Source organism: Mustela putorius, unplaced genomic scaffold, assembly GCF_011764305.1.
Source record: "Mustela putorius furo isolate JIRA1106 unplaced genomic scaffold, ASM1176430v1.1 tig00000551_pilon_pilon_pilon, whole genome shotgun sequence".
Lineage (NCBI taxonomy): Eukaryota > Metazoa > Chordata > Mammalia > Carnivora > Mustelidae > Mustela > Mustela putorius.
Window position 1 is genome coordinate 8,509,967 of NW_025421412.1, and position 72,089 is coordinate 8,582,055.

Sequence of the window (72,089 nt, forward strand, 5' to 3'; positions counted from 1 at the left end):
TTCGGGAAGAGGTATTGAGGCTTGAACACCTGGCTGCTGGAATAAATGAACTCCCTCGGGGCTGCACTGTATTTATTGCTTGAAGTGGGTAGTCTGACTTCAGGATGGATGGGCCACAGCACGTCAACAATGCGGCTAAGCCTGGCAACGTCAGTGGTGCACAGCCATACCGTCAGCGACCAGGCGGGCACCATTGACAGTGCGGAACAAGGAAGACCTCCCTGGCCCCGGGAGTTATTATTATTATTTTTTTAGATTTTATTTATTTATTTGACAGAAAGAGAGATCACAAATAGGCAGAGAGGCCGACAGAGAGAGAGAGAGGGGAAGCAGGCTCCCCACTGAGCAGAAAGCCCGATGCGGGGCTTGATCCCAGGACCCTGAGATCATGACCCGAGCTGAAGGCAGAGGCTTAACCCACTAAGCCACCCAGGTGCCCCTCCAAGAGTTATTTTTATTAGGAAAACCCAAACTTTCAGAGGAGCGTCAGTACAGAAATGCAGCCAGCAATGTTTTCACCACGGAGTGGAAGTGCAACCCTTCTCCTTGCCAACTGGCGACCTGACTCTGGCCCCTCCAAAATTCCTTGTGTCCTGAACCCTGGGGTCAAGGGCCAGCACCAGGTAGGACCCCAGAGCTGACTATGGCCTCACCACTACTGGCTCCACACAGCCCAGCTGAGCAGCCGTGGTGTCTGGACGCCGGCAGGGACTCAGCCCTCTGAGTGCCACCAAGACCACCCCACCCCCGCCCCAGCTGCAAGCAAAGGACAAATGAAGCCTAGCTGCCCAGGCAGGACAGACACCATGCTGTGAGGGCAACAGAGTTTGAAGGATGTCTCCCCAAACTGCTAAAAAACTTAACTGATAGTCAAGTTCATCTCTGGCCAAAAGTCATGTCAGGAAGCCTGGACTCCAACAAAAATGAAAAGCACTCCATGGAAGGAAGCTTGAATTTTAATTGTGACTGTACTAAGCAGTTGAAGAAAATCATAGCAACAAGATTATCTCTGGAAAAAGGGACAGTGTGTTGTAAAAATGAGGCAAACCTGGATCAGAAATCCAACTTCTCTCAAAACTAGCGGTATCGGTCTATCCCGTCCACCCTCTCACACAACACCAGCCTCCATTAAAAGGGCATCACCACAGCTCCCTGGAGAGGCTCGGGGAAGATTAGATGAGACAGCACCTGCAAAGCACTTGGCCCTTTGGTAGTTAGTCGAATTGTGGTATCATTATACGCAATCTCTAAAATGTTACTAATACTTCCTTCATGAGGAGAATAGAGCTTCAAGATTAAATTCTATCATAAATGATAGTCACTAAAAAGGGACTTCTGACCCTACATCTGAAAAGTACAAATCACCTTGACATGGGAAGATCCTGGCTTCTCCAAGCCATTGGCTAATTGGAAAGACAAAGTTCTGCTAGTCCAGAAGGGTGCACTTCCCTTGATCCAGGGGGTGAACCCCCCTCAAAGGAGCACCAAAGAGTATATGTCTCCAGACCAGGAGTCACCTGGGGCAGACGTAATTAAGGAGTGAGCTAGAATGGGACAAACCCACAGCATGATGAAGATCTGGGGTCCAGGAAGAAGAAGGAATGGTTGGTCTGGCACATGTGGGTTCTAAATACCACAGGTCTCAGAACAACAGAGCACAAAGATCTGGAGAGCAAAGAAGCTGATACAAGCTCAGGAAGTCATACTGGTAACAGTTCCATCACTGAGTGCCCACCCTGAGCGTGTCAAGTCGTACTCACTCCTTCACGGAATGCTGACAATCAGACTATGAAATAGACCTTGTTCTCTCCACTCTATGAAGAAACAAGTGTCCCAAAAAGTTCATCAAAAGGCCATGCAAAGTGTCATGAGTTTCCTTACCCCCCTTTCAATTTCACAAGGAATCAGCTGCCTTCAGGCTGGTTCCCAGCTTCTTAGAGTATCTTTACAGTGACAGATAACTTGGGCCCTTCTATCTTGCTATCTTGGGTCCCATTCATTCTCCAAACTTTTCTTATTTCAATTTCCTAACCATAACCTGTCTATGTCTTGCCTGGTTCTCTCATGACAAAGACAATCTGGTAACTAGATAATCGGATAAATGGAGTGGTACGGAGGTAAGCAAAGGTCATACTGTTCATCTCCTTCTATTGATAAAAATAAAAAGGTCCTCCAAGAGTATGTTCAGCAACCCTGGAAGTCCCCAAGAACTTTCAGTGGTCCATATGGCCAAACCGTTTTTTAAATAATGCTGAAATATTATTTGCCTTTCTCACTGTTGATTATCTTCCTTGAAGTGACTGACCTATTGAGCTCATTTTTAAGAAAATACCTGCCAATACCCAAGTCTAAAAAACCATAGTTTGTCCACCATTTTCTCAAGTCCACCAAAAAAATTCTCACAACTCAACAACAGCACAAGGTCTTTTCTTGGAGATGACCATCAAATTTTGGTCTATAGCAGAAGTCAATATACATACTTGTCATTTCATTACTAATGAATAGTTCTAAAAACATGTCCTAAAGGGTGGAGATTTAATAAAAATAATAATTTTTGCTATTTCATCATGAACCTATTTAAGGGAAACTGATTTTATTTCTTTACTTATGCTGCATGGAGTGGGGAAGAATGCCATTACTGTCAGTCCAGTTTGCGATCACGGCCATGACTCACGGGCACACGCACCAGCAGTTTTATCCACTTCTGCTTTTGCACTATTAGTGAAAATGCCCACACTGGGGAAAAGGCAGATTTGTTGCCAATAATAAAATTTGAGCTTTCAAGAAAAAAATAAAAACTTAGAAAACTCATATTGTCAATGTGAGTTTTTCAAAATGTACTTGTTTTTTTAGTATTGGACCATTTCTTTTTTTTTTTTTCTGAGATTTTATTTACTTATTTGTCAGAGAGAGAAACAGCACAAGTAGGGGAAGTGGCAGGCAGTGGGAGAAGCAGGCTCCCTGCTGAGCAAGGATCTGGATGCAGGATCCAGTCCCAGGACCCTGGGATAATGACCCGAGCCGAAGGCAGACATTTAACCAACCGAGTCACTCAGGCATCCCTAAAACTTAGTTTTTTTCTGATAAAATTAGCAGTGATATTAACAAATGTGGGTTTTGGTATACTAAAAATTCATTATTTAGATGATCTTCATAACCCTATGAATCAATATTTTCCAAATTATCATGAATGGGATTATAAAACTATGCATGAGTAAGATCTATTCAAAGTACAAGACCATTGGACAGTAGAGTAATAGATTATAAAAAAATATTTGATGTGTTTTTATATTCCACATTGCAATTAACCTTTTAAAAACCACTACCTGTCTCACTTGCCAAATTCTGATGTAGTATTAAAGACATATACCCACAATTATCTATAATCGAAACATCCCTCCCCCCCATTTTCCAACTATATATCTGTGTGAGGCTGGATATTATTCACATACTTCAACCAAAACAGCATCTTGCAAGAAATTGAATGAAGAATCAAATATGAGACTCAACTGTCTTCTGTCAAACCAAAGAGATTTACAAGAATATGAAGCAAGGCCACTTTTCTCACTAAAATTTTGTTTTAGAAAATATGTTTATTTTTTATTAAAATGTTATTCATATTAACATGCAATACATTTGTTATGGACACTTAAAATGAATTAATAAATAAGTGTGATTAAATTTTCTCCATTTTAATACCTAATGCAGTACATATCAATAGATAGAACCCAGCTAAACTAAAGTTCTTTGGGGTCTTTAAGAATTTTAAGAATTAGAAAGGACCCAAGATGAAAAACGTCTGAGAGCTGTTGCCTTAAGTCAAAAAAATTGTTAAGTACTCAAAAAAGTATTTGGGAAAATAGGTCTTTTTGTACCTTCCATGAATTGAGGGCAACAGAGTTTGAAGGATGTCTCCCCAAACTGCTAAAAAACTTAACTGATAGTCAAGTTCATCTCTGGCCAAAAATCATGTCAGGAAGCCTGGACTCCGACAAAAATTATTGCAGAATTCATACAAATCATACCATTCACCAGGGTGAAAAATGAAAAGAGAATCTTCTCGCAATCATTACCGTGTGGAACCCTTGAGGGGTTCCCCCAAACCTCACGATGTATAGTATTTACAAGGATGTCCTTTCAACAAAAAGTACTTTGTTTTCTGTGTGCATTATTTCAAGCATTAAGAGATACAATACGAACAGTGCCCCTCATTGCTGACATTTTGAAGTCGCAAAATGAAACTGTTTAGTTCTTAAGAAAGCAATCTTTACCTCCTAAAAGTCACCCTGCTGAGCCAGATGTTTGAGTAACACTGGGTACTGTTTTAAGGTCTTAAATTCTCGTTCTTTTCTTGAAGATTTAAATATGATGAACCTTAGCCGCAGAGAGAACCTGGCTGGGGAACAAGACACACATGTACGCTTTGCACACATGCAAGCACACTCCTGCCCTGTGTATCCCTCCAACACAGACCTCTGTTCAACTCCCCTCCCTAAATCCAGAGTTTACAAACTTTATCTACCCAGAGCACTCACTACCGTGTGAGGAATCCCCATTGTGCTAGAGCCATCAAGCGTCCACCTGAGCTCAGTCCCCATCTTTTCTACACAGTAAGTAGAATCTGAGATTTCTGACTTATCATCCTATAAAACTCAGAGCAGGCAATTTAGGATATCTCGTAAAGTAAAAAGGTTTTCAATGGGGGGACCTACCCACAGCTGCACTCCTGGCCCAGTTTTATTACTATTTCAGAACCCAGAAGCCTGGTTTGCATTTCCCCTGCAGCTTGAAATCTGCAAGAGGCCTTTCCCAGCTGAGTGGCCCGCAGCGAGGACTATGGCCCTTCTCCAAGGAGCACACAAGACAACACACGCGCTGCGTCCAACTAGCCACCTGGCAAAACTGTGATGGCCCCCATGTGAGGGTTGCCTGTTATGGAGGGGAGTTAGAAAAAGCAAACGAAAGAAAAGAAACAGCGGTTGTGCTTAAAATGAACTCAACATGTGTGTGGACGAACGCCCATCCCTGGTCCACCTTAGATTCCCAGGTATGCAAAGCATTCTCAACCCAAGCTCCCCAAGTGGGTTTTGGGGAGAAAGATGGTTTCCTGTTACTAGATGCAAAATGGGGGTGTGGGGGTTGAGCAGAGGTGGAAACTGTTTTTATCAGATTCTCAATAAAAGGTTAAAACCCACCTCAGTAAGTTTAAAATTCAGTTGAGTCAGAAACATCCTCTTTAAACTCTCCAGCACAGCTCAGACTTATTAAAAGTTATCGTTCTCATATCTGTGTTTTAATTTCAGTTGTCACCAAAGGGAAGTGTCTCTTTATTTTTTTTTTCTGTCTCAAGAAAAGAAAATTAAGGGGAAAAAAAGGAAAAGCAAAGAAAAAGAAGAGAGGGGAAAAAACAGTAGAAGACAAATTAACTTCCAGATAAAAAGAAAAGGTAAAGGTTATTCTTTGATGAAAAATAAGGATCAAGTAAGAAATCGCCACTGTCTGAGAATCTGAGAACTAAAGGGATCACTTATGGGGTACCTGGCCGGTTCAGTTAGAAGACCATGAAATTCTTAATCTCAGGGTTGTGCATTCGAGCCCCATGCTGGGTGTAATTATTTTTTAAGAAGTTAAAACACAGTTTTCAGATGCCTTTGGGGCACCTGGTGGCTCAGCTGGTTAGCCTCTGACTCTTGGTTTTGGCTCAAGTCATGATCTCAGGGTTGTGAGATCGAGCCCTGTGTGGGGTTCTATGCTCAGCAGAGTATGCTGGTCCCTCCCTTTGCCTCACCTCCCCACGCCAGCTCTCTCTCTCTCTCCAATGAATACATAAATACATAATCTTTTAAAAAATAAAATAAAATGAGATGCCTGGGTGGTTCAATCAGTTAAGCATCTGCCTTCAGCTCAGGTCATGATCCCCAGGGTCCTAGGAGCAAGTCCCGCTTTGGGCTCCTTGCTTGGCAGAGAGCCTGCTTCTCCCTCTGCCTGCTTCTCCCCATGCTGGTGCGCCCCTCCCTCTGACAAATGAACAAAATCTTTAAAACATAAATTAACAAAAATAAAAAATAAAACAAAAGGATCACGTATTCCAACACTCTCTCTTAAAAAGTGAAAATAATGGCGGCGCTTGGGTGGCTCAGTGGGTTAAGCTGCTGCCTTCGGCTCAGGTCATGATCTCAGGGTCCTGGGATCGAGCCCCGCATCGGGCTCTCTGCTCAGCGGGGAGCCTGCTTCCTCCTCTCTCTCTGCCTGCCTCTCTGCCTACTTGTGATCTCTCTCTGTCAAATAAATAAATAAAATCTTAAAAAAAAAAAAAGTGAAAATAATGAGTGCTTTATCAAAGACCATAAAGAAGGCTAAACTTTTGCCTGAATCCCCCCCATTACGTCCCTAAACCGGAAGCCAGAAAACTGTTCAGGGTGAGCGGCCAGTGGGGAGTCATGGCAAACTCATCCTCTACTGAGTCACTAACGGGCTCTTTACCTAAGATATGTCCCTCTGGGTTTGCCTGTAAGATCTCATGGAGGCACAAAAGAATGCAGTGACAATGGGACCCACACGGAGCAAATTCAAGTGCAGATTTTTAAATTCTACTTAGTGTTCCTTTGGGTATAATACTTTTCTTTCTACTTACCACCATACCCTAGGAATTAAAAGAACTGGATTCAGGAAACATGTTTGCATTAGCTGAATGTCTGATTCCGTTGTTTCATGCACTTCTTGGTGTCTGTGTGCATCTTATTGTTTAAGAGGATGTGTTTCAAGAGCATAAAAAGGTCTGGTCAGAACCTGCCGGGGCGTCAGGGTGCGATTCACGGATCCTCCAGCCCTCCACTCTGACCCCCACACACTTGGACTCCAGCATTGGCCTCCGCCAGCTCTCTTGCAGCGGCTGGAGAAATGTAGGCTGGTCAGGTGTCTACACACCATGGACAACAGCCTCACCCCTTCCTGGCTTTGACCCTGTCTGTCACCTTCTCTCCAGAATGCCTTTCCTCTTTGTCCACCTGGCAACCATTCACTGACCTCACCACTGACCTCACCACTGGCATCAATGCCCCTCTTTCCTTGACCCCAGCTGACTCTAAGGTCACTGAAGGTAAGAACCACACCTTACTCATCTCTGAAGACCCAGCTATGCCAGAGAGCCTGGCATCTCAAAGGAAGTCTACTGGCAGGGTTGAGCTGTAGATTTCATGAACTTAGAATTTATTCACCTGACAAGCATTTTCTGATCATCTACTGTGTACCTGGTCTGCGCTATGAGGAAGGGATGTAAAGCTGAATGAGTCACAGTTTCTGTTTACAGTGAGCTCTTGGATGAATGAAAGTGAATGCAAATCTGTCACCTCTACGGAAGAAAACATTTCTAAGTTTATTCATTCCCTCTGATAATAGTTCAGAGGTTTTATAGTCATGATGAAAAACCTACCCTTGTATTCTACGGGGGTAAGATTATTCCACCATTCTTAGAGGAACTCGCTTAACTGTATATCACATCTATGCCTAATGAAGGTTTAATAATTTGATATTTTTAAAGTTAAATTCAAGTTAACAGAGGCCTGAAGATATTAGATTTGGAGAGGGGAAGGACAAGTGAGAAAGGAAGAAAATTAAATATGAGAGCAAGAAAAATAGAAAAGATAATCAAATTTTACAGTAGGAGATTTCATTCTATTTCTTTGTCTCAAAGTGAAGGCTAAGGAGAATTTCCCTTTATTCTTTAGAAAATCCGCAGCCGGCCCAGGAGGCCAGGCACGTATCCAGTTCCCACCTCCAGACTCCATTTAGAGCATTCTCCTATTTTTAAAAATGGATTTCTGTAAAACGTTTCATAATGTGGATTGGTTTCTTCGGGGTCTGCCTCTGCACTATACCCGCATAAAAAAAGACATTAATAACTTCTCCGTTAATGGGTTTTTCAGAGTCTCAAAAGACTCACCTTGTACATTATAACTTCCTCCCACTTAGCCTCCTGGCTAAGTCCTGATTGCCCTTGTAAGGCGTCTTTAGGACATATTGGCGAAGTTAAAGATGGTCCTGAGGAGAAGGAAGTTCCCTGCGATGCGCAACGCGAGCTCACGCACCGGCCGAGCAGAAGCCTCTTCACTTCCTGTGTCATCACACGTTCCTCCCACCACTGGCTCTGCTCCGGGAGGGCTCACCCTGCCTGGGAGAGGACGCATTTCAACGACAGAGGCCACGGAGGCTTCCAGACCTGAGGGGGAGCTGTGAGCCAGTCAGTTCACATCCTTGTCCTCTGTCAGGACACCTGACCGTCGTGTCACAAGGCGGGATGTGGTGTGCCGGGGAGGAGTGGAGAGAAGCCTAGATACACAGTGCGTGTCCTGTCGGAGTGCCTCTGCACACATCCACACGCTCAGGAGTATCCGTACACCCCGGAATGTGCGTTTAATGTGTGTGTGTGTCTACGTGTGTCTGTGTGTGTGTGTGAGTATATATGTATGTGTGTATATGTGTGCATGTGTGTACGTGTGCTGTATATACATAAGTTATATCTGTATATACATCTGTATCTGTACATACATATGTTGTATATATATGTGATACATGTGTAAATATGCATGTATGCGTCTATGTGTGTATGTGTATCTGTACATATGTTTGTGTGTGTGATATGTGTGTGAACATGTGTGTATGCATGTATGTGTGTATATCATGAGTATGAACATATATATGCTATTTATATATCTATAGCATACAGTTATCTAAAGATAGCAAAGGTCGAATCTTGCAGTGGGTCTCAGATTTTGCCCCATAGGGACTGACAGCCCAGGATGTAAATCATTAGAAGGCAGGAATTCTGCTGGCTCGTGTTTTCACTTCTTCTAGTATTAAGTTTTAGCCTTTTCTGGTTCCAACAGGAATGGCACCTGCGTGTCTCTAAATGTCTGTCCTTGGGACTAGTAACTGCTTTGGTTCAACAAGTAAAACCTGAATTCACTTGAGACAAGCAAAGAATGGATGGTCTTCTCACTGAAGCAGGAGTTCCTTACCTTATATAAGTCACAAACAGCTTTAAAAAATAAAACAATGTTTGGGCGCCTGGGTGGCTGAGTTGGTTGGGTGACTGCCTTTGGCTCAGGTCATGATCCCAGAGTCCCAGGATCGAGTCCCGCATAAGGCTCCCAGCTCCACGGGGAGCCTGCTTCTCCCTCTGGCCTTCTCCTCGCTCATGCTCGCTCTCCCTGTCTCTCTCTCTCAAACAAATAAATAAAATCTTTTAAAAAATAAAAATAAAATAATGTTTAAAACTGTACTCCATATGTACTTACCCACACGCGTTTGCATGTGATTTTTGGAGGACCTCGGGTGCCCAGCTCACTTTAAGTCTCTGCTCATGGAAACACTTTCGAAGGCAGCTCACTTCATCTCCTCCCATTTTTCCCCTTTTGCCTCCCTGGGGGTGGCTCACTGCCTCTCTGTGGTCTCTACCGTCTTCGGTGCCACCCAGAGAACACTACCTACCCCCACCACCCCTTGAAGCCACCAGGTAACCGTGTGGAGTGTGTCTCAGCCCACAGTAAATGACAGTCGGACTAACAAAGCAGCACTGGGTTTAGACAGATGACAAAGCACCGGTGGCACTGCGATCAGATTCGAAGCAAACGGCTGTCTCACGCCGCTCACCACTCCGTCAGGGGACTGGCAGGGGCCGCCGCCGTCCCGCGCGTCCCGGGAGGCCTGGCCCACTGGTGCTGGGAGGAGATGACATGTATCAGTGGCATCCGTCTTCATAGCCCTCTGCGGGCCCCCCCGAACGTTCAGACACAGAGCAGGATGAAGGAGAGTTCTGCTGGGCTGGTAGCTGCAGATAAACGGCAAATAATGAAACCATGCTTCCAAAATTCGGATTCATGGCTGGGATGCAGGGTAACGTGCTGGCTCAAAGCAGCGGCCTTGGGCTGCCACACACCTCCTCTGCCACTTACTCGTCCACTAGTTAGGGAGCCACCCTGACCCTCAGTTTCTCCTTATAGAAACTGATTGGTATAATAATATTCACATATTATATAGATACATAGACAGATACAGATATATAATAGATATATAGATTATATATCTATATATATTATTCTAGCTATTAGGCAGGGGAGGATCTCCATTTCCCAGGGTTACAGAGAGAGAAAGGGAGAGGGTAGAGCTCTCTGGTGTTTCTTCTTATAAGGACAACAAACCCATCAGATCAGAGCCCCATCCTCATGACCTCATTGAGTTTTCATTACATCCTAAAGGCGCCCTCTCCACACAGAGTCACACTGGGGGTTAGGCCTTCAACATATGAGTTTGGGGGACATAAATCTGTCCATAGCAAGGAAATAATAGATTTCATGTATTCTGCGCCACTCAGAATAAAGATCTCAAAACTATGATGTTATGTCTGATTTTGAAATTTTATAAATTTTGAGTTGAGGAGGAAAAAAAATAGAGAAAAAAATCCCATATAAAAGATATTTCTTCTCCTATGGGTTCAGGGAGAGCCAGGCTAAGCATGGAAATTCTTCAATATTTGACCTGCTGTGTGAGGATATTTGTACAAGTTGAGCCAGATGTAGGGCACAAGGAACACTCCAGCAAGTACACGGAGAGCACAGCTGGCAAAGAAGGTGGCTCTGCCCCGCACCAGGCATGCTGGGCTCAGTGAAGGAATTTGGAAGCCAGAGAGAATAGTCAAGGTTCACATCACCAGGGACACCTGAGTGGCTTAGTCCACTGAGCATCTGCCTTGGGCTCAGGTCATGATCTTGGGGTCCTGGGGTCCTGGGATCTTGCCTTGAGTTGCATAGGGCTCCCTGATCAGGAAGGAGTCTTCTTCTCCCCGCTTCTCACTCACCCCACGATTTTCCCTGCTTGTTCTCTCTCTCTCTCTCAAATAAATAAATAAAATCTTACCAAAAAAAAAGGGCTCACATCACAACAGTGAAAAAAAGAAAGGGAATATTTTCTGAGATGGCTAAAACCTACCTGGTTCTCTACGAAATCTGCATGGTTTTCTAACTATCTGGGGAAACTAAAATACAAGAAAAAAGGCCTCTGACATTTTCATGCTTCTTCCTGTGCCTGAACACCACTCTTTTCTTCCCAGAGGAGCAAGAGAGCTCCCAGACTCGGGCTGGGCAGCACTTACCTCCTCCAAAGGGTCCACATTCCCTCCCTCTTGCCCATCAGCATATTCCCTGAGCCCACACTTGACAGCTGTGTGACCTTTTCCAATGCTCTTCATAGCCTCATGCCTCAGCTTCCTCACCTGCAAAATGGGTACAGTATTGCTGTGTATCTCACTGATTTGTGATAATTCCTGAAATCATCACCTTCCGTGCGTCATGTGGATAGTTTATATGGCTGTTTTCAAGGTCTCTGACCTTTATTTCTGCAGTGTCCAACTAGCTAGCAAGCCCATCTAGTTGATTTTGTATTTTGGATATTGTATATTTCAGCTTTCTAATTACACTCGGTTCCTCTTCAATCTTTAATTTCTGTTCTTGTTGTGTTCATGTTTTCTTTTAAGTCCCGGAGCGTATTTCTGATACCGGCTTTAAAGCTCACATCTGTTACTTCCATCATCTCTGTCATTTCTAGAACTATTTCTATTGACTTCTCCACCTAATTATGGGTCACATTTTTTTTCCCTCTCTTCATACCTAATAATTTTTCACTGGCTGGTGGATTTCGTGAACCTTATGTTAGAGTATTTTGTGGTCTTCCTTAAGCATTACCATGTTTGTTTGGGCAGGCACTTAAATAGCAGTTTAATCCTCTAGATACTTGTTTTGGGGTTCCAATACTGTAGATTCAGAATAATCCTAATTCTGGGGCTATTTTATCTCTAAGGGCTGAGACACGAACTCTTAGAGTCTCTGCTAAGTCATGCATGACCTTCTGAAATCTTGACTGAATGCCTTAGGTATTCCTTCTGGCTTGTCAGAAAACCAGTGTCTTTTAGTGCTGTGTCAGCTCTGGGAATCATTCATTCACCGTCTCATCCTGGTTATCCTTGGCCCAGCCTTGTGGAGTTTCATCCTTTGCCTATACAGCTTAGTGGTCAGCCAAAGATCAAGGGCAGACCTATGTACAGACTTCTAGAGCTCTTCCTCCCAGAAGTTTCCTTCTACAGCACTCTGCTTTTCAAATTCTAGCTATCTCCTCCTCTGTCTTAGGTCAGCGCATCGGGCATGTTCTGGTTGTGTTCTCTCTCTGCACTGAGGTCCGGAAAGTACTCTCCGGCAGGAATCTGGGACAACTATAAGATTCACATGGTTAGCCTTCCTTCTTCAGACTGTGCTGCCTATTGTCAAATATCTGAAAACAGTTATTTCCCACATATAGACCAGTGTCATAGCTGATTACAGAGGAAGGGGAGTCCTATGTCACTTTATGCACACTTGTATACACAATTATTATAAACCTTGTCATTGAAATAGAACCATTTTTAAAATTAATCTTCAACATCCCACCAGACCACAGTAGGGTGGAGAATTTCTGTCTTTCCTATTTGTAGAAATTGATTCCAGCAAAATGCCTGGTGTGGAATGAGCATTAGCATGAAATACTTATTGAATGGATATATAAGGTTTCTTCTTCACTCTTGACCCTGGGCTGCCAGCTTTCCAGGTGTGACTGGAGGACTGACTCCAGTTTCTTTTTTTACTGACTGTGTTCCCTCATCATTGCCTTTGCTTCCTTCCGATGTAGACCTATGTGGATTAAAGCTGATCTGGGAACCCTACCCTGATTCCGATTTATTTCTTTACTTGATTTTTGATTTGGGGATTTTTAACTAGACCATATTCCAAGTCCAACTAGATTAGTAATAGAGCATAGAAGATGTGGACTTTCCCCCTTGACCAGCCTATACACATCAGCATGTGAAAGGAACTTTCACAATTCCTGGCACATAGGTAATAGCTAACAAATGTGTTACATTTTTAACTCTCAACCAATCAGTCATGACAGAATCAGGAAGAGCCATAGGAATCCACCACATTTTCATTCCCAAATACAAATTAAGAGAAGCATGCAGTGGTTAATTTGCCATTCTGATTACATACATGCTTTTTACATGCAAAAGTCTTAATTTGGCTTTGATCTCTAGTCACTGTAAGGGTTTTTGTCCCCTCACTTCCTAGTTTCATGTTTTCTGCTGTTGTCTGTCTGTTCTTCAGATGCGTAAGCTCCTGGTGAGGCAGTGATATCAGGAAGAGCCAATGCTTATCTAGCACCTACTCTATGTCAGACACAATTGCAAATATTATGTCTATTAACGCATCTAAACTTCCTGAGGTGGTGAGGATTATTATTATCTCTATTTTAAAGATGAGAAAACTGAGGGTCATAAAGTTTATCCAGTATATGCAAGGTCACCTAACTAGGAAGCATAAGAGGAGCGATTCAAACCCTAGAACCTACACCCCTACCTGCTGCAAGTTACTGCTTCTGCAAGAATAATCTTATGTCCTCTGACAATGCTCTAGTCTTCATACATGAATATGGTGTGTCTTTAATTGGATATGAGGCCAGTTTACACAGCTCCCACATCCACTCAGCTCCATCCGCCCCTGGGTCTCTGCTCCTTGTTTCATCTCCTAGCCAAAATGGTTCCAGCAGAGACTTGCATTTCTATAGTCATTTCTTCCTGTCTCTAAACTCCAACAACATTCTCAGTCTCTTCAGATCACCAGAGTCAGGCTTTGTCATGGCTTCTGTGCATTCACCATTGCCAGAACTACATAGTCCCAGTACCCACAGCAAACATGACAAGACCCTTGGAGAGTCTAGCTTTCCCAGCAGTGGTCAAGAGGGACAAAATTATATTACTGAGGAGTGTCAAGGGGTTAATGTCCCATGGGAGTACTTTGACCTAAGGCAGACAGGAGGAAGCTAGCAGATAAATTCCTCTCCTTTCCTCCCCACTTGATTGCTCTAAGGCACAGTGGTGTCATATCACCTCCCCACCCTTCTGAAGACACCTCCTAGGACTCAGCAATCAACTACATCATCCTGAGAAACTGGGGCCAACTTTGCTAAGCACCACTTTGAATTTTGTCCTGTCTTCCTCACCTCACTTTTCTTTTTCCTTCACTCTGGCTTCCTTTAAGATTGTGTCTCCAATATAATAAAAGCATGCAATCTTGACTTTAGGCTCTGTTTTCTTAGGCTAAAACAACTTGTTTTCTTTCAATAATACAGATTAATTGGTGCTGACACATATATCTTCTTTCTTGGTATATTAATTAGTTTTTGTTGTATAACAAATTATCCTACACTTAGTGGCTTAGAACAATAAACATTTATTATCTCATCCTTTCTGTAGGTAAAGAATTCAGAAGTGACTTAGCTGGGTGGCTCTGGCTCAAGAGGTTGCAGTCCAGATACGATCCATGGCTGCAACTATCCATGGCTTGACGGGGGCTGGAGAATCTTCTTTCAGGATGGCACCCTCACATGGCTGTTGGCAAGAGGCCTCGTTTCTCACTGACTCTTGGCCTTAGAAGGCTTTAGTTCCTTAGGCCACATGGATCTTTCCATAGGACTGCTTAAGTTCTCAAAATGTGGCCACCAGCTTTCTCTAGTGTAAGTAATCCAAGAGAGAGCAACGAGAAAGTTATAATTCCTTTCATCACATAATCTTTGAAGTCACACACCACTATTTTCACCACACTCACTAAGTCTGGCCCACACCCAAGAGAAGCAAAATTCTTTTACTTTTTGAAGAAAAGAGTGTGAAAGAATTTGTGGGAAGGTTTTAAAACCACACCTGCTTTCCTTAGTTTCCTAGAATAAATATTTCCAGGTGAGATTGCTAGGGATAGAGTCTGTAGGTGAAACAGAGTGATGCTAATAATCCTATAGAACCAGTAAACTAATGATCATCAACAACTAACTGTCTTATTGTATTGTACTATCAAAAATGGTTCACACATGGTTTTAGATTTAAGTATAATGTCAAGGAAAGCACTCTGAAGTCTTCTTACCACCAGCTAGACCCCAAGACCTGACTTTACTACGCACCTGCTTGTACTCCCCAACCTTGGTCCCACATTTTTCCTTAGGCTCTTCTTGCCAGTTTCCCTCTTAACTTGGGCAAATGGAAAGTGAAACCACTTCAGAGCTATAGTGACTGCTCTGAAGAGACCTCTAATGGGCCCAGACCACACTGACCAGTTTGAGCTTAACTCTGACTCCTGTCAGCATAAATGGAGTGACCTCTAGAATGATTAGCAACTACCTTGACCTCATTATAATACTAAAATCTCTACCCAAGGAAGAACACAAACCTCATTTACATAACATACAATGTGTGGATAGGCATGTTTCTATAAGGTACATGCATGACCTTCTGCCCACCTACAGTGACAGGTCTTCCCTATCTAAATATTCATCCTAACCCTAAATAAAAAGAACCTGTCCTCCCTGGTTTGGGGAGTCATGACTTTGGAAGCTATTCCCTATGATCTCCTTATTTTTTACAAATAAAGTTCACTTTGTGTGACACCTCCACATGGTGCAGCTTCTGACTCATCAAGAAGCAAACTAACATTGGTTCAGTTACAATCTGAGTATAGTGTTTGTTTCCTCAGATCCGTATCTCCATGTTATAATCAATATCCCAACATTTGGCCAATCTGACTACATCTACCAAGAACATTGACTACATCTATTAGTGACTGTTAACAAAAATAAATGTTCTCATTTGTAAGTAATTGCAAGGTTATTAAAAGAATCAAATAATTTAGCAGATGAAAAATCACTTTGGTGTACTACTTGGCACAGTAGTTCAATAAATGTTCAATAAATGTTCAATAAATGTTCCCTTCTAAATCAAAACAAAACCAAAAAATCTATACCAACCACCAATCAGCCAATAGTTTTTGACATTGGCCATTGGAGTCACTGCAGCTATGATCACGTAGGCCTTAGATCATATAACCTGATTTTCTTGCTCTACTCTGGCCTGATACGGTAGAAAATAACTTGTCTCTTTCATCTGATATTTTATTGGTACAAAATATATAAAAATAATAACATGTCCAAAAAAATGTCAATTTGAGCATTTTTCCACTTAACTGTCTTCTTTTCATACTTAGTCTATCCCTTTACCTTTAACCTTGGTGAAACATGAATCTCTTTTCACACTGTGGTTTTAGTGATGTTATTACCGTGTATATCCAAAGAAATAGTGGCTTATGTCATAAGTTTCATACTGCAAGCTATATGCCTTCAGCTGTTGGATTAACCTTTTAACTGCAAATAAATTTTAATTGCTGATTATGACTAGAACTTTAGATGGACTATTAATATTATTATTATTATTTAAAATGCATATCTTACATACAAGAATGGTAAGCCTTGTGAGTAGACATTCACTAAAAATGTTTCTGTCGTATTAAGTTCCTATGTACAGTTGACTTAATTATTTGTGAAGACAGGTAATAACATAACTGAAATTATCAATCTAATAACTCCAACCTATTTTCCAAAACCCTTTCTCTTTGCCACAACATCTAACCCAAATAACTAAAACTTGATCCTTTTCTATTTCTACTACCATGTTTATAGATGAAATGCTAATAAATAATCATCAAAATAGGTCAGCTAGAAGAAGAAAAGAGATTAGTGTACCCAAAAATGAATATTCATTCCCTAAATAAATAAGAACAAACTGCACTTCCTATTATAATGAAGAAAACAGGAAGACTTGCCACAGTGATAATGATAAGTGATGTGCCATCAGGTCAAGAAACAATGTTGTTCACTACGCCAATCATTTTCAGCTCATGTCCCATCTGTAACCTAAGGTACATGACGCTAAAGCATTGCACTGGAAAGGTTTCCAGAACCAAGGATATGGATGGCGGGAGGGTACTGGCACATCTTTCTCTTTCTGGGCTTTTGAGAACAGCCTTATTCATAATAAATTGCTTAAACCATTTCATATTCATCAAGCTCACTTAATTTACATAAGTTTCACCTTTGGGCCAACCATACCTTCCATTTCTGGGATGTAGGTTTACCCTTCACTTCCTGCACCCCACCTCCCCTAATCCAACAGCCTCTGTGGATTCCTCATAAATGTCATTCACTCTCGAAGGAGGACAGCAGCAAAGAGATAAGTTATATGGAAAGTTCAAGTGGGAGAAGGAAGTAGAGAAAAAAGAAAAGACATCCATGCTCCATGAGAAGAGTCAGAAATTATCACAGCTTTGGAAGGGACTTGTAGTTCTTAAGGGGAAAGAAATAATACAAATCTGATGTCCCTGGAAATTTGCCTGGTAATTCACCGTCTTGAGGATAGACCCAGCTTACCTTAAGGTTCTCTACTCACAGGTTAGAGAAGAGGGCAAATGGGCTTCCACAGCTGGCTTGGAGCTAGACTCCACCTGTCAGTTCTGGAAGACACTTCTTTGTTCAAAGCAGTAGCTTTTCTGTAAAAGGTCAATGTTAAATGAAAACGCATTGAAAAAGCATGTTTACCCAGTGCCTAGTTTATGAAGGAACACTGTAGATATACTGTTATCAGGTGCAGTTATCTCTACCAGATGACACTCTGGAGGAGAACTTGACACCCATGGCCCCTTTGGAGGTTAGCGCAAAGTACCAGTCTGGCTTATCAGGGAGAGAGTCCAACTCTTTCTCTACAAGAACAAGGAAACTACTCCACAGTTACTTCTCTCAGACACCGGGGATCCCTTTATAGTCACAGAGGAGCAGTTTCCCTCCCCCAGCTCCATGCAGCTCCCAAAGCACAGTTATGCCCCAGCTGTCTTCGGCACCCATTTCTTTAATGAGTGCTTCGCCCTTACGGAGCTGACTCAGACGGATGTGCAAGGGCCCCACACTTGATGTGTCTGACATCCCGAACGTCCTGCCAAACAAATGCCCAGTAGCTGAGCCCATTTTTTGAAGAGAGGATTGCATTTGTTCCTGTTACAAAGCTGCAGGCAAAGTCAAGCAGTCCGGAAACCGAAAGAGGGAAAAAATATCTTTGTATTATTATGGCCTCAGCATGACTTCAATCAAAGTAGCAAGCCCAACAAAGTCACAGGGTCAAACACATTTACACAAAAGACCCCCTACACCAATTTTAACATGCTCGTGCATCTAGTTTGATTAAAAGAAAATCTGTTTCCAAGACTGAATCTTAATCTTTGCAAATTCCTAATCGAATTCATTTATGTTAATAAAATGGGTCCTTGATGAGATCCATGTGCAATTTTTACCTGAATTTCTATGACTTTAATATTGAAACGTTGGCTTTATTATTTTTTAAACCTCCTAGACTACTTACCTACACAATTGCCTTTTTTCCTGTAAAGTTCTTTGTAAGCTGAATTCCAGATTGACCACTTCCAGACTCTGAACTTGAGCAAGTCACTTCACCTCCTTCTGCCGCCATCCCCTCACCTATGGAGTGAGCTGAAGGAATTTAAGTGTCAGTATATTGAAAAGCACACTGAACTGAGGCAAGCATAGACCCATGACATTTTTGGGTTGAAGACAGCCTCAGAGAGAGAGAAAAATAATCAGGTTACAATATCTGAGACTTCAATATTCTACAGTGAACATTAAATAAGTCTTAGCCAAAGGTCAGCAATAGGCCCTATTATCCAATCGGGCCATGTGCCAGGGGTCCCGATTCAGGACACTCTTATCTCATTACATCATCTCTCATTGATAATACCCCCACCATTAGCTCACTCTTGACTTTTTAGACTTTCCATTCCCTCCAGCACCCTGGCATGATGACAAGCTTAACTTCTGTGGTCCCACTTCTCAAACTCTCCATAGACATGGTTTTATACTTATCCTCTGGCTCAGATCTCTTCTATCTTGAGTAACTTCATGCGATACCCATCCTCCAATGCCTCCTTCATAACACCTTTCCCGAAGTTGACTAAACAAAGATGCGCAGGTGCCTGTGCACGAGAAGTACCAGCTCCAGTGCATCCTGGGAGGACATCCTGGACAGGCACGAAGCAAATCAGCACAGATGCGTCTTGGGAGCTTGTTTGAACTCAGTCTTTCTTCCATCACTTTGCAGTTTAAAGAATGAGAAATAATATTTTTGAATGTTACAGTCATGACATTCAAGTAGAAAGAAAATTTGCCACCAACTGGATTCCACCAACTAGATCCGCCACCAACTGGAGCAGCCTTGGCATGTGCTCATGGAACTCCTGTTCCACTTTCTTGCTTTTCAGAAAGCCCTGAATGGAGGAAACATTTGGAAAAGAAATGAGATACTCCTAGAAGCAGCAATGAGTTGACTGGCTGAGTCCAGCCAAGCTTCCTTGAAAGCCAGCAGCAGGCACCCGCACACCATACATTCTCGGCTCTCCATGACTTCTACCACCTGCCTCCTTCCTGCGAAGGCCTTCACAGATTAGCCTCGACCTACCTTTCTGGCCTGATCTCCTCTGATGATCCACACACATGACGCACTCCAGCCAGGTTGGGTTATTTGATGTTCCCCAGTGATCTTTCTCAATGACTTGTGATCTTATTTCCACAAGAAAGTTCTTGCCCCATCTCTCCCCCAGCCTTGTTCCTTTTCCGTATCAGATTTTACTTCCTCCCTGAGCACAATCACCGTGTCCTCCCACTCTTGCAACAAGATGTAATCTCTCTCCACCTAACCTCTCCTAGCACCATGGGTGTACCTGTCCCTGGGCCCTTATTCCATTCTACTCTATGTTATAATCATTCACATATTGAATTGTTTCCTTTGCCACCATCAAGGCGTATTCACCTTGAGGGTAGAGACTATATCGTTGTATCCCCTGCCAGGCCTAAAACACAGCTTGGCATGCTGAAAGCACTGAGTAAATATTTTTCATGTTGAATTAAAGATTGCATTGTGGATAAATATCCTTTGATTTACTTTATACTTATTTAAATTTATTTTGTTTTATTTTGCAAATATTACTGACTGTATCAACTTAATATTGCTTTTCCCCTGTTTTGTTCCTGTTACTGGCAATGAACAGTATTCTCAATATGCTGTGTAGATGCCGAAAGCCAAAAAAGCAGAAAGAGCAACAAAAAATGGAGAATCAGGCCTTGTATTTAATCTCCATGTTTTTTAAATTTTCAGGGGAAAGTTCAAAAGCATCTCATGTACTCATATAACCTGCATACTGCATGAGGCTATGGCTCTGCCGGAATAAAATGAAATTTTAAAAGCTAGTTTATATTATTATCCTTTGAGACTGTACTTCTCAATTATCCTTTGGTTTATCTCTAGTTTTCCATCCCCCTGAAAGTCAGCTTTCTCTCACTTTTTTCATTGTAAACAATTCACTTCACGAATGTAGAATAATAAAATTAGGCTTCACAGGAAGAAGTTCTGGAAGCTGATAGAAAATAAATCTTATCTCTTTGTCTTCCCTGAGCCTGGCTTCTCGGTCTCTGTGGTTTCTTGTCTCTGGATCTGTGCCTCTTAAATGCCTTAAGATCAAAAAGCAGGAAGGTGGATGGACACCTAGCTCAGTGTTTTAATATCTGGTTCTTGATTTTGGCTCAGGTCATGATTTCAGGGCTCTGTATGGAGCTCGGCATTCAGCTCAGTGAGGAGTCTGCTGGAGATCCCCTCTCCCTCTCCCCTCCCCCTGCTCGTGCATGTGTGCACGCTCTCTCCTTCTCTCTATCAAATAAATAAATCTTTAAAAAATAAAAGAGGGGCACCTGGGTGGATCAGTGGGTTGTGCCTCTGCCTTCAGCTCAGGTCATGATCTCAGAGTCCTGGGATCCATCAAGCCCCACATCACGCTCTCTGCTCAGTAGGGAACCTGCTTCTGCTTGCCTCTCTGCCTGCTTGTGATCTCTGTTCGTCAAATAAATAAATAAAATCTTAAAAATAAAAGAATGTAGGAAGGTGGAAAAGATGAGAAGAATGACCTTTACAAGGCTGGCTGGGTACAGTGACTTTGTAATCGACACATTAATTACAAAGTAAAGGAATCTTCATTTGAGCCATCTCAAAGGTGCCATCTTGTTTCTCAACAGGAGCACCTAGAAGGTTGTACTATTTTTGCTTAAATGAACTTTCATAAGGTTCATCAGAGCCCAGCATATTATAATAAACAGATGATACTTAATACAGACAGTGTCATAAAGGTAAAAACTATCAATATTTTTTATTTCCTGATTCTTCAAAAGACATTGAATCACTGAACTAGTTGAAAAGAAAGAAAGAGAAAGAAAGAAAGAAAGAAAGAAAGAAAGAAAGAAAGAAAGAAAAGGTAGGAGGGAAGAAGGGAGAAACGCTGACCTTGGGAGAGGGAGCTCAAGCTGTCCCTATAATAAGCAAATTGAAAAAGCAAAGGGAAGACTTTCATCTAACTTACATAGCGCTTGTCAAAGTCCAGGGTTGAGTCTATCTAAAGAAAGCAGTACGGTCGGTTTCTACGTGAAAGAGCTCCAATAAAACCACTTGAAATGTCTAAATGGATGTTTATTGTAACTCGCTTATTTCCTGAACACATAGCCATGTACCTCTGTGTGCTACAGTCAGTGACATGTGAGGAATCCTTCCAGGTTCAACGACCAAAGAGCTAAGTGACATAGAAACCCTTTGTCCTCCCCCTTATAGAGCATTTGCAAGCTGGTGGGGGTGGGGGTGGGGGGTGGAGGAGGAGGCCAGGGAAGAACAAGGTTAGGTGAAGGGTGTTCAGAAAACAAAATGCACATTTTTAAAGAAAATCAGCAAGGAAAAGGAACTATTTTAGGCACCATCCTCTATCACAATTCTCCATTCAGATATTCTTACTCAAAGACTCAAATTTTCTTAAAAGCAAAATGCCTCCCTCTTTTTCTTTTGCCATTCCTTTAACTGAAAATCCTTCTATTTTCTATTCCTCATATTAGGATTGCCAGATTTTGCAAATAAAAATACAAGGTATCCAGCTCAGTTTGAATTTCAGGAAGTAACATTTTTTTTAGTAATAAGTATATGCCATGCATGCAATATTCAGAAAGAGGTTCTAAAAAAGATTCATTGTTTATCTGAAATTCAAATTTAAACCATGAATCATTTTTTTAATATAAGTAGGTCCCAAATATCACATGGGCCCTACTTACACTGGAATGTTATCTGTGCTTTATCTGAAGTTCAGACTGAAGGGGACCTGCTGTATTTTATCTGACAGCACGGCTCTTAGGTGGATTCTCCTATCATTCAAGCCCAGATTAAATCCCATTTCTTCCATGAATGCTTTCATATCCATCCTATTTTGAAAGGATTCATGCATTTATTCATTACTCCCCAATCGAATATGTATTGAACACCTATTTTCCTCCAGGAACTGTATTAGGTACTGGGCATAAAAACAAACAAAGAAAGAAACAAACGAAGTTTGTTCTCTGCTCAGAGGCAGAGGATGGCCTCGAAGGCAGGCAATAATGACCCGAGGAACAAGGGTCGTGAGAGAGAGATGCACAAGGTGCCACGGAAAATCCATACACAAGCCTCCTTGTAGGGCTGCAGGTTATCTGTCCCTTTCATCGCCGATCTCGTACTACCGTATGTTAACCCTGGGAACTATATCTCTTACTTCTCACCCTCTGCCTGGCGTCATACTTTGCTTATAGTAGGTACTTATATTTGTTCTGTGCAATGAAGCCCTTTTTTCCCATTCATATGCTCTTCTTTAGAATTTTTAGAAAGATAACCACAAGATTGAGTTTGGTTTGTTTCACTTAACCACAGTGAGAAGTCATGCATTTTCCAAGGTACTAAATGTGCCAGGCATCACTTCGTGTACTTCACAGCTACTGAATCCTCGTGCTGTCTCAGTGAACGAGGTACTCTTTATATCCCACTTTATGGAAGAGGAAACAAAGACACAAAACGGCTCATTAACTTGCCCCCAAATCACACAAATAATAAACGTGAAGCTGAGATTCAGACCCAGGCGACTGCCTTCAGAATGCCGTCTTGCCACTATGATGGAGGTGATTTTAAAAATTAAGAGTAAACAAGCTTCTGGAATTTTCTGTGGACACTTTGTTCTTTTTTTTTTTTTTAATTTTTATTTTTAGAAAGAATAATCCTTTTTCTGTTTCTAAAGATCCACAAATGAACCACTTAGGCTCCAATACAATTTAAGAGAAGAAATTTTAAAAAGGAAGCTAACACAGTGCCAACTCACATGATGAAAGCGTCAGGTAGTTTACGACTTTTCCCTTCATTGTTACTGACCCCAGTCTGTGCTACAGTCTAGAGCCTGGATTCAAGAACAAGCACCGTGCACATCGCCAGTTACTACTGGACAACAGCAGATCTGATCCATCTAAGGAAGCAGAGTCATGAAAGCCTTTTCAAGGAACTATTTAACTGAAGGTTAGTTATCATGTGGTTAGAAAAAGCATAAATCATTCTTCAACATGTGGCAGAAAATTTAAAGAAAATCAAACATGGTGCCAAGAGACATACTTAGGATGGAGTATTATAACCTTGTTACCTGACTTGTAAAAATACAAACTTAAGTGTACTGAATGATCTAAATCTTATGACTTCTAAAATGTGACCTTGAGAAGCCTATTTAATGATTGTTAAAAATAACCATTTTTCCATTTGCATAAAATGAAGATACTTAAAACTTGAGATTAATTTGGAAGCACACAAACCCAAACTCTCTAAAAAGGACACTGTCCCTTCCCTCTTCTTGATGACTGGGACTTCAGGCAAATATGTTCTTATTTAAGTTTCAGCTACATGAGATGCAGAGGTTTTTGTCTTCAGGAAATCACCTCCCTCTACAAATAACAGAGGCTATTGTGGCCTGGTCTCAGTGTTATATCCCATTTAGTTTGGTGCAGCGTACTCAGTGTAATTATTACTAATAGATTATGATGTTAAAATAAGTAAAATTATTAAGAAGAGCTGTTTGTCCCTACATGGCATTCTGATACCAAAGCTAAGACTTCAGTAATATTTTTTTTGTAAATCTGTAAACTAAAATGTTGTCTATGGCCTCTTTTACTTTCTGAGTCAGTAGACAGTGCAGAAATGGGAAGTTATCATAGTAAATTAAATTCAGTACTTAATATAAATCCAAAAATTCAAAATCCCAAAAATACATGAAATTCTCTTACTTTGGACAAATTTTCTGCCATATAAATTAATGGGAGCTTCATATATAATTGATAATGCTGTGACATTTGGAAAAATATAAAATGTCAAACAGAGACATCGTGAGTAAACATGTCACAAAAGTCTGTGTTTATAACAATAAAAGATAAATCGGTTTGGGGGAATAATAGAATCTCAAAGGTTGAAAGAACTTTAAAGGTTATTGAGTTAGTGTTAACTACAGGTGCGTTAGTGTCAACTATAGCTCTCTAGAAGCTTCTCATTTTGCAAAACTCAAACCCTGCACTCACTGAACACCAACCCCCTCTTCCTCTTTCCTCAGCCTCTGGCAACCTCCCTCCTATTTTCCCTTGACAAGGGTTGACTAGTTCAGACACTTCATGGAAGAACCATACAGTATTTGTCTTTTTATGACTGGCTGATTTCACTGAACCTAATGTCCTCAAGCCTCCTCCATGTTGCAACACGGGAAGGAATTTCTTTCTCTCTTGAGGCTGAATAATATTACATTGTACATATAGGCCATCTTTTCTCTAGTTGCTCATTCACGGATGGACATTTAGTTTGATTTCACCTCTCAGCTGTTGTGAATAATGCTGCAATGAACTCGGATGTGCGAATACATTTTTTGATCCCGTTTTCAGTTCTTTTCTATGTACACTCAGAAGTGGGATTGCTGAATTATATGGTAATTCTATTTTGAATTTTCTGGACATCTCCAGGCTTCCCTTTTTTAAGTATTTGCTATGTGTTCTTTTCAATTGCCAGTCTTTCCAAATCTGCCTCCTGGGAAGATAACACCTAATACTAGGAAGGGGCATCTGGCGACAACCTTCCTCTGACTCCTCCTACACAGATTAGTGCCAATACTGAGAGCAAGTCTCTTCTGCACTGCTCTACATGATCCTCCAAAGATAAAACCCAGACCAGTTATTCTTTTCTTACTCTCTTAGGATGGTGTCTATACGGATTCCTGTAATAATTAAGGAGTTCCTGTGTATCTCAAGAAAACCTATCAGGAACACAAAAACCATTTCTATTTCAAATGAATGATCTCCTTCCCTTCTTCTTTGGAGAAAGTAACATAGATATTTTTAGTAAAAAAAAAAAAAAAGTATTCTTTGGGGTATTTGATATGAAATGTGTATAAATATGTTGTTTATGCAGTATAGTAATTTATGAATGTAACTTAGAGAATTAGGTAGTGCCCACCTAAAATCTCAAATTCAGGTGTCTCCTGTGAATTACGTTACTGAATAAACCCATCAGGAAAAAGGCGAGTTTTGATGTTTCTAGGTAGAACTCTGAAAAACCAGGGTCTAATGAAGCCTAATGAAGACCTGACTCATGTATTAGTCAGGATGTTCCAGAAAAACAGAACCAAGACAGAGAGAAGTTAAGATGAGTTAGCTCGTGCGACTATAAAGACCAAGTCCCAAGATCTGCCATCCACAAGCAGGAGACCCAGAAAAGCCAGTAGTATAATTCAGTACCAAAGACCTGAGAACCAGGGAAGCCAATGGTGCGAGTTCCAGTTTAAGAGAAGGAGAAAATGAGATGAGATGGACCCAGCTTAATTACTTGAGGCAGAGGGGAAAGGATGAACTCCTCCTTCCTCTACCTTTTGTTCTATTCAGGCCCTCAGACAATTAGAGGATGCCCACCCACAGTTGGTGTCAATAGCCCATCTATTCTAATATGAACCTTATCCAGAAACACCTTCACAGACACAACCAGAGACAATATTTAGTCTGGGTAACCAATCCCCACTCAAACAGACACATGATATTAACCATCACAACTGGGTATCAAGAAAATTTTGCTTAATTGATGGAATTATTATTCTGCAGTAGCACTGTGAACATCAAGGAACAAAGAAAGACAAGCGCAAAGTAGAGAAATTTTCCATGGTTTGCCGAGAATGATTCAGAAAAAAAGCAATACTGAACCCAAGGTAGACATGCTGCTTTTTCTAAAGCTGGAGAATCTGAAAACAGGGAGGGCTTCCTGAATCTTCCAGAGCCTGGAAAAAAACAACCCTCAAGGTGATCTCCTTCTCTTTGTTCAACATCAACAAGCAGAATTTTGAGTACCCCAAAGTACCCTGATAGTGCAAAGGAAGCATCAGATTGAGGCCACTGGAAATAAATTTTCTCCATTGTCAATAATGGTTTGTCATTATGTTTATACATCACTCTCTTGTGAGTTGGTTTAAGGTATCAGTCTCTGGAACGTTGATAAATCCCAGCCACTCTGCATCCACTCAGCAAACTAGAAGACAAGACCACTCACAGATGAGCTCTCCAAAATTCTACACCAGAGGCATACTCCGTGAGCAGCTGAGACCCAGCATAGGTTTATTTTCGATACCTAACTTCCATGTAGAAGCAAAGGATATCTATCTCTCTGTCTATCTATCTTCCAACCACTGTAAACAATGAAGCTGAGTAGGAAGATCTACCACAAGCTATAAAGATACAACTTGTTTCAGCCTCAGATAAAGGACAGAAACCAGAATGGAACAGGATAAAAGCTTAAGTTGGGAAATGAGCACAATAATTAAACCCAAGATACCCCAAAAAAATGAAGAAATAATTTCAATAGTTCCAAGCCATGATGGGCGGGGCTGGATGGGAGGGACAGCGCCAACCAGGACAACATGGCTTTGACACCCTTTAGCTCTCCCCAGTCAGTGAAAGAATCCTGTCGGCCATCCCCACCCACTATCCCAGGATGAGAATCTCTCTTCCTCTCCCTTTTTTAGGGGCAACTTTCAGGAATATATATAAAATCAGTCACTTATACCTTAATATGAATTTAATTCTGCTTAAGGGGTTCCTAGAGTGACTCATATCTTAATTCTCAACTTCTTAGAAGGCACCACAGTGAGTTGATCTCATGGGATAGTGGTAGAGGTGTTGGAGTGACCAACTGGCAGGGAACAGATGAGGTCATCAGCAGGGATGCTAGACGAAGGTAGGCTAGGTAAATTCCGAATCAAAAACCCAGGCATGTCCGAAACTCAGATTATAGACAGATCTGACCTCTCTGGCTGAATTTTGTAACAGATATCTCTCACTGACTGCAGCTTTTATCTCATTTTCTGGGGTTTTATTAGCTTGCAGATTTTTGTTTCTCCGGCATCTTGGCAGTCCTGATGGAGAGGGGTGGAGGAGGAGGCTGTGGTATTCATTCCCTGAGATGAACATAGATAGGAATGACCAGGATTCTGAATTCTCGTTTTGACCAGGTATCAAGAATATCTACCAGCAACCCTGAAAAGGCCTGGGGAAGTCATACACACAAAAAAACACAAGGATACACAAAATCACATTATATTTCTTTAACATTTTGTCCCATAACCCTTAAACTACACAACTCAGTCCCATTCTCATATACAACTAATCTAATCTTTGCCCTAGGGTTCTTCAAAAAACCGGATGAGCCCAAGGGAAAAGAAAATCAAAAAAAAGAAACTTCGTAGGCCAAATACCTGCTTTGAGAAAATAAGGCAAAAGGCAAGATCCATAGACAAAAATTTACCTTTCTTTTGCCATGGCTATCACCCCTGTTTGTTTGTTTGTTTGTTTGTTTTTAATATGTTCAGTTATCCAACATATACTACGTCCTTAGTTTTTGATGTGGTGTTCAGTGATTCATTAGTTATGTATAACACCCAGTGCTCATCACACTTGTTTTTGCTTAACAGGGCAAGTACTCTACCACTTCCTGACGATTAGAAACCCAAAAAGTGGCCAGCAGCTTGGAATGAAGATCGAATTCTTACAGCAAAAACAGAAAAAAACGTAATATCTCAAAAATTATCCTGCCACACATGCAACAAAAATCCAAAATGCTCCCCTCAATAATTATCAAATGTTAAGATAATTCTCAGTGAAACAGACGGAATGAATTATAGTCAAATATTTAAACATTTATTGATGCTGCAGCAACTTTCCAGACAGTCCGAAATTCCAAAGTAATATTCTTCAAGATGTGGCACAGATTTCTGGAGTTCTTACCACATCTGAAAAGCTCTGCTCTTTCTATTAAGTCCTCAGAACAGGGAAGGGCGTTCTGATGGACGACTTCCAAATCAATGAGATTTTTCTGCTTGTAGAAACAAGATATGCCACAGGAAAATCAAGCCCATGTGTGAGTATGTCGGGGTGCCTCCACATCTCTTTATGGGAATTGACATCCATTGATTTTTGAAAGTATACATTTTACCAGAACTCAACAATGTTTTTTAACGAGGCCTTCTCACACCGTATCATCAGCTTCAGTCACTCTGTAATTAGGCTCAATTAACATGTCCCAAATGCCAGAAGGGTTAGCAATAGTGACAACACTGAGTACAGTTAATGCATAAAAATTAAAAAGTTTGCTCTCCATAGCATTAAATTACATATCATATTCCTCTTTGCTTCTCTAATGTTTCCTTGTAGGAACCTGGAGAATTATGGTTTCTCACTGTGGGTCATTCATATCAACATATTTTATAGATGAGTTTACTGATAGATTATATAATAAGAAGACAAAAACAGTCAACTCCTAACAAAAGTGAGAAGTTTCCCGTCTCAACCCCTCTTACCTGTCAATTGTGAGGCTGAAAACAGGCTTCCTGTATGAGCTCATTTTTGAGGATGAGCGAAGGGTAGTTTGAAAAGATAAAATGTTAATCTTCTCAAGGTATTCAATAGCCATATCCAATTCTGTCAAATAAGGAGAGTAGGATAAAATAAAATCTAAACACAGTCATGTCTATAATCTTTAGCAACTACATGAGCATGAAGCAAAATACAGTTACAAGAGTGAAAGATAGCAGACAGCGATAACGATAAATCATAGTGTCAGGTCTGAGGTGGGACATACTGGTACAACAAGCTGCCACTTTATTTTATTTTTTTTTATTTTATTATTTTATGTGAGTCACCATACAGTTCTTCATTAGTTTTTAATGTAGCATTCCATGATTCATTGTTTGTGTATAATACCCAGTGCTCCATGCCACAGTATTTTAAAAACAAAGTTTGCACATGAATTCCAATTCCAAATTGATGAATTCATTGACAGAAGTGAATTCACATATAAATATCAGCCAATAAAAGAGAAGAACAAAAAGGAAGACTAAAGAAATATTGGATAATTTATCAACATAAAAGTACCACAAAATTACTACCACAAAATAAGCAACTTCAGCCAACACTCCAGTGAGATTAAAATAGGTGTAAACACCTTTTTAAAAACCTGAAAATATAAAAACTTGAAAATATAAAAGCCAATGAAAGAGGAAATATAGAGGCAAAAGGAGGTTAAGCAAGCGTGTTGGGGGCGTGCATACAATTCTGGAGAGAGTCAAAGGGATTAGCTGCATGATCCACAGATTTTGAGGGAGGGAACACAGACTGGAGTCCGGCACGTCATAAAAAATAACCAAGATGCAGGACGACCTAAATGAAACCCAGTGGGGGTAGGGGGTGGAGAGCAGGAAAAAAAGCAATAAAATCAAATCTATGGTGGTCCAGATATTAGTTTATATATTTTTTTAAAAGTATTTCTACTGTTTTCAATAAGAAGCAATCAAAATTGATAACTATCATCAGAAAACTAAACAATCTCGAAACAATGAAAATTCCAGAAATAAAAGGTATGATGACTAAAATTAGAAAAATATGAACAGTTTCGCAGAATTAAGACAACTAAATGCAAAGAGTATTGGTGAACTGGTAGATAGTCCAGAAGAAAAGATTGAAAATAGAGGATAAAGAAAATACTATGGAAAATAACATGAGAGATTGAGCAAGTCACAATGAGAAGCCTACAGTACATGTAATTTGTGTCTGAGCAAAACTATGGGACAAAAGTAATAGTCACCAAAACTGTAACTGATACTTTGTCAAAATTGAGGAAGACATTGAACATATTTAAAAGTACTATGATGTACTTCTAAATAAATCTGTTTTCAAAGAAAAAATTAAGACAAAAATTAGAAAAAATGTTTAATTCATTGATATTAGAAATCAGCATATCAGGATTTGTGGAATGCAACTAAAGATGTAAAAATGTGTGATTTGGAAAAGAAGGGTTATACGTCTATCTCAAGAGACAAGGAAAGGACACAGAAGTAAAATGGAGAATCAGAAGAAAATATACAAAATAGGAAAATTACAGCCGCTTTTATTCTTGCCTCATAAAATGTATTTGGAGAGTGTTTCTTTAAGTATTTAAAATAATTCATCAGTGAAGCCATTTGGGCCTGGAGTTTTCTCTGTGAGAAGATTTTAATTACAAATGTAATTCCTTTAGTAGCTCTGGAACTATCAGTATTTTCTATTTTTCCCTGCATGAGTTTTGGTGAACGGTGCTGTTTAAGGAATGTGTCCACTTCATCAAAGTTGTCTAATTTATTGGCATAAAATTTTTCATATTTGTTTATCATCATCCCTGTAATCTCCATGAGATTAATAGTGATATTGTATCTTTCATTCCTGATGCTTATCATCAAGCTTTTTTTCTAACATTCTAGCCATTTATCAATTTCACTGATCTTTTCCAAAACACAAATTTCACTTTCTCTAATGTTTTATTCTCTTTCATAAATATCTTGTTAGTACTTAGAGTATTTTGCTTTTTTGTCTTCTTATGATTAAAATTTGGATCATTAAATTTTTCCTCTTTGTTGCAAACATTTGAAGCTAGTAACACCACTGTTTTGTGGAGTCTGATATTGCGTGTTTTCAATTGCATACATTTCAAAATGCTTTAAATATTTCCTGTGGTTTCTTCCTTGACCCATGGATAATTTAGAATTTTCTTTAACTTCTAAATTTTTGAAATGTTTCCAGTTCTTCTATTGGTACTTACTTATAACTGATATCCTGTGGTTAGATCACATACTACATAAGGTTTGATCTTCTTACATTTATCAATGTATCTTTTGACCTGTTATCTGATCTATCCTGTGACTGTTCCAGTGCACTAGGAAATAAAAACATGTATTCTATTGTTACGGGTACAGGGTTTTTAAAATGCCAATTGGGTGAATGTGGCTGATAGTGCTATTTAAATCTTCCACAAACATACTTAATTTTTCATGTTCTATCAATTAATTACTGAGAGAGATCTTAAAATCACTAAGTATTTCTGGATTTCTTCCTTTAGTTCTATATTTATTTCATACATTTTGAAGTTTCGTTAGTAGGCGTATACACATTCAGGATTGTTACATCTCCGAAATAGATAAAATCTTTATGAAATATTTTCTTTATTAATAATATTGCTCCTTTTCTTAAGTTCAGTGTAAATGATATTAATAGAGCCAAACGAGCTTTCTTATACTTGGTAGTCTAATATATCTTCCACCTTTTAGTTTCACCAATCTATGCCTTTGTATTATGATGGACATATACTAAAATTGGAATGATGGACTGAAAGGTTTGGTCCTTTCATATTCATATGTTGATGCACTAAACCCCAATGCAATTATGTTTGGTGAACATTCATAAACTACTGTTCAGGTAAAGAAATACAATATCACCAACACCCAGGAGCCTGTTTATGGACCTTCCCAACCACTACTCCCTACCTCTCTGCAAAGTAGACCTTCACTTTCAAGGTAATCACATCTTTGTTTCTCTTTAATATTCTGCCATCCAAGTATGCCTCCCTAAAAACCATAGTATGGTTTGGATTTTTTTTTTTTAAATAAACGGAATCATGGTTTCACTTTTTGGGGGAACATAAGGAATAGCATGGAGGACATGAGGAGAAGGAAGGGAAAAATGAAGAGGGGGGTGTCAGAGGGGGAGACAAACCATGAGAGTCTGTGGATTCTGGGAAACAAACTGAGGGTTTTAGAAGGGGGGAATGGGTGAGCCTGGTGATGGGTATTAAGGAGGGCACAGATTGCGTGGAGCCCTGGGTGTTACACACAAACAGTGAATCATGAAACACTACATCAAAAAATAATGATGTACTGCATGGTGACTGGCATAACATAATAAAAATAAATAAATAGATAAATAAATGGAATCACAGATTACCGTTTCTGGTAATGACACAGGGGCTTATGGTGAATTCATCCTCTTACAGATATCAATTATAAATTCTGGGAAAAATATTAAAAAGAACTACTTGAAGGTAATGAACAAAAGGCAGAACAAAACTAGAAGGTATTTGATCCTTGATAAAAGAGAACCGCTCTGAGTGAGATCTATGATTACAAAGCTCGTTCCCTCAAGGCAGCCATCAGTCCATGCTGTGTGGTATGGTGGAATTAAAGTAGAAAGCCACACAAGCTTGAGATGATAGAGAAAAAAGTCTGCAATTGCCAGAGAATCTACAAATAAAGAGAGAAACCCCAGGAAGAAGGAAGAGATGGGGACATTCCCCAGTTTTGCATATAATTTTCCCTAAATCCTTGGCTGACCCCTGAGGAGCTCATGAACAAGAGAGACTCCAAAGAGTAAAGCAGAAAGAGCTGGAAGTCTGAAAGAGCTGATCATAGATTTCAACTCCTGCCCATCAGAGAAGACACAATATTGGATTTGACATGTCAGTATAGTATGACCAAACCAGAGTCATGTTCTTTTTTGTTCTTTTTTTTTTTTAACATGCCTTTTTTAATGTGTGGTGAAAACACTTAACATATACTCTTAGAAAATTTCAAGTGTACAACACAGTATTATTACTTACATTCACTATGCTACACTTTGGATCCCCCAAACTTACCCATGTTATTACTGGAGGCTTGTCCCCTTTGACAAGCACTTTCCATTTCACACACACGCACCTGGTCCCTGGCAACCACTAATCTACACCCTGCTTCTATGAGTTCAACTTTTTGAGCTTCCACATGTAAATGAGATCATGCAGTATTTGCCTTTCAGTGTCTGACTTCTTTCTTTCTTTTCTTCTTTCTTTCTTTCTTATAATTTTTTTTGTTGTTGCCAAAAGCTTTTATTTTATTTTATTTTATTTTAATATTTTATTTTTTATAAACATATATTTTTATCCCCAGGGGTACAGGTCTATGAATCGCCAGGTTTACACACTTCACAGCACTCACCAGAGCACATACCCTCCCCAATGTCCATAACCCCACCCCCCTTCTCCCAACAAACCATAAGTGACTCTTAATCTCACAAAAAAAACTGAGGGTTGCAGAGTCATGTTCTGATTGGATTCCTGAACTTCAAAATCAAAGAATAAATTCTTGAAGTATTCAGGTAGGAAAAAAAAACACACACACACACACTGAAGAAAACAATAATCTAGCCTGAAACTTCTCTATGGCAACATTCAATGCCAGAAGATAATATAGTCATGTCCATAAAGATCTAAGAAGTAATGTGAAAAAAGAATATTTTACTTTTCAATAGGAAGGCCAAAGAAAACACACATTCATAAATAGAAAAGCACAGGGAATGCAAACTCCTAAAGTCCTTCTAGATAAAACTAGTCTGTGGAATACACACAATCAAAAATTAAAATTAAAATTAAGAAAAAAACATAAGAGAATTCAAAAATAATAGAGAAGTCAACTCTGATGAATTAAAATTGGCTATAATTTTTTTTTTCATTTTCTACAAAGAAAGATGGGAGTTTTCTTCCTTCTACCTGGAATCTTCAGCGGAAATGGTACTGTGCCAGTTTTAGGCTCAGCCTTTTAGGACTAGCAACCTTCGAGATGAAGGCCTCTCCAGGAGGCTAAGTCTTCTCACAGCTCCCTTCCAGATCATCCAGAAGGATTACTATTCAGCATTAAAGTCATTCTTTTTTTTTTTTTTTAAGATTTTATTTATTTATTTGACAGAGAGAGAGGTCACAAGTCGGCGGAGAGTCAGGCAGAGAGAGAGAGAGAGAGAAGCAGGCTCCCGCTGAGCAAAGAGCCCGATGCGGGGCTCGATCCCAGGACACCGAGATCATGACCTGAGCCGAAGGCAGTGGCTTAATCCACTGAGCCACCCAGGCGCCCCCATTAAAGTCATTCTTAAAGACTAAACATCTGTGAAGATTATAGCTACAAAGCAGAATGTAAATACTATAATGACTGCAAGGAGAAAAAGAACACTAATAGTGGCTCCCATTCCACGTTAGGTATTGGCCAACATCCTCATAATGGTCTACAAGAGATCTATGTGACCTTCCATCGTGCACACTTCCTCTCCTCTTCCATTACTCTGCTCTTCGTCAACTCTCTTCCAGCCTAGCCAGCCTCCCCAGGGTTTCTGGACATACCAGGCTTTCCTTAGGGATTCACTCTAGCTTCCCTGTGCCTAGAATGGTTACCTCAGACACCTGACGAACTCCACTCACCCTTTTCTCCCACCTCGCCTTTGTGACGAATGGTTGGACTCCAACTTTCTTCTGCCACTCCCACACAGGGCACACCTGGTCCTTTGAACACTTGTTTTTCTCTTTCTGCTTATTTTTTATTTACTAAATTGTTATTATGTTTGCCTTCATTATTTATTTCCTGTCTCCCTCTGAATAGACTGTAAGTTCCACAAAGGCAAGAATCCATTTCATTCACGGATGTATCCCAAACACCTAAGAGTTTCTGGTTCAGAGTAGGCGCTCAACATATATGAATTCAAACAATTTGGAAGCTGGAAGGCAAACAGAGAAGAAATGTGAGAATGTCCATTTTCCTCTCTTGTATGCGAGGGAGTTAACACTGCATAAAATTCAGTATATGTTTTTAAATGCATTCAACCTCTTATGTTTTCCATAACACCCTCTCAATATTTATCTGAAGCTATATCATTCCTTTATTTGATATTTTTCTGTTAAATTGATATACTATAATTTTAATACATCTAATTTTTACCAGAGCGTGCAGCTGTGATGGCACTGTCACAAGCTTGTAACCTTATGCTGACAGAAAGACCTTTTCATTCCCTTCATTTATCTGCAAAAGGACACATTTGGACCAATGATCCCTTAGTATTAACAAAATGCCCAACAATTTGGGCATTTTTTAAAATTTCTTTCTTCAAATCTTTTTTTCATTAAGTAAAATTTTTGTAATAAATATTTATCAGTAGTAAAAATTATAAAGTGAAATTTATACGATAAATTACTTCCTTCCTTAATGAGTTAGCTCTATCCCCAAATGTCCCAAAAGTAGCTCCAGGACCGGCCTTAATCCTTCTTACCTCAACCTTGTTTTCTTATGGGTCATGAAGGTTGAGGCATGCTTATCAAATTGCAACTTGATATTTAAATTTATCTTTGACTCCTGTCTTAACAAGGTACTAGTTATCAAGCATTCTCTGTTTTTAATTTTAATTAGCATCTCAAATCTAATTCTGCTCCTCAATTCCATTGCTGCGCTCAAATACCCTACGCAGGAGGAAGTCCAAATTCCTCCACCCATCGCTCAGATGTCTTGAGAATCTGCCCTTGACCGCCTTTCCTGCCTCAGTCCCCATCTCTCCCCAGCCTCTGCACCAGGCTTGGGTTCTCAAAAGTCCAGACGATTTGCTCATGGTAGGCTCTCCTGCTTTTTGTTAATTTTGTTTTTTCTGCTCTTAGTCTTTACTGAAGTTCCCTTTGAAAAAGCCCAACCTGTCTCAGAGGTGCAGAGGAAAACAAGGAAGGGTTGTCTGTCCATTTGTTTGTTTGTTTGAGTGTTCCCTCGAGCTGGAAGTTTGAAAGGAGGTACAGTACACGGAGATGGGGAAGAGGCAGCGAAGGTATGGTCCTCCAAGGCGAAACGAAGGGATAAAATCAGAGAAAGGAAGCACGACCAAAGGGCATAGCCCACTGTTGCTTCATCTGCTTAATCAGCTGGCCTGCCACTTGCAGAGATCTTTTACCGGAACCCCGCTGTTGCAGTTTTAGACAGCATAGGTTTTATTAAAGAGATTATTACCCTGAACTTTGTTTTACAAAGTGCCATTGAGCACGAGCCTCCTGACAGGATTGACATACAACAGGGGCACCTGGCGGAGCCTTTGATCCCACTCAATGAATGGAGAGCTAGTCTGGTCCTGGTCTATACTCCCCAAGGTATTTTTGCCTCCAAGAGGGTCAGTGGAGACGCCACTGACTATAGGACTTGAGGCTCCCTAAAAGTTCAGAGTGTGGAAGGAACGGGAGAGAGGAGTAAGGGAGTTCATCTCAGCCTGGGGGAACTATTCAACAGCATCACTCAAATCCCCAACGACTGCTGATCTGAATAGAGCCACAAGAGGAAACAGAAAGCTTGTCTTTCTCAAGTAATCTTCAGGGCAAAGACTTTGCTTGGAAAGCTGTTAAACCTTCACTACTCCACTGTGATCCACAGACACCAAATGGAAGCCCAAGCAATTGAATAGACCCAAGACCTGCTGCGTCTCCGACCAGGAGGCCAGGAGCAGAAACCTGCTGCTGGTTTCTTAAAGATGGTCTGTACCTGAGCTCAGTGCATGGGAAAAATGAGCAGAAAAGACCGAGGAGGATGGCAGTGGGCATCAAGCCCCATTTCTCTGACAGTGCACTCAGGTGTGCATCTGTTCCCTGATCCTGTGTTGTCATTAAAAAGGATGATTTCTACATATTTAGATATTTTCCATTTATCCTGGTCTGATGCCTGAATTTGAATGCAGCTGAAGTTAAGGTTACTAATTAATTGTGAATCACTCCAATACTTGAATATGAGGCCTCTCGAGCCTAATGTGCAAATTTATGTAAAAACAATGTGAAAATTAGAAATGCATTGGCACATTTTTTTAACCAGAAATGTAGCATTCTGTCTAGCCAAACAGACTGCTCATTTGCAAGTTGTCTATATGCAAAGCATTCTGCCCCTGGGAGCCTCAAATCTCCTTAGCAAGTCGTCTGAAATTTGAGAACAGCTTTGTTCTGAACCTGCTTTCTCCTCTCTTCACTTTCTCTCCTCGGCTTCCAGCAGTGTGGACAAAAGGCTAAGTACAGATTCCACCTGGCAGCCAGCAGGAAGCAGGGTCCGGAACAGGAAGGCCACCCAGGGACCAAGCCAGCCAAATCACCGGCCAATCCAAAAGCGTTGCTTCCCCTTGCAGGCCAGACCCGGGGAAGTGAAAGCGGCCGTTGGCGGGCAGGTCCTAAGCTAGCTCTCTGACTTTCAAGTGATGGTTGAGGTTAAAGCAGGGCAGCTGCTTTGAAAGCCCGTCAGTGCACACGGCCTCACATGGGCTTCGTGGGAAGAGCCAGGACTGACAGGTGCCAGGGTGCAGCCACAGAGGGAACGCGTTCACCAGAACGTGGGTCAGAGGTCAGTCCCAGAAGATGCTTGCCGGGGCCTGGCAGGCCAGGGCCAAGTCATTCCACGTGTGGGAGTGGCATGGGAGTCCTTATGGGAATTATCTAGCTAATCATTTCGTTGGGAGCAGAAAGGGTAATGACAGGGACGAGAGGATTTCCCAGGAACTGGCATGAAGTCGGACAGAGCTCATGGCAGCCCACCCATGCCAGCAAAGGCAGCCGTGAAGCATGACAGCTGAAGAGGGGCTCTCCTGGGACAGGAGCTGCACCAGCAATGAGGGCCAATCCCTGTCACCCTTAGGGACATTGCACGATGTCTTCCCAGTAGCACAATCCCAGATTAAAGGGACAGCATCTCTAGGCCCCCAGCGCTGGGCGGGGCGGGCGGCGGGGGGGGGGGGGTGAGGGGGCGGGGAGGGGAGACCTCGGACACAGCTGACTCCTCGGCTTGGTGCCCACTGCCCGCGTTTACTCACAGTACGAAAAAGGTAATTCCCCATATTGAGTTGCTCTGTAAATGCTGTTCTCAGTTGTAACCAGGAAGCTCCGTTTCCACCAGCTTCAATGCCATGGTCGTCACCCTGACGTCGGTGTGCTATGGCCTTGATACTCACGGTGTGGTCCCCTCGATCGGCATCACTACCATCAGCTCTGAGCATGCTGGAAATGCAGGCATGCTGGGGTCCACCATAGGCTTCCAGAATCAGAATCTGCAGTGTAACAAGATCCCTGGATGATTCATGTGTTTTAAGAAGTTCTGTTCTCAGGTACTTCTCCTAATTTTCACCAAGCCAGACTGAGTTTCGCAGGGTCCGGCTGTCAGCTGGGGGACATTGACTAAAGCACTTCATTTCCTGACCCTCGAGTCCTCATCTGTAAAACGGGCACGCTCATCCTACTTGATTTAACATGATTAATGTAAACCAATTAAAATTCGTCCTATAAACTGAGAATCCTGATTGAAATATTCGGTTTTATTCTTACGCTGCATCTTGGCTGAATAATTGGATTATAACTCCTGAGAACAAGAACAATCTCTCCTCTACCTTTTTTTTTTTTTTAATCTTCTTTACATACCGAGTACAGTTTTCTGCCTACAATGAGGTTTACTATTGGACATTTACAAAAATCAACCTCCCTTGGAACCTCCAACCACTGCCCCCACCACAAATAAAAAATCTGATTTCAATTCCTGACTCCAAGCACAAAGAGCTCCTGTCACTCTGACCTAATTCTCTGAGGTTCATCCCTCTAAATAATTGTATTGTCTCTATCTCAAACAGCACTCTGTTACCATGACGACACACACATAATCGCTTGTGTAATTGAGGGTGACTCCACTAGTCAGCCCCCTCCCCACCACACAAGACAGAAAACATTCTACGCTCCTGCATGTTCCTCTACCATAGGTTTGCTCCAAGACCCTACGTGTTTCTCAAACTTACATATACTTTATGAACACTATAGACCAGTAGGAGCAGACTGATTGATACGGTAGGAAGACGATTTGGGGGTGGAAACTGGAGGTCTGGGTCCCAATTCAGAGCCTGACACTAATTTGCAATTTAACTTGGCATAGGACACTTGACTTTTCAAGACCCAGCGCCACCCCCCATTCAAAGAATGGTGAGTGAACAAGGTACTGGCTTAACCCTCCAATGTTCTGTCATTTCCTGAGTGGTTTCTCAGTGTCACTTAACTGACATTATTCAACAAACCTTCCCAGCATTAAACATTAACACTGCTTTTTTTCTACGGCGTGGTTCATTATCATGCCAATAAATGATTAATTACAATTCTCCAACCGGACCAATGACTTGGCAGGAACTGTATGATTCATAACTTGTGCTGTGTCGTAATGTTACCTCTGAAAACTGACATGCTAGCATTTATTGTTTTTTATTGCCTCTCCCAGGTGGCTTCTGAAAGAGAAAACCAAGTGACACATGTTTAAGAAGGGTTTAAAAGTTTGATGTGCTTGGATTAGGCATTATTTATCTAGTGAGAAGCAGAAGATTGGTGCTTCTGTGGGCTTCTGCGGGCTTCTGCGGACTTCTGTGACCATCTGAGCAGCAAATCCAGCAATGAATAATTCAACGGGCTGTCCGGCCAGTGCAACTGTGTGCAATGGCACGTCCTGTGTGGTAACTAAGAAAAACTTCAATGACATTCTCAGTGTGGTACTGAGTACTGTCTTGACCGTCCTTTTGGCTATGGTGATGTTCTCCATGGGATGTAACGTGGAAATCAAGAAATTCCTAGGACACATAAAGCGGCCGTGGGGCATCTGTGTCGGCTTCCTCTGTCAGTTTGGAATCATGCCCCTCACAGGATTCATCCTATCAGTGGCCTTCGACATCCTCCCTCTCCAAGCCGTGGTGGTACTCATCATGGGATGCTGTCCCGGAGGAACCGCCTCCAATATCTTGGCCTATTGGGTTGATGGCGACATGGACTTGAGGTAAGATATCTAAAGCTCTGCATACTGCGATCATATTATGAATTAATCTTTTCAGAAGCCTATGTCACTGTGATGTCCGTCTGATCTGCCACTGATCTAGGGTACAACTGAGGAATTAAACAGAAGAGACTAAATGGATTCGCTCGCCTTCCTGTACAACTGCTTAGCTGTTGGAATTTGGGGGTTATACTTTGTACTTGTGCTTTTTAATCTAACTCAGCCCACAGGCATTTGGATAACTGCTGTTTATCTTTGGGAAATGATCCAGAGTTTTTCAAAAAAGAGATTCTTTCTGAGCTACACGTGTACCTGAAAAAGTTTTCCTTGTTGGTACCAGCAAAACAAAACAAAACAGCTTTTCTCTGTGGTGATGAGAAGCTCTGAGCGCAATCATGAAATCAAATTGTTCATTAAACAGTAGAATCTGTGCTGAGACAATGGTCAACTCCACAAATCAAGCCAGATCTTTGAAGAAGCGTTTTCCTGGTATAAAGCCTAAGGAAGAATTTGTACATTTGCCTCATTCTGCTGGCATTTAAAGAAAGAAAAGAAAGGGAAAAAAAAAAAAAAAAAAAAAAACCTACAGCAGCTTTTTTTTTAATTATGCTTACCTTACTATAAAATAGACAGAAAATGGTTTCTCTGCTTCCCACAGAGTAATCTAAATTGCAATGTTTGCCCAATTCTTCCCGTGCCAGTCTGAACTAGCACTGAGGGAAAAAAAAAACTAATGGAAGTAAGACGAAGCATTAATGTGATGAGACCAAGAAAGTTAGTGCTTTAAGTTGAATAGAGAAATGTCTTTTTCCTTCCCTGACAATTCCTCATTTCCTGGGAAAGGTATGCATTTCTGCAAAGCAGCCAGGAGTTAATGTAACGAGTGCTTATTAAATACTATACGGTAGGTAATCAGCTCTGTTAACCACCAGCTACTCTACTCAGAAGAGAGAAGCTTAAAGTATAGAAATGTAACCGCTGCAAAGTGTACAACTGGATTCCATGTTAATCCGGTGCCTACTGAGCAACTGGGAGCCTCCGTCTCATCCCAGCTGGGGCTGATCCTCCCAACGCTTCAGAAAAGCCACACAAACGATGTGTCTGCACTTCACGTATTTTTCACTTAAGGACATACCATATCCTCCTTGCAAGAGATTTTTTTTTTTTCCCCCTAAGGAAGTCCTGTAAAGAACAAAGGATGGCAACTGTTCAGGTTTAGTTGATCTGTGAACCACCACATAGCAATACGGTCCTTTTAGACTTCACCTTAGTTTGTTCTGAAACTGTTCTTCAAGTCTCAAAGCCAGCACCCACGACAGCGAGTGAGCTGAATTGAATATGGGACTTGGACACCCGCTGACCAGCTTTTCCATAAGATTTGTAACTCTTGAGCAAAACGAGAGAGTCTTCTACCTCAGGATAATGCCACATGTGTAATCGTTTTTGTAAGATGGAAAAGTATGCACGATGCTGGGTTATTTGGCTGTTGAAACAGATTTCTTTCTGCAGGGTACAACTGTAGGGACCTAATCTAAAAGCTCCAACTTACACTTTTCTGTGGTCTTAAGGAAATCTTACTGGTCTTGAAACAGATGATTATGTAATCCTACCTACCTTATATAACAACTCCTCAAAAAAATAAAAATATGTTTTTTAAAAAACCCAACCAAAGTAGAATATGAAACCTCGGGAGAAAACGTCCAGCTGAATCAGTGTATACGAAAGGTGCAACAAGTCAGAATTATCCCTGAATGGGACATACGACATTGGAATTTTTAATTTTCGTTCTAGAAAATGTGTACTCCACAGAACCCCCTTGTCTTGCAATAACAAAATAACACCAATGGCTCTCCAGGCCAGCAGTCACCTTGCCGGCAACTCGACCTATCCAGAACTCAAACAAGACCCAGGAAAAGACTCTACACAGCCAAAATAAATCCAGCTTAATCTGACAAATGTTCCTTACACAGGACCTTCTTCATCCCCTAGTCCTAGAGCTCTATCATGCTATTTCCCAGCACTGAAATAAGTGAAATAAGTGAAAATAAGAGGTGGGAGCAGGGAACGAGGCGCCAGAGGGGAAGGCCTATGTCCCACAGCAGCAAGTGACCCAGAAAGCCTGACCTCCAGAGAGAAGACCAAAAAATGCCTGCAAAGCGATGAAGACAACTCACAAGACACAGGAGCCTCTGCATCACTTCATCTAGAGCCCAGCGGCTCTATAAACACAACCATCCGGAGGACATTGCTATATTTTAGCAGAGCACATCATGATGCCTATCATGACGGCTCATGATCATTGAAAGGAGTTCAATCATGCCACTACATAAGATGATGACCTTATGCATCGTACATGTTAAAGGAAAAGCCGTTCAAATATTTCTTTAAAGCAAATTAAGAGATTATCACCTCAGCGATTGGGAAACAGTTTTCCAACACCTTCCATTCTTTTGGAGTCGATTCTGTCCTCTGAGAACTTCACCTTCTCCACTTAAACTGGGAACTCCGGCAATGGCGACCAAGATAGGATTGTTGAGACCAACAGGTATCTGTACCGCCTCCTAGTTACTCGGACAGATACCACACAGTGCCACAAAACTACTCCATCTATAGCAACTTTCCTGGTTGTGGTTTCTGGGGGATGAAACCAAATCATCTCCCCCCAGAGCCTCCTGTTCCCCCCTCCCACCCCTAAGTCCATCGCCCCTCCCCCCGTTGCCCCCTCGCACTCCCACTCCCATCCCCCGTCCCCACTGTCCCCCCTTCACACCCTTGTCTCCTCCTCATCCCTCCTCATCTGAACCTAGGACGCCATTACATTTTGCAACCTGTAGTGAAAAAGAATAAACATCAACAACACAACAACAGCAAAAGCAGACGGCCATCCCTAACGAAATTATGGACCGCACTCATTGAAGTAGAGCAAGTGATATTTCAGCTCCTTCTCAGATCTCTCCAGCCTAGAAAATTGTTGCAAGAATCTCATTAGCGTACAGGTATTTTTACCAGTTCTAGCTGGGCTATGGGTATCCTATGCGCAAAATGCTTCTGGGAGAAATGAAGGTGACATTTTCAGGTGAATCTACTGGGGGCAGGACCCAGAGTTCAGGGGACACAGAGACATCTGTCTCCTTTGTGCCTGCTGTATTCCCAGAGATCCCCCATTTTCAAGCCTCCTTTCTGAGCAATGACCTCAGCCACACCATGCAAGGACTTTTTCCTCTATTTTCCCTTTTTCGACTTCATCTTTGTAGAATCCCTGCTCATGCGTCCTTTCCTCCACTGCTCCCAATTCCTTCACTGCCATCTGTTAGCTACGCTCCCTTTAGCTATTTTCTAATATTAATACTTTCTAGATTTTTCTTCCACGTCTTTTGTTCTCTGACTAAAGACTGTTGCATTTTTTCATCTTCCAGATCAGTTTTCATGGTTAATTCAGTTGTTCAAGATCAAGATAAGCCCCATTTCTGGCTTATCATAAATGTGAAGCAATCTCTCCCATTGAGACCACATAGATGTCCAGCTCCTCTCTACTCTGAGCTAACCTAACAGTATTCGACTTCTTCTGTTTTTCCTGATAACCAAACTTTATTTCTCTCATGTAGCATTTATTTTTATTTTACTAGTCAGCATTGACCAGGCACTGTTAGGAGTCATGCACAGTACCAGTATTCCATATACATTGGTGTACTCAACCCTCAAGACAATCCTCTTGAGATAATACTATGATTTTCTGCCCTTGACAGATGATAAAATTAAGGCTCATAACCTTCACCAAAGTCACAAAGGCAGTACATGTCAAAATTATAATTTGGATCCAGACTTATCCAGTTATCCCTATCCAGACTCTTAACCTCTGTTCAACATTGTTTCTATCACTTACCACATCCCCAATTTCTAGCACTATCTGTATACACTTTGATTTTTCAAATTTGGTGTTTCACTTCAAATATGATAACAGTCTTGGCTTTCCTCATCACTAACGTCACCAAATTCCTCAACACTTACTGAATTCTCATTTATTGTTTTTATTTCTAAAAAGAAAACCTTTAATAGAGCTAAACCCAAAAATTAAAGACAAGAGATATTTTTGCTTTTCTTATGTTTTTCCTCATTCCAATAAAAATTCATGGTAGTATTTCTATGTTGACACCTATGCTTCTTATAAAACTTCAGATTCCATTCAAGTAAGATGATTTTTTTCTTTTGCTAATCTATCCCCCTATATTGCTCCCTAAAACTATTACCTTTAAATTGTTTTTCATCTCATTTTGAGTGGCTTGATATTGTTCTCATATTAGTTTAAATGGCATCAACTTCTGGGCCATCTAGTCTCCTGTACCTCTGCAATGCCTCACGGTCAAGGTGGCCCACCAAAGCTAGACCATTCCGTTCGCCAACTGTTGACTTGTCCTTCCTCATGTTCTTTAAGAAACTATTCTTGCTAGGGCACCTGGGTGGCTCAGTGGATTAAGCCACTGCCTTCAGCTCAGGTCATGATCTCAGGGTCCTGGGATCGAGTCCCGAATCGAATCGGGCTCTCTGCTCTGCAGGGGGCCTGCTTCCCTTCCCCTCTCTCTGCCTTCCTCTCTGCCTACTTGTGATCTCTCTCTGTCAAATAAATAAATAAAATCTTTAAAAAAAAAAAAAAGAATAAATTAATTTAAAAAAAAAGAAACTATTCTTGCTAAACTCAAAACCATGATACAACTTCATAAGTTGTCTTAGCAGTAATTCAAAATTGAAGCTTTCCCACAGAAATTTGAAAGAAAAAAACAAAGAAAGAAAGAGACTGCCTTTGAAATGCTGTTCTCATAGTTTAAAACAAAAAAACTCTTGGCCCCCTTTTGGCTCTCTGATCCCGGTAGAAAACACTTCCTTTCGTGCACCCCTCTCCTGTCCTCTTCTCTCTGGAAAGTACACTAGACTCTGAGATAAAAGGAATGTCATCATGGCCCTAACCTTAAATCCATTCTAATTTGTTTTTTAAATAAAAGATAAAAAAGAGGGCTCTTAGGTGGCTCAGTCGTAAAGCATCTGCCTTTGACTCAGGTCATGATCCCAGGATCCTGGGATCGAGCCTGCTTCAGGCTTCCTGCGCCCCGGGAAGGCTGCTTCTCCCTCTCTCACTACCCCTGCTTGTGTTCTCTGTCTTGCTGTGTCTCTCTCTGTCACAAACAAAATCTTTAAAAAATAAGTAAATAAAAATAAAAAAGATAATGTCAAAGGAAGGGAGAGAGTTTATAAACTCCAGTATTTTAATTATAAGTAGGACTGTTCCTGAAAAGTATTGTTCTGGTTTTGGATTCTGCCTTAGCATCCCTTTTTTGTATCTCAATTAAGTTAACCTGTCACCATAAATAGATGGAACTTCTTGGAAATGTTTTACGTGCATCCCTAGCATTGGTTGGTGTTATATTATTTTAGCTGCACTAAGACTAGTACTTTTTTTTCCTAAAATCTTTAAACACATTTTAAGTGAGATCATCTACAGTTTTTTTTTAATGGTTATTAAGAAAGTTAAGCCCCGATAAACATTATTGCCACAACGCTTATTTTCATGCCAAAACTGTTTCATACGTTAAAATGAAATTCCTTACCTCCAGCTGTTTCCTTTAACACTTGTGTAGTGTGGTTGTTGGTGTTTGTGGGGGGCAGGGGAATGGGAGGGCACAGGTGATAAAAATAATTTCACATTTTCCTTCAAGTCCACATATAATATCTTTAAGAAATTACTACACCGATAGTCTCCAATGCTACAACTTTTGGAGAAAGAACTTTCAGAAAATTTTTCCAGTTTCCTGATTCTGTATTATGCCAGAACCCCCCACCCCACACACACACACACATGCATACACACAATGGCTGGATGGCTGGACACACACACACACACACACACATGCACACACACACATGCATACACACAATGGCTGGATGGCTACACAGTAACTGAATTTTAATAAAAGCCTTGCATTACTCTAAGTACTGGACTCATTGGGTCATTAGTCCTCACAGCCTATGAGGTGGCGACAATTTTATCTTCATTTCACAGATAAGGAAGCTGGCAAAAGGAAGTCAAGTAAATTACCCAAAGAATAGAGTGTAGTAAGTGGCCACGCCTGCTTCCAACCCAGAGTGTCTGGCTTTAATGTCGGCCCAGACATTTAACAGCTCAGTATCCCAGGAAGAGAATGTGCCTCTGGGCTCATGGCCCTTAGACGGGACCAGGAAGACCCACTGCCCAAACACCTCTCTTCGGTCCACTGTCACGTTGCTGAAAATAGCCCCATTCCACGTATTCTTCCATGTCAAAAGCCAAAGTCCGCTTACCCAGCCAGGTCCACTCACTGAAACCCAGATGCTCTCAGGAGGAACAGTACCAAACCCTAGTTCTTCTGGACACACGTTTGGTAAATTTCTTAGTGGAAAATAGAATCCAGGCCTCCCCTGCCTGCTCAGTTCCTCTTTCTTTCTCAGGTCACAGGCATTGGGAAAATAATGTCTGCTTTCAAAAAAGACACCGAGGCTCCCTCTCTTGGGTATGTGTTCTCCTCCAAAGGTCCAGGGAGACCCAACTCGTCTCAGTTCAGGCAAACACAGCAAAGCCCCTAAAGTCTTGGCTGGTATAGATGTGTTTGCTCTTCTCTGGAGGAAAGTCCAAACGGTGGAGTGTCCAAGCACTTTGCACCTTTCTAAATAATAAATTAAAGCAGCCATTAGCTATCTTCCCTGATCCTTGAGAACCCATGGGGAGGGAGGAATGACCCAAGACAAACTAGAAAAACAAATCCAGATCTCAGCATTTTACCCAAGGCTGGGACCTGCACAGAGATGGGCGCATGTCTGTGTCCATCCATCAGCCTGGATGCTGCTGCTGTCGGAGCATCTTTTGTGGGACTTCCTAATCCCAAATTGCACCATGAAGCAAGCTCTCGCCGTAGAAAGCCCAGGTGGACGAATCAACCTGCCCATTTCCTTTCAGCATCAGCATGACCACATGCTCCACGCTGCTTGCCCTGGGAATGATGCCGCTGTGCCTCTTTATCTATACCAAAATGTGGGTCAACTCTGGGACGATCGTCATTCCCTTTAATAACATAGGTAAGTAAGTCATGAATATCCCCTTCCTATTCTGTTTATCTTCAGGCCAGGCTCAGCCCCTGCTTGCACCAGCCCTATTGCGATTTCATTACAACTCACGCCGCATTTCAATGCAAGTTGGCAGAATCCAACGCCAAACCTTGACCCCACAGGAAAAACTTGCTTTTCCTCCATCGAAATCATCAGGTAGAGGGGCTGACTGAAGACTTCGCTGTCTGGACCTCAGGAAGCCAAGATGGCTGGGACACAAGAGGCTCTGTCCTTTATGTAACCCATAGTACAATTAGCTCGTGGGAACATGAGTTTGCTCCCAGACATTCAGATCGAAGAAATATTAAAAAAAAAAAAAAATCTACCAATGATTTGAAATTAGGGCACCTAGTAAGCAATCATGAGTGTGGCACTTGGAAACTACCAGATGAGACATACTGTAGATCACACTTGACTGTGAGCCACTGTGAAGAGGGAAAGGTGACTGGCGTTTACCATAGCGCAGGAGTCAAGTCTGCTAGTCGTGAGCCTGTCTCCACTCATGTTGCTCCCAGATGTTGACCCCCACCCCAAAGGGGCTGTTGTTCTGTTTCTGGGACAGCGGATGACAGTGGGAAATTAAGTCATTTGTGTAACATGGGATCCAGGGTAAGATGAACTACTTCCCAGCCCTCCCAAACTAGGCATTTCTCACAGAGCTATAGTCATAAAAGATGAGATACAGGGGAGATGGTACATATCGCCAGGTACGCGGCCCACTGCACAGTCATTATTCAGCTGACCGGCCGCCTCGGGAGGTGTGGGTGTTCACTGAAGGGAGCTTCGTGTAAACGAAGCTAAGTCACGACTCAGAAGGATGTTTGTAAAGGAATTCCTGTTGGCATGGGAAGCTGGACAGCTGTGTCGAAAATCCTTTGTTTCTACAAAAGATTGTTTCCGTGATAAAAATGGGATTGGGGCCTACACAACTGAATTTGAGCAAACTTTGAAAATGCTAATCAGGGGCGACCTGTATTGGCACATCTTCCTCAGTATGGGATTTCTCTGCACAAGGTCCTTTTACTGACCTGGGCAACTCCATCATACCAGATATAATCACCCACAAACAGGTTTTAGGGTGACCCTGCAGAATCAGTCACCTCCTAGGCCTCATGCTCCTTAACTCTCAGTCCACTCCCCAGGAGGGCATCTTCCTTCAACTCAAACAATGTAGACTGTTTTCATGGTGTACATTGTAGGTCTCCCAAAGAACCTGTCTGCTGAGTAAGGACCTTAATTCTGTATTACTTATTGTTTTAAAAAATACTTTAAGCTTGGGGTAACGGGGTATCTCAGTAGTTAAGTGTCTGCCTTCGGCTGGGGTCATGATCCCAGGGTCTGCTCAGTACGAAGCCTGCTTCTCCCTCTCCCATTCCCCCTGCTCATGTTCCCTCTCTCACTGTTTCCCTCTGTCAAATATATAAATATGTGTCTCTCTGTGCCAAATAAATAAATAAAATCTTTTAAAAAATACTTTAAGCTTTAAAATATTCTCCTCTAGATATCCATTCCCATCTGGAAAACATTCCAGGGTAATATTGAATAACTTGAACTATAGTATGAATGACTTATACCACACCCTTTAATGTGAATAAATTTTGAAAGGACGAAAACATAAGAAAGAGTAATTAGCACCTCAGTGGAGGTAAAAGTCATCAGAGAAGAGGTCAGAACAAAAAGAAAAGAAAATAGGAAAAAAAAAGAAAAGAAGAGGAAAATATTAAAATAATAATAATGATGATGATGAATTTGAAGAAACAAAAATATTAACTCTGCTTATTCACCATTTAAATATTAACTCTGCTTGCTTTCCAATTTAACCTTCCTGCTATTGGTTTGTCTAGACCTTTAAGAAAACAAGCAACCTGATTACTTCACAAGTTGTTCTCAACACTTTCTAGAGAAGAGAGCTAAGGCCCAGGGTAAAGGTTTCATTTGTCCCAGATGAGCAAGGAGCTGGAAGTGCCCCTGGGCTGCGCATGCTCTCTGTGGGCAGGACCCCAAACCCAGGCCCCCCACGATGCCCACTCGCTCTGAAGGGAAAACACCCTCGCTAAGCTCTCCTATGGGTGCGTGGAGGGTGGAGGAGGGCAGCCCCACAGTTGGCGCCGCTGAAAAGAGCTGCCACCGGTTGCCATTCCTGCCTCCCCCTCCGCGGTCTCTTGGACGGTGTCCAGCGCCGCGCACTGTGCACCTGCCTCATCACCTAATTCCCCCAGCAGCAGCGGAAGCTAGACATAACTCTGCCCACTCCACAAATGGGGGAAATCAGAGCGCAGAGGGGCTGGGCGGTTTGCACCCTCCCCACAGCTTGTAGGGTTCCACTCTGAGCCAACCTGGCTCCACGACCCCACTATGACTGTCCGCCTCTCACTTTTATCCACCTTTCCTTCCTCCTATATGTGCTCTGTAAACTCAATCAAGGCTGAGTTATGGCTCAGGTGGTGCAACCACCAGCCGTGGTTTCCGGTGGAACTGGACAGGCCTTTTGGGGGCTGGGGGTGGGGGGGCGGTGTGCAGGCACTTAAAGAAGAGGGAAAACAGCCCTGAGAAAGAAAGAGAATCTTTACCCCACTGGGGAGTCAAGAGTCACACCAACCCACCTCTTCAGGTGGGAGCCGCACACTCTGAGTGCAAGGAAGGGCAAAGAGTGTCTTTTCTGGTCAACTTCTAGTCCCGGAAAAACTGTCCCGCGCCTCCTTTGTTGAGGAGAGGAAACACGATTTGGGCAGGTGGTCCTGCTTGCAGGCTTATCCTATAGCCTTAGACTGGAGATCCTATTGCCTCAGGGAGGAGATAAAGGCTCAGCATGAGGGGCCCGACCATGGTGAGGCAGGGGGAGAGGGTCGTTCCCCTCACAGAGCCAACACATTTAAAGTACACAGTACCCAAACCTGACCACACTGACATTCCAAGCACAGCATTTGCACCAATTTAAGTTACCACACTACAAGCAATGCATATCAAGATGGTTGTAATTTAAGGCCTACAAACTTCACACAATTTAGAGAATAGTCTGGACACCCCAGGGAAGAAGTCTCCTTCCTCCCAAAGGGGATTTTTCTGGGAGCTCTCACCAGCCTATGTACCAACAACTCTTCCATATCCTGTGTTCCACCATTTTCTCCCCATGTGTCCCCCCTATCTTCCTTTTTTCCTGCCGCAGGTACTCCTGGCCATGCCTTGATCCCTTTGAGTAAGTTCTGGGAAAAAGTAACTGCTGACCTTTGTATTGCCAGGAAGACCAGAACGCTACAAAGAAATTATGTTTTCATCACTGTTGTGTTCATTTTAAATTCATATTTACAGCCCTGCAATCTAGAATCCATTTTCGAGTCCTCATTGAATCTACTCCAATGCTAAGTAAAAACCACTTTCGAAATTTCGTTATTCCGTTCCACTTTCCCCTACTGCTTTAAAAGGATATTTGAAAAAGAAACAGCCCATCAGAAGTTCGAAGTTGTTGGTACTATATTATATAAAAGCAGTGATTGGACCAATGAGTGTTAAGTAACATGGAGGAACAAACCACATGTCATGGGAACAGCAGTAAATCTAACACAGAGAAATTGAAGTACGACTCTTTTATCTGGCTGGGTGAGCACGTTCCTGCAAAGAATTATAATTACTTGAGAGGTCGCCAAATATATTATCTCACAGAAAATTTAAAGCACGCTTTTTCAACCTCTTCTCTCACCTCTCTGCCGTAGATTTGAATAACCGAGCTGAGTCTGAGCCAGAAGTCATTAGCCCGTGGAATGCCTGGAGAATTTTGAACTTTTTGTTTTATCTCTACTATGGGGAAGTAACAGGGAGATGTATAATATCTGTGTGTACCCCACAAACATCAACATATACACAAAGTTTAAAGAGGTATTTTTCCTAGGATATAAAGATCCAAAGAGCAAAGAAGCCAAGATTCCAATAAATTGAAACTAAAAAAGTATCAGTATAAAGAGCACCAAAAAGGATTTATACCATCCCTATTATCAAGGCTGTATCGGCAGTATGAAATTATTTACTGACGTGAGTAAAGACGGAGAGTTTATTGTTGTTTTGCTTGAGTCTGTTTTGGGTGTTCAAGAAAGGAGACCGACCAAGCTTTCTTCAAGCAGCTACTCTTTTCTTTTCCTCTGTCCTGTGCTCTGTGTTCTGCTGATGAAATGTCTCCTCTGTCATATTTAGGTACATCTTTGGTCGCTCTTGTTGTTCCTGTTTCCATTGGAATATTTGTTAATCACAAATGGCCCCATAAAGCCAAGATCATACTTAAGGTAAGTGCTCCATGCCATAGGTTGAAAAATGAAATGCTCCACATTGTGAATTCCAAATTGGTTCTGGTGAATTCTAAATCAGTTTTCTCATCATATTATAATCCTCCATCTAGGGAGACTTGATGTTGTTAGATATGCCATCCACTCTTCTAGAATGCCTTTCCTGACCCCACTACAGGGCAGAATTCTATGCCCACTTTGAGATACTCAGCTCAAATACTGCCTCCTGATTTTACTCTACCTTGTACTCGCATGGCACTTGGCTCTGATCTCTGTTCTGTGGTTCTGTATTATAAAATAGACCAAGAAAGCTGTTTGAAAATAGATCATCTGTTTCTTATCTCTGAATCCATATGGCCAGTTCAGCACCTGGCAACTGGAAGATGTTAGTACCCATTAGTAATCAGTAACCATGCATTCTCCTTCACCTGCTGTATTCTACCTAGGTGAGATGGATAAGATAAAGACACAGAGGATATAAATATCCAGATACTAATACAGATAAAGGTATAGATAGACGTAGATGCAGGCATACATATATCCCATTGATCAGGAGACAAAATAAGCTAGCCGGTGTTCTTTGTTCCTCTGGACCAAAAAAAAAAAAAAAAATTATAATCTCAAAATTTTTTTTAATGTGAAAAGGAGAAAACAGTAATAACAGTAGTTTGTTTGCATATGCTCTTTTAAGTTTCGTAGAGTTTTACATCCCCTGTCTCACTATCATCATCATGAAAAGTATCTAGGGCAACATTTTATCTTCAGCTACAGATGAAGAAAGCAGGACTACTAGAAGTTGTATGACTTACCAAAGGAAGGAGAGCAGGAGGAGTTGAATCTGGAGGCCAGGTCTTCCAGTTCTTGCTGACTTGGCTTTCTTCCTCTCCAACAAGGATCATTTCCAAGCTAGAACGTCTTCTTCAGGCTAATGGAGCATGGACATTAGAGGTCTTGATATTTTCTAAAAAATGAGAACATAGGACAAACACCGCAGTTTCTGGTGAGCTGACCACAGTCATCGGGAGGGGAATACACTACACAGTGACTTCACTGTCTCAGCTGTTGGGTCTGCTTGTGTCTTACTTCCAGATCGGGTCCATCACAGGTGCAATCCTTATTGTGCTCATAGCTGTCGTTGGAGGAATCCTATACCAGAGTGCCTGGATCATCGCTCCCAAACTGTGGATCATAGGAACGCTATTTCCTTTGGCCGGATACTCTCTAGGGTTTTTACTGGCTAGAGTATCTGGTCAACCCTGGCACAGGTATGGTGTTTTGGTAAATCAGACTGGAAATTTTCTTCTGTAAGAGTTGTAGTATGCATTTGTTGGGGCTGCTGTAAGGAAGTACCCCAGACAGGGTGGTTTAAACAACAGAAGTCTACTTTCACTTAGTATTGGAGGTCAGAAGTCCAAAGATCAGCAAGCCAGAAGGATGGTTCCTTCTGAGGGCTGTGAGGGGAAATCTGTCCCAGGCCTGTCTCCATGGCTTATAGATGGCTGCTTTCACATTGTCTTTCTTCTAGGAATGTTTCTGTACTCAAATGTCACATTATGATAAGGACACCAGTCGTACTGGATTAGGGCCCACCCTCATTACTTTACCTTAACTAAGCATATCTGTGATAACTATATTTCCAAATAAGTCCACATTCTGAGGTCCTGGGCATTAGGACTTCAGCATATCCATTTGGGAGGAAACAATTCAACCCATAACAGCTGTAAATACTGCTAAAAATTCGAAATTTTTCACCCTTAATAACATTCACCCCATTTCCAACTATGTCATGATATAGACTCATTCATTTCTAAATTGTATAAGCCCCCCAGAAAGAAAATACTGACAGCCTCTCTGTTGCTCAAATGCTTGGGGACCATTCCCCACACAATGAAGATTGACCCCTTCAATGACTCACACTCTTGTTTTCCAAACAGAGTAACTTCAGCAAAAGCACTCAGGCTGGCCTTGTCACTCACAAGGGCTCCTCCAGCCAGTGGCAGGATGGACTCACCATCCCAAGGCACTGATGTTAGAACTGGGGTTAGCATGTATGAGTCTGGTCCCAAGTAGAAACCTTTCTTCTCCTACCAGCCCGTCTGACTCCATGGGCAGAAAAAAAAGCAGGTGTCAGCGTCAGGGCATGTATGAGGCTAGGAGATGCTCAGGACTCGGTAGTGGAGAGTGTTACATATATGCCATCAAGCCGACCTGGGCCTACCACTTACTGACCTTGGGACCTCAGGACAGGCATTCACTCTTCCTCTGACTTTTCTCATCTGCAGAATGGGGCAATAACATCTACCCGGCAGACTTTTTTTTTTTTTTAGTCAAGATTTAGTCAGAAAAACAATATCAACTTAAAATTGAAAGAACTCTAACAAATACTCTATCTTGAGTGTTTTCTCAGCTCCTGCTCTGTGCTCTGCACAGTTACCAAGGGCATAATCGAAAAGAGTGAAATGAGCCCACTTTGAATTTATGGAACACTAATATAAATGATCCTGCTCTTTTCATATCTGTATTTTTAATTTTTAAATGTCTGCTTTAAATGTATATGTATTATTCAAAATGTAATTTTATTTATATTGAATATATTACCTACTAATAAAGATTATGCCATAATATAAAGTCTTTATATATAAGTATATATACATACATATACACACATATATACAGATACAAAGATATACACAGATATATAATATATAGACACAAATATAGATCTATTCCACTGCTCAGGGGACTAAATAAGCAAGTCAGTGTTCTTTGTTTGTCTGGACAAAAAAAAAAAAAATTATCTTTAAATCTTTTTTAATGAGAAAACAGTAACAACAATGGTTTTATTTGCATATGCTTTTTTAACTTTTGTAGAGTTTTATATCCATTTTCTCAATATCATAACAACCATAAAAGGTGAGTAGGGTGGGCACAGTTGGGTGGCTCCGTTGGGTAAGCATCCCACTCTTGATATCGGTTCAGGTAATTGATCTCAGGGTCCTGGGATTGAGCCCACATGGGGACTCCTGCTCTGCAGCTAGTCTACTTGTCTCCCTCTCCTTCTGCCTCTCTCCCGCGCACTCTCATGCGCACTCTCTCTCTGTCAAAAGGAAGGGTAAATCTTTAAAAAGAAGAAAAGGTAACTAGAGCCAGATATTATCTATGTATATAGAGAGAATATTTATATAGTATACAATAATATATATTAAGAAGTTATATATCTATGTAGTTTAAGTAAAAGTACATGTTGAATAAATATATACATTCAAAGCAGGTATGAATATATACACATATATGTACTTGTTCTCCTTATGTCTGCCTTTTTTTGAGAGAGAGAGAGAGCACACACGCAAGTGTGCAAAGGGGAAAGCGGGGCAGGAATGGAGAAAGAGGGAGAGAATCTCCAGCAGTCTCCACAACCAGTGCGGAGCCCTACGGGGCTCAGTATCCGACCCTGAGATCATGACCTGAACTGAAATCAAGAGCTGTGGGCTTAACCAACAGAGCCACCCAGGCGCTCCCACATTATATCTGCTTCCAGCGTTATTCAATAACAAAGTAAAAACTACTGACAACAAAAGGGTAACTCCTCTTAACGTGTCTCATAGGTGCCGGACAGTTGCTTTGGAAACAGGGATGCAGAACACTCAGCTGTGCTCCACCATCGTGCAGCTCTCCTTCACCCAGGAGGAACTCAACCTCGTCTTTACCTTCCCACTCATCTACAGCATCTTCCAGCTTGCCTTTGCAGCAATATTCCTAGGAAGTAAGGAGTAATGCGAATCACGTGTTGCTGATGATGTTCCTCTTTGAGAAAGCCTCAGGGAGCTAAGATGGCATTTTTTTTTTAATAATATTTTGTGGCAGTGAATGTCATAAGTTAAACTCCTTTCTGGTGGAAAAAAAAAAAAAGGATGGGAAAAGCTACCTATAATATTACCATGACGTCCCAAGAAGATTGCAATTTTATCAGAAGGCTCTAGTAAAGAGTATTTATTTATTTTTATATATTTTATGTAATTTTTATATATTTTATGTATTTTTATATTTATATACTCTATACAGTTATTACTTTTAAATGATGAGTAATAGAGGTCAATTCTCTCCATCAGCTTTCTTTTTCTCAATAATTAGGGAGACATATTAACCTGTTAGGAGAATTTTATTGTGTCTTTCTACATGCTTCCAGAAACCCCAAGCTGGGCATTTTTTCCAGATCATCATCTTGATATGCTTTGTAAATATAGGCTATTATCCAAAACAGTGGTATACAAGGGATATTTATCAGGCTAAGTTAAACTGGAAGATAGATATGAGTGCGTGTTCATGTGTGCCTACACTGTGTAATGTCCATATAATTGAAACAGTCAAAGCAAACACATCCTTTTTTCAAGTCCTAGGGATAACTAACCTGGTTTTTCATTTTCCTCTACTGTAGTTTCCAGCTCTAGTCCTTAGCACCTGCTACCTGTTGCCTTCACCTAGTTAAAGCTTGCCTTGCATTTTCTTCTCCAGGGACTGATATGTTTAACCTCTATTTTTAAGCTCTACTTTTTTTTTTCTAAATAAAGAGACTGATACCTTAAGCTCATTGATTTTTAAGGAGGGTTATATAGTGAAGGTGAAAGACACAAATAATGACAGTGTTAAGTTGTAGAATGTCCGGTGGTCCAGTGTTGTTTGTGTCTGGTTTGGCTTTGTTCTTCACTCCAATAGGTATTGCACTTGCCCGTAGGCACTAACTCTTCTCTGTGCTACTGTCCAGAACACTATTCTCAAAGCAGAGCTTTCCTTCTCATATAAGACTCTCTGGGTCCATTCGGAAACTTTCCACTGATCTATCACTCACACAGGAGACAGAAGTCCATGGTCTAATAACCTTGTTGTCATGTATGATAGACATACATCCAATTCGGTACACCTTGAGATTTTTCCGAATAATTCGCTAATGATGTCTACCAGAAAGCCAGAGAAAGCAGACTGGTTGATAGAACAATTCAGTGAATTTGCTCGTTGAATAACTAACTCAAAAGAGACTCATAAATAAGCCAAAGGAATGATGGGAAGGAAGGTACTGGTATTGGCCTTATACTTTCCCACATTTTTATCAGTAAAAATAAAGATGAGGAAGTCATCATTATTAATTATATGCAGTGCCTGGAAACATATTCTGGTAAAAGGATTAGAAGCTTTAATTTTTCTGGAACAAGGGAAAGAGGAATGGAAGGGACAGAGGGAGGCAGGAAGGAAGGACAGAAGGAAGGAAGGAAGGACAGAAGGCAGGGAGGGGAAGGGGAGGAAAGGCAGAAGGAAAGAAGAGAATAAACAATTTGGTTAAATAAAATAAGTGGTGTGTGTTGAAGAAGTCCCAGCTGAAAACAATTTATAATAAAACTGCTGGACTATTTTAATGAACCACAAGCTCAGTTCAATAGACTCAATAGCTCAGTGGCTTCAAAATTAATATATTGCTAAAGGGACCAGTAAGGAGACATGGATTGTGACATATTAAGATCTCTGAAGCAGATCCTTGTCTCTCTCAGCTGTGTATCATGAGAGGGAACATTTCCTGAGCAGTGACTACTCTCCCTGGGCCATACTAGGCGTCTTACTGTTTTATTTTTTTTTTTGAAGGTTCACAATTATCCTCTGAGATAGACAATATTAGTATACCTATTGTAAGTGTGAAGTTCCAATAAATAATACTTTCTCTCCCTCTGTTGACTTTGGAACTAATTGAGAAGTAGAAGAAAAATCAGCTGTGTAGATTAAAAAATAGTACTCTTATTACAGATAAAACTTATATAGAAAGTATGGCTCAAAATTGCGACCACATGGGCTGATTCACGCCTTTCCACCACCCCACTCATGGGCACGTTGCACGTGTATACACACATACACTGCTCACCTTCCCTTGCCAGGAAATACAACCATCCCTCCCACCATGGCTGGCTGTGGAACTAAAGAACGTCTTCCACTTTCTCTAAGCAACATGCAACCTACAGAAAGTGCAAGCTGATTTTGAGCCACAGATTGTAATCACTGCCCAAAAAAAAAAGCTTTTAGCTAATTGTTATGAAACTCCACTAACCTCCTGTGTATTACTTTCTAGCGTATGTGGCATACAAGAAATATCATGGAAAAAATAATGTAGAATTTTCAGAGAGCAAAGAAAACGAAATGGTCTCCGGGTCATCGCTCCATAAGGTGAATGAAGGATTTCAACCAGATGGAAGGTAGACATCGCCTGGACAAAAGAGAAAAACTCAAAAGTACATGCTTCTGTTAACAAGATTTGTTGGTTTTGATGGGATATTTGGCAGGAAAAAGTTAAAGTGAAAATTTAAATTCCCGTTGAATCCATACACTGGTTTTGGTACCGAGTGACTGGTGGTTCAAATCCTTAATGTGACAAATATTTGTATATACACACACACACACACACACACACACACATACATATATATATACTGTCTTTGAAATATGCCCAAGAAATATCCTCGGACCTCCGACTAAAACTGACATTGGTAACACTGAGAACGTCCTAACTCCTGAACAGATTCTTAACCAGAATCTCATAACCTGACTTTTCGTATCTTAATATAGATGCAATGAATTGTTGTTATTATTATAAAATGATCAAGATTTTCTTCAGTATTTACGATTGTAAAAAGATTGAAATTAACATCTTCCACTGACATATTAATTACTACTTTGAAAATGTTGTAACCTATTTATTTATATAACTTTGTTGTATAACATGGACAAATGCCTGACTTCCTGTATTAAAAAAAAAAAAAAAAAAAAAAAGTCAGTCTTCTCCAGGGACTGCCCAAAAGCAAAAATAAGAGAAAAGAGTTACTAAATAGAATTCAATCACCAAATTAGAATCTGGCCCATACTCATCAGTGACCTTATACATTGGTTGCTCTGCCTCAGGAGTCCAGTGACACCACTAGATTTTTTTAGGAAAAGCAGAATTCTTTCCCATGTCTTAAATTTGGCAAAGAGCTCTTCAAGCCCTAGAAAGGGGCTTCTTCAAGGTTTGCCTGTAGGAGGCAGGTCTATTCAGCTCACGGGAAGACCCCACAGTAAGAATCATGGAGCGGGGAGGGGCCAGGAGGCTCAAAGACTGCAGAGATCCTGCAAAAATAAGCCCTACTCTAGTGAGTGAGTTCATTCAGTTCCATGGGAGATGATGGGAAATGCAAGGAAAAACACTGATAATAAAGGCCCACTTGAAATGCATGATAAGGGTGAGTTAGATGTTACCAAAAAAAAAAAAAGAATGAAACCAGGGAGCCACGAGGGAAGTGGTTATTAAACAGTATTTGAAGAAGAGGACATGCCCAGGGCCCAGAAGTCGGGTGGGCCCTGCCCAGTGGGTTGTCTGCGCGCTGTGAGTAGGTGTCACCAGAGGAAGCAGGGGGATTTGATCAACAGCAGCAGGGTTCCGTGTCAAGGGGGAAACAACTGGCCGCGTGTTGGATCTAATTGAATTTCTTTTCCTTCATTCTGCAGCAAAAGCGGGCACATTCTTAACTCAGATCACAGTGGTTTAGTTCTGTTTTCCATTTGGACATTTTCCCTGCCTCATAGATTTCCTTTCGAGTGTTTGGGTTCCAAAGGGCCCTTTGCGTTTGGGTGAGGTGAGTTCAGATCCTGCTGGTGTTCCTCAGCATTCAAAGAACACGAAGATCACCTCTGAGCTTTCAATGGAGGGTGAGGGAATATGCTTTTAAAATTGTAACACTTATGCCTTTTTATAGGAGGGTCACATTTACAATTGAATAAAGCTCCTATATTTTTTTTTCATCATTAGACAAATATATTAAAAGGGATTAAAGATTTTTATTAAAGGCCAGCAGGGGAGACATGGTACAGATTTTCCATTAGGCAGTTTCAAAGAATACACTTCCGAGGGTGCATAAGAAAGACACTGGTCTGTCTGTTAAGTACCTCCTGTGCTTTCCTCATCAAACAGAAAACAGGCAGGTGTACTGAAGCCACACAGTGAATTCAGATGATCATTTCAACATACCCAGAGTCGAGGGTTTGGATGCCAGCAGCTGAAGCAAGCAGGCTTTTCCTCCCTATAGGATCCAGATATGTGAGGCAAAACTTGGCTTTCTTTCATGGAATGGTATCTTGTGAGTTGTGGTTTTTTTTCCTGATATGCTCAAGGGAAGAAAAATAGCTGAGCTTTGTAAAATGACAGCTCTGTATTTTTAAATGAGTTTGAAAAGCCGGCTAAATTATGTATTTTATTGCCTCTGCGAGTATCATATTAAATGAATATTTTATTTTAAAGGCTTAAATAAATGAAAATAATTTTTGTAATGTTTGGTCTGTGTGAGTCTTTGTGACAACTGTCAAGATTTCTTCAATTGTAGAGGTATAAATAAGGTGGGGTTTCTCTAATCTTAGATTGTTCTCTGAGAAGTGCCTGAAAGAAACTCTTAATTAAATATTCTAATAATTGGGTCTCCCACAGATACAGATTGAGGTTGTCCCCAAGCAAATCATACTGGGGGAACATTAATCAAAGACTTAAAAACAGTGTGACAATGACAACCATTTAAAATAATAATAAAAGTATTTCATGTACTGGTAAATAAGACTACTATCACCTTTTATGAAAATTTTACATTTATATACATAGCGTAATGTATAAACATGAATATGAATATATATGGACATGTATATAGCGAGAGAGAGAACATAAGTATTTAGAGAGACACAGAGAAAGAGACTTCAATTATGGTAGCAGTGCATTAAAATCTCTCACCAACTGGATTGAAGAAATTCTGGATATGAGCCTCATCTGACTCCTCAAAGACATCACTCTGGTTGTCCCTCTAGGAAACTTAACTCCCTTCCAGCAGGAAACAATTTATCTTTCTTGGAATATTTGACAACCCATTGCCTCTCACGTGTTTGCCTCTTCAAAAACCACATTAGTGTAGCACGAGAGTCTTTATACTATGTTATGGATACTCCCGGGAGTTCTTGAAATTGTCCAAGGGTATGCAGGCATGGATAGGGAATCAGTTTCCATTTCTTCAATTTCCATATGTGTGCTTTCCCCAAACTCCCCTGCTTGAGATGCCCCAGGGCTGCACTTGCCCTAGGTTCCCCCTCTCCACCTCCCCTTTCTTGGCAGGGCTCTCCCCTTGAAAGGAAAATCCTACTCTAGCCACCCCTCATCTACCTATGGTGGAGAGGCCCAGGGGAAAAGACAAGACTCAAGCACCAGCTAAAGGAATAATTCAAAATAATAGTGTCTGTGAAAGGCTTCTTATCTTTTTAATTGATTACATACATATCTATTTAAGACTTTAGGAACAAAGTTTTTTTTCATATTTTGTTTTGTTTTGTTTTGTTTTTTAATTACTTTTCAGTGTACTAGAATTCATTGCTTATGCACAACACCCAGCGCTCCATGCAATACGTGCCCTCCACAATACCCACAGCCAGGCTGGCCCAACTTCCCAGCCCCCGTCCCTTCAAAACCCTCAGGTTGTTTTGCAGAGTCCATAGTCTCTCATGGTTCACCTCCCCTTCCAATTTCCCTCAACTCCCTTCTCCTCTCTAACTCCCCAGGTCCTCCATGCTATTTGTTATGCTCCACAAATAAATAAAACCATATGATAATTGACTCTCTCTCTGCTTGACTTATTTCACTCAGCATAATCTCTTCCAGTCCCGTCCATGTTGCTACAAAAGTTGGGTATTCATCCTTTCTGATGGAGGCATAATACTCCATAGTGTATATGGACCACATCTTCCTTATCCATTCATCCATTGAAGGGCATCTTGGTTCTTTCCACAGTTTGGCGACCGTGGCCATTGCTGCTATAAACATTGGGGTACAGATGGCCCTTCTTTTCACTACATCTGTATCTTTGGGGTAAATACCCAGTAGTGCAATTGCAGGGTCATAGGGAAGCTCTATTTTTAATAAGAACAGGGTATTTTTTTTTTAACCTGGGTTGGAATATTTTAATATATAAACACTCTAGAGTGGGAGTGAAGAAAAATCTCCACGAACATGCTAGCATTTCCATCCCCAATGTTTTACACACATCCCCCAAAAAACCTCTCTCTTGAGGATAATCCAAACCCATATTGATATATTAGTTAGAATTAAAAAATGAAGTCAGATTTTTTTTTCTGACAAAAAGTCTGATTTGGCTGATTAGTTTAACAAGAGCCCCTGTTTTGCCAGTTAGGACATATGAAGGACAGCTTTTCATAAATTAGATGAGCTAAATCCTCCAAGGTTTAAAAAAATACATTAAAAACATGTAATAATACAAAAACCATATATTTAAAATAATTGACCTAGAAAATATAAAGACTCTTAACAACCCAAAAATAAGAAGGTAAGTCAATTTTTTGAATGAGCAAAAAAAATTGAATAAACAGGCAAAGAATGACTGTAAAGCAAATAAGCACGTGGCCATGGCAAATGAATATAGGAAAAGATGCTCAACATCATTAATAGTTAGATAAATGCAATACCTCAGTAAGGTACTACTTAAATACCCATAAAATAGCTAAAATGAAAAGTTAGTAAAGATAGCACGTATTGGTGAGAATATAAACAGTAATGCCCATAGTTTGCAGGTGGCATGGTCACTTTCCAAACCGGTTTGCAGTTTCTTATCAAGTTGAGCATCCACTAACCATATAACAGCAAACTCCCTCTTAGGTATTTATGCAGATCCTAGAAGTAGAGCACAGTAAGACAAAGCTCAGGGGCCAGGAACTTGCAGCAGGCCTTGACTCTAAGAGGCACAAGGGAACATCTGGGGTGATGGAAATGCTCTAAATCACGACTTTGGTGGTGGTTACACAATTTCAAGCACTTGTCAAAATGCATAGAACGGTACATTTTAAACTGGTGCATTTTGTGCCATGTAAATTATACCATTAATAAAGCTGGCTAAAAATGTTACTGTCCAAGATGTAGCAAGGGAATTTACTACATTTTTCCTGACCCTCTGAGAACACCAAGTAAAATTTGAAGCCTCTAAGTGAAAGGGTAACAGGCTCTAAGAGCTGTCAGACAAGTCGACTAAAGCCTTTGTTCATATACTTCTTAGAAATTAAAAGCTCAAGTTCCAGAAACATTTTGAGAAACAGGTATTTTCAATTCTTTTCTTGCAGCAAAACTGAAAAATATTCTCACTGAGTTGTCAACTCTTGCATTTAAAAAAAAAAAAAAGTGTTTTGAGGATAGACCACTGTGACTTTTTGGCATTTAACTTGGAGGAAGTTCGAATTTGAGGGGCGATAGATACCAAAAGTCCTTCCATTGTCATCTACCTCTTTACGTGAAACAAGGTTGATCAGCACTTAAACCTAGAGAAACCAAAAAGGGGAACAAAATACATGATAAAACTTAGGCACAGAGAATTAAGGAACTTCCTCCATATCACACAGGTGACAAGTATAGAACTTGGTTTGAACTTGAGAAATTTGGCTCTATTTCCTGTACTATTGACCACAGTACTACACTAGGTAATATTTGTCCACATACGTGGAATTTTTAATATTTCGTAAATGTGTTACTTAGAATAAAACTCTACAGTGGAGATGGAATTGTAATAGAAATTCAAGTAGGAAGAAAAATAATGTTAAATTACCAAATATGAAAGCAGAACTTGTCCATGTTTTTTTTTTAATTGGACAATGGGTATCATACCTATGAGGTATGAAGCTCAGATTAGATACATTAGATATATTTAAAAGTGATGTGACAATTTAATTAAAATTTTCAGTATTTTCAAAATTGTATTTGTAACTATTGTCAGAAATTAAATTTGCATCTATTTGATGTTATTATGAGAAATGCCAAATGTCACCTAAAAATTTACAAGGTATACAGAGGTTTTAAAAATTATTTAGAGGTTATGCAATCTAGTTTGTTGATTTTGTTTTGTTTTGTTTTTCTTTTTTGTTTGTTTGTTTTAAATTCTAGTGTTCTAACCTTCTCTTAACTTCCTAAGGATTACATTTAAAAATCTGGTCAGGGGACACCTGGGTGGCTCAGTGGGTTAAGCCTCTGCCTTTGGTTCAGGTCATAATCCCAGTCCCACATTGGGCTCTCTGCTCAGCAGGGAGCCTGCTTCCTCCTCTCTCTCTGCCTGCCTCTCTGCCTACTCTTGATCTCTGTCTGTGAAATAAATAAATAAAATCTTTTAAAAATAAATAACTAAATAAATAAATAAAAATCTGGTCAGTGTTATAAAGATGGTAGGGGAAGCTAAAGAATGATTGCCCTTTCTGGAAATAAAATACACAGACAAGCAAACACAACCATATGTCTCAACTGTAAGCATTCCTAACTTCTAGACCTGGTGATTACTATAACTGGAGATGCCGTGGGTAAAAAGTCCCCCATACAAGCATCTGAGGAAGCAGTGATGGTGGACAAGAGAAGGCTAATGGTTGTAGGGAACCATCAAGACAGTTTCTTGATGTAAGTTTTGCTTGGGACACAAGGTGGCAAGTTCCATAAAAGCAATATAACATTCAATTTGCCATATCTCTTATCACAAAAGCAGCTCAATACATACTTGTGAAATTGAATACATTGGCCCTGAGTCAGATTATGAAAAATATTGTTCATTTTCAAGCCAAAAGAATCTTCCCCATAAACTTAAATCTGAAAGTAATAAATAGAAGTTGTAGATATAGGGAATAGGAAATATTTCTAAATTATTTTCAAGCAGTTATTCCCAAGTTATGTGTTATAATATTTCATTTTGTACCTGGCATGATCATAATTTTTGTTAATTCTCCCTAGGTTATTAAAATTTTTAAAGGATAATTACACTATTTATTATTTGCTATAACAAAAATGAAATCCTGCCGTATAGCAATCAGGTGGAATTGGAAGGATAGAAAACAAAGATCAAAGCTACATAATTCTAGCATGCAGTAGCCATTTTTAAAGCTTTTACATACATATTTATTATGTTGGGTTTCCAACTGCCCATGGAGTCATCATTCAGACTATTCTTTGACTATTGAGTAAATATGCATTAGGTGTGATTTTAAGCATTCATTATTAATTCAGCCAACCAGAACAACCTATTAAGAGTAAGTCTACCTGGTCTATCAAGTAGATTCTTAGGAATGTGCTTAAACGTTATATTTATTCATCAGACCTCACTAGAATCCCAATGTCATGTATTCCTTACGTCAGAGACTTTTTTTTAAGATTTTATTTATTTATTTGACAGAGATCACAAGTAGGCAGTGAGGCAGGCAGAGAGAGAGGGAAGCAGGCTCCCCACTGAGCAGAAAGCCTAATACGGGCCTCCATCCCAGGACCCTGGGATCATGACCAGAGCTAAAGGCAGAGGCTTTAACCCACTGAGCCACCCAGGCGCCCCATGTCAGAGACTTTTAAGGTTCTGTGTCAAACGACGTTCTACAAAATGTTGAAGTGATAAAATAGGATTAAGTGTATAACGCAGGTGTTAATTCTCATGATATAAAAGGGGCCATGAATGACTCACCAACATTACAAAGAGCTTTGCTACCTTCTGGTGTCTAAATGCCCCATACATTGTCTTCCCACACTTCCAGCCCCCACCTCTCCCGTCACACTAGAAATGGTCTCTTTCTTCTTTGCCTGGGCATTCTCCTGTTAAACCTGAGAAATTTTCCTCAAACCAGTCATGCCTCCTGCAGGCCACTAGACAAGGTCCACTGTTTAAATCCAGATGCCCTTTGGGAGAATTCTCTATCTACTTAGAGCCTGAGGAGGTGAGAATAAAAGCCCTTGCCCACCATGAACCGACATCTTACATAACACTCATCACATCAACTAAGATGGTGAAAATCATTTAATTTTCAGACTTGATTATTTCCTTATTACTCTATCCTCTCACAGTTCTTGTGATCTGCACTATGATTTGGCACCTCCCAAAGACTTGTTTGGTTAGTTTTCTTTCTCCTTCTCCAAGCCTCATTAAGAGTTAGGGTTTGATGAATATTCATTGAATAATGGTTATTTTAAAGTATTATAGATCTTTAGAAGGTTCAGAGTGACTTCATTCCTTTTCCATACCACATGGAAAAAGACTTCTTACTTCTGTGTTTCAAAACCGCTAGTCCCACAACGTATTATTTCATGACTAATAAAATATACCTTGGCTCCGCACGTAGGTATCACTACCCACTTAACAATTATACCTCCTTGTTTATACCCAGTGTTTCCTGGATCAACAAACAAGCATTTATCTACAGCGGATATCTCACACTTAACTGAATTACAAAATCCTTAGAAGGATCTACAAGAAATTACTGTAGCTACCAAAGGGCAAACTGACTGATTATGCATTTCATGTGCCTAATTAGTACAAACAAGATCCTGATATTTATGGGGAAGATGTCGTGCATGAGAGACAATACTATCTTTGTAAAGGCAAGATACATATTTGCAAAGGAGAGAGCTTTTGATCATAACTTTAGTATGTGTTGTTGTCTCCTGACAGTTCCTTCCTGTTGTTTATGACATTCTGCTCTGACAATTCAGAAAAGGCCTGTCTTGTAGTTAAAATCTAGTCAGCAGCTTCCTTCTCAAAGTAATATCCCTTCAGTACCTAGTCCCTGCCCCACCTCTTCTGCAACTCCCTTTTTCAAGGACTTGAGCATTTTATAGACTCGTAAAGAAATTGTACTCTATCTAACAATGATGATGTACATCCGTCATAATCCTGAAGTTCTGCTTGTTCCACGCTCCATCTTATCTCTATTTTATGACTCTATTTTATTGTCATTGGAATTACTGAATTGTAAACCTGAAGGGGGAAAATGTTCTGTTTAAAAATATCTTTTATATTATTTGGAGGTTGTGCCCATGTTTTGAATCTTCATAACATATTACATATCAGTTCTTTAAAATGTCTACGATTATACAGCATGGTATTAGCATGTTCAACCCCCTTACACTCCTCCATCAATCCATACCCTCCATGAGGTCAGGGATGTCAAAACTCAAAACTACGGAGCCTTAGCACCTAAAATAACACTTAGCTCTTAATAGGTGCTCAACGATGTTTGTGAAATAAAAGTCTACAAAAATCTATTGCTGACAATATTGACATGGGAAGCTCTTCCTTTCCCCATTTCCTCCAATCACTCTGTTCCTTATGAGTCTTCTCTTCCTCTTTCTATGGTCCCCTATACCAGCTGTGGCCATCTCCAAAATGTATTTCTTGGCTCTATGATCTTCAACTACACTAAATAAGTACTATGTCTCATTAAGTTAAATTAATGGCTCTAACTTTACAGAGGTGATGATTCTAATACCTATATTTCAAACCCTGAGCTCTAAACTCTAATTCGAGCTCCGGTCCTGTATCTCTAATTGCATGAAGGGCACAACCTCTTTAAAGTGAGGTCTGTGCTCTTTCTACTAAAGTTGATCCATTCACCTAATCCCATTCTTTCTGTCAGTAGCATTCTCCAAGTCAGCCCGACTTGAGAATCTACCTTTCCCTTTCCTTTCTCCCCTAGAGCCAATTAGTTGCAATGATAGGTTTAGTATTGATGCAAGAAACCTCCTAAACCTAGTTCCTCCTCTTCGGTTCCACCACCATATTTGAACACTGTCCTTAATTTTCTCATATCTGGACAATTACCTTAGCGTCTTGGTTTCCCTTCTTCCAGCTTCTTTTTCCTCCAAAACCCTGTCCATGCAACACTTGACAGCATGTCCAACAAGCAGGAGTCAAGCACTATTTGTTCTGTGAAGGGATGAATGGATGGATAATGGGTAAACGACCTATCAGAAAATATGCCTTAGGTATTTAGGTCCTAATGGTCACCCCTGTTCTGATAGGTCTCAACTCAGACTTCAAATCTATCTACAGTCTGACTCCAGCTTTTGTCCACTGTGTCCAAACTACTCCAAACTTTCTCAAGTAGCTTTCTTTCCAGAATCGAGTTTCTCTAGCTCTGCAAGCACCCCTCCCTCTTTTCACACATGCAAGGTTTGCCCTATTACCTCCTGAATAGGTGTCTAGAATGACTTGTGTCCCCCATTAGCCATCCATCTTCTCTGAATTCCCATAACATTCCATATACAACAGTAATAAATTTCGGCATTCTAATCTGCATTGACACTTCACTATTTCTTACACATTTGTCTTTTTCCCTCAGCTAGATTTACATAATCCTGGAAGATGGACACTATGTCTTAAGGTCTTTGCTTGACTGACTACAATGATTTAAAGGATGAGGCATTTCTTTAACTCTCTACACACTTCATTTTACTTTTGTATAGTTCCTGTGAAGAATAAAAAAGAAAGAAAATGTAAAGCAGAACAAAATCTACACATAAAAGGCTCCTGAAAGGAGAGAAAACAGCACCTTCTACACCAATTGATTAACAGGAAGCATATAACCCAAGAGAACCTTTATAAGTAGAGCTTTCTAAATGCTTATATTTATAGCCAGGAAGAAGAGTGAACAAGTGAAAAATCAAAATTAGAAGCAGAATAATTTACTTTTTCATTATTACTTCCTAAAAAGCCAAAATTGACTTACTATTTTATCTGTGGTCGGGTTAAAATGGGAAAAAATATATATAAATCTATTTCTGTTCTTGTATAATACATGTGTAAAGACGTTTATTTAATTTGATGGCTTTCTATGTACTTAAGAACAACAAATCTGTGCAACCTGTTTTTTAAAAGCATTCAGTAATAATAATGTCAAAAGAAAGACAATAAACAGAGATAGAAATCAGATATCAAAGAAAGCACCATAAAATTTTATTAAGGATGCTTGTTCCTGCAACTCAAAAGTTGAAAATGCTCTTATCAGATAAGTTTCAAAGATAAGAAGAATGACTGAAGAATCAAGTTTATTTTTTGACCCTCCAAAGTCTAGCGGGCATTTAGTAGAGTATTAAAAATAATAAAGGAAATAGCTCACATGTTTTGGCCTCAGGAAATACCCTGTTGTTTATGGAACTAATTCCCCAATCTTTATCCCCTGTTTTTTCAGATAATTATTTCAGCATTCATTTGGCTTTGGAGCTTAATAATAAAATCAGAGTTCTTGAGGAAGGATCCCAACAAAAACATTAATACGTGAACAGAGCCACCCCGAGGCCATCCTGCGAGGTGAACTGTGTATATCTTCTCCTTCCTCTGCATTCTGCTGCCTCTTCCTGCCAGGTGCTCCCTGTGGGTCATTACAAATTTCTAGTCTTATCTTCTATCATTTTCCCAGCAGAAAACTTATTCTCCAGAAAGGTCAGTCCACTCAACATTTCCCAATCCTTCCTCATAGCTACTTGATTCCACACCCCCATGTGAACCATTTCTGTCACCTCCAATATCTTCCTCTGGCCTCACTACCTATGCAGACTTCACCCATCCTTCAAGCCCCACTTCTGTGGAGTCTCCACCTCCATCAGAATAGAGTCCTCAGTAATGCCTAAGCTGTGGCATTCATTCAAGTGCTATATCTTTTCTCCTCAAGTAGGTGTGTTTGTCCTGGTGGAACGATACTGTGTTTTATATTGCAAGGGACAAGTGATTTGGGCCAAAAACATGGGCCTACCTGTTAAAATGCCTACCTATCCCTTTACGTCTCGCCTCTACTCTCTTGTATGGGGTCCTCATGTTAAGTCTTCACATCTTGCTTACAGCCTTTCATTTTAGTTAGTGCGTGTATAGACATTTCTTGTGTCCCTGACAATGGAACCAGCTTCTTAAGAGCTGGGCTAGGTCCTATACTACATGACTTAACCACCAAGACAAGCAATATCATACATATTCCAAGAAATAGGAGGGCGCTCAGATATCTGTTTCATAAAGGCAACAGAGTGGTCTAGAGTTCAAAGAACTGGAATCGGATTATCACTGTGTTACTTACAGGCAGCAGCAGTGGGACACTGGCTTTGTTGTTTTCCCTCCACCAACCTTAGCTGGTTCATCTGTGACATCTAGTATCGTCAGCTGTTTTCGGTACTGTTTTCAGTATCATCAAGGTTGTGGTGTTGCCAGCAGTCTCCTCTCAACCATAACCCAAAGAACGGTCATGTCTGTGGTGAGAGACAACTCTTCATGTAAGAAATCTTGACGGTCCCATTAACATCTCTGCAGAAATTCACTGGCTCTTATCACTATATTTTACTGACGTTTTTCTTCCAGACTCATAGAAGGAAAGTATGGAAAGGCAATAAAAATGAAAGGAAGGAAACATTTATAATGTATATGCTCACTCCTAAAACCCCAAACAAAGGATACTGCGAAAGTCCTTACTGTCAGATATCACTTTGAAATCGTTGATGAGCATCCGACCTTAGTTATGAACAATATGCTGGGTTCTGGAGATGATTTTATGGTTCAGCGCTGTCTTGGTCAAAGTCTTTAACCCATGACATTTGCTTCAGTGAAGAGGTTCAAAGCCACATTCAGTCATTTCAAACCTAACAACATTTGCTTGTTTTGTGCTATTGGAGTGTTTCTGCAGCGTAAAGGTACACTCAAAATGGATATGGGCAGCCAAGTGGCAGTCCTCCGGGATGCTAATATTTGCATGCCTGAGTGACTCTCTGATTCTCACATGCCAAAACAATTAAAGAAGCAGGAGTGGGCTAAAAAATGTCAGAATTTTTTTTCTTTCTAAGTCATTGCCCACAGTTCCTATGCATAATTTGTTTTCCATTATACAGACTTGAACATCTTGTTTATCACCACTCAGATGGAGTGTTTCTATTTAGAAAAGTTTCGGAGTTTCTATGAATTGATTAAGAGTGGGATTACAGAATATAGAGTAGTAATTTATTCAGTGTGTGTGACAAATGCTCATACCCAGGAGGTGAACTTACTCCTGAGCTCTCATTCATCTAAACATTACTTAATTATTGAGCAAATGTGATATCCCAGGCAGTGTGCTAGGCATTGGGAGTAGCTCAATTGCTTTGCTTCAGGATCCTCTATATTGTCTTTTATATTTGCAATACTTAATTAAAATGACCTGATTAACAAATCAAAGAGTAACACACTGCCACTCGTGAAAATCAATCTGAACTGAAAGAAAAGAGTTTCAAATGAACCTTGCAACAATATGGTCAACTGAGCTTCCTGCCCATGGTCATTGAAGGTGTTCCGTAAGAGCCCCTCTCTGCCATTCTCTAATCCTCCCCAACTTCCAAGACATCAACTGTATTACCTTCACTGAAGTCAGTTAGTCATAGCTTCTGTACCACAGAGGCATACTTGATTTACTCCTTTAAAACTTTTATTTCACTATTTTTTGCCATCATCCCCCTCCTAGGAAAACGTTATTTCTATTCTATCTCTGCCAAATTGAGACTGCTTTTCTCAAATTCAAGCAACAGATTCATTTCTCCTATGAAATCCTATTATACATAGTTTCAGTCACAATGTCCACTTGAATAAAGCACATTCCAATCAATGTCATGCAATAGCCAGACTATCCGAAAATATAAATGTAAATATGCATTTACTATGCACCTTACACAGAGCAGCTGTATAATTAATACCTGATGAATGCATAAAATTTCCTTTAATTTTTCATCTTTCTACATGAAGATCTTTCCGGTACACTATCATTCTCTATTAGTGTACATTTTGGCACACCAACAGTTTTGCTATGAAGAGAAACCAATTATACAAAGTTATAAAACCATTAAACAGTACTAGAAAAATTGTGTGGGCTTTGTGGCAAGAGAAAATAAAGGGTTAGTCATTTAGCAGTGTAAGCCACTTCAGAGGGGTCTTCAATTTTTAGAAGTTAGTCCTGGAGAATATAGACTAAGACTAATTTAACAGATGCTTAACAAAACTAGCCCCGTTTCCTAAGGAAAACACACACACACACACACACACACACACACACACAACAATGACTGGTCAAGTCATAAATTGGTGTCATTTGTCTAGGAATTTCAGTAGTAGACAGATCCAGGAAATTCGCACAGAGAAAAATGAGTTTCCAAGTTAGTCATCCAACAGACATGGATCAGCAGAGCAGTTACCATTCTACACAGGCCTCCCAAAGGTCTCCTTGGCCAGAAATGGTGGAGACTAACAGAAACTTCTCAAATTATGCCAGAATCCTGGGAATGACCTGGAACAGAACCATAGGGAAGCTGGAACAGAAGCTGTTTGTTCATTTGCCAACATTTACCTCAGCATGAAACGGCCAAATAAAAAGTGCCAACAAATTTTTAAGAGAATTACCCTTAGTTACACAATGGTCAGAAGGCTGAGCAAAGAGTCAAATGCATATATTTATAGCGCCCTCTCCTGAGCATTGAATCTCGCCTAATGTCTGACAGTAAAAATACCATTTCACCAGTTTTGTGTCATAATCAACCCCAGGATAAAATCTTAAATCAGACCATGAAAAGCAGCTCGGACTTTTACTCACGTAGGCCCAGTAATGATGAGAAACATAGATGTTAAAAGGGAAAGAGCAATTTGCAGGACCTAACTCCAGAAAACAAATGAGGTAAATATATACCTTAACTTAGTAAGCTTTGTGTTCCTTTCAACTGAATGTCTTGTTAAAATAAGAGTAAAGTATAATGACTTGGTCATTGGCTCAAAAATACCATTTTCTATAAAAAATGTATCTCATTATGAGGTCACTTGGGATAACGGCTCACAATTGGGTGCTTAAGGGATTTCAGTAAAGATGCCTTCTTTATTGCATTGCAATAAAAATTTACAAGTTAATCAAATGCCATGAAAATTTTCCTTGATAATCTATGCAGCTAACAGCGCATTGTCGAGTAGCTATTTAAATTTACAACTTCAAAGCAGAGGAAGATTGCTGACAGGTATGACATAGAACATCTTGGTAGGAAAACACCCTTGAA

The 72,089-nt window shown here is 40.6% G+C and overlaps 1 protein-coding gene across 1 annotated transcript; it reads left to right on the forward strand.

Annotated features, from left to right (window-relative positions):
* Positions 1-39,237: 39,237 nt before the first annotated feature.
* On the forward strand, positions 39,238-59,545 carry SLC10A2 (solute carrier family 10 member 2). Its single transcript, XM_004746056.2, has 6 exons — positions 39,238-39,806; positions 46,786-46,904; positions 51,120-51,208; positions 52,298-52,473; positions 54,814-54,971; positions 57,318-59,545. Exons 1-6 carry the CDS (start codon positions 39,430-39,432, stop codon positions 57,443-57,445), a joined length of 1,047 nt encoding a protein of 348 aa, XP_004746113.1. The 5' UTR covers positions 39,238-39,429; the 3' UTR covers positions 57,446-59,545.
* Positions 59,546-72,089: the final 12,544 nt, after the last annotated feature.

Bases quoted from the DNA above. Each gene is read 5' to 3' on its own strand.
- SLC10A2 (XM_004746056.2), top strand. From the start codon at position 39,430: ATGAATAATTCAACGGGCTGTCCGGCCAGTGCAACTGTGTGCAATGGC. The intron at 39,807-46,785 runs GTAAGATATCTA...ATTTCCTTTCAG, and splicing joins GATGGCGACATGGACTTGAG to CATCAGCATGACCACATGCT. The intron at 51,209-52,297 runs GTAAGTGCTCCA...TCTTACTTCCAG, and splicing joins AAGCCAAGATCATACTTAAG to ATCGGGTCCATCACAGGTGC.